This window comes from Aphelocoma coerulescens, chromosome 21, assembly GCF_041296385.1.
Source record: "Aphelocoma coerulescens isolate FSJ_1873_10779 chromosome 21, UR_Acoe_1.0, whole genome shotgun sequence".
NCBI lineage: Eukaryota > Metazoa > Chordata > Aves > Passeriformes > Corvidae > Aphelocoma > Aphelocoma coerulescens.
The window spans coordinates 3,917,674-3,978,547 of record NC_091034.1 but is presented as its reverse complement, the minus strand read 5'-3'; the positions used below and the strand labels follow the sequence as shown (position 1 = coordinate 3,978,547).

General features: G+C 47.9%; 4 protein-coding genes across 13 annotated transcripts; 2 read left to right on the top strand and 2 right to left on the bottom strand.

Moving 5' to 3' along the window:
• Positions 1-1,289: 1,289 nt before the first annotated feature.
• On the bottom strand, positions 1,290-15,280 carry DRAXIN (dorsal inhibitory axon guidance protein). Of its 7 annotated transcripts, none has more exons than XM_069035090.1 (8): positions 10,793-11,412; positions 10,246-10,349; positions 7,706-8,183; positions 6,178-6,365; positions 5,683-5,794; positions 5,233-5,322; positions 4,900-4,989; positions 1,290-1,859 (listed from the first exon to the last, which is right to left on the bottom strand). In XM_069035090.1, exons 3-8 carry the CDS (start codon positions 8,166-8,168, stop codon positions 1,747-1,749), a joined length of 1,056 nt encoding a protein of 351 aa, XP_068891191.1. In that variant the 5' UTR covers positions 8,169-8,183; positions 10,246-10,349; positions 10,793-11,412; the 3' UTR covers positions 1,290-1,746. The 7 variants fall into 7 exon arrangements, with proteins under 7 accessions (XP_068891191.1, XP_068891192.1, XP_068891194.1 ...); XM_069035091.1 differs by having other exon boundaries at positions 10,981-11,412; XM_069035093.1 differs by lacking the exons at positions 10,246-10,349; positions 10,793-11,412 and adding an exon at positions 15,065-15,280.
• Positions 14,654-21,954, top strand: MAD2L2 (mitotic arrest deficient 2 like 2). 4 transcript variants are annotated; one of them, XM_069035101.1, is made up of 9 exons: positions 14,654-14,681; positions 17,738-17,789; positions 18,020-18,138; positions 18,675-18,746; positions 19,603-19,703; positions 19,819-19,913; positions 20,007-20,080; positions 21,075-21,167; positions 21,453-21,954. In XM_069035101.1, exons 2-9 carry the CDS (start codon positions 17,750-17,752, stop codon positions 21,492-21,494), a joined length of 636 nt encoding a protein of 211 aa, XP_068891202.1. In that variant the 5' UTR covers positions 14,654-14,681; positions 17,738-17,749; the 3' UTR covers positions 21,495-21,954. The 4 variants fall into 4 exon arrangements, with proteins under 4 accessions (XP_068891202.1, XP_068891203.1, XP_068891200.1 ...); XM_069035102.1 differs by lacking the exon at positions 14,654-14,681 and adding an exon at positions 14,788-14,806; XM_069035099.1 differs by lacking the exon at positions 14,654-14,681 and adding an exon at positions 15,270-15,350.
• A 1,049-nt stretch (positions 21,955-23,003) lies between these two features.
• LOC138121509 (F-box only protein 44-like) lies at positions 23,004-26,489 on the bottom strand. Its single transcript, XM_069035097.1, has 6 exons — positions 26,437-26,489; positions 25,956-26,269; positions 25,205-25,331; positions 24,393-24,488; positions 23,923-24,058; positions 23,004-23,231 (listed from the first exon to the last, which is right to left on the bottom strand). Exons 1-6 carry the CDS (start codon positions 26,448-26,450, stop codon positions 23,085-23,087), a joined length of 834 nt encoding a protein of 277 aa, XP_068891198.1. The 5' UTR covers positions 26,451-26,489; the 3' UTR covers positions 23,004-23,084.
• Positions 26,490-26,522: 33 nt separating this feature from the next.
• Positions 26,523-32,151, top strand: FBXO2 (F-box protein 2). The gene is made up of 6 exons (XM_069035098.1): positions 26,523-26,619; positions 28,082-28,351; positions 29,438-29,564; positions 29,663-29,758; positions 30,097-30,232; positions 30,627-32,151. Exons 2-6 carry the CDS (start codon positions 28,108-28,110, stop codon positions 30,759-30,761), a joined length of 738 nt encoding a protein of 245 aa, XP_068891199.1. The 5' UTR covers positions 26,523-26,619; positions 28,082-28,107; the 3' UTR covers positions 30,762-32,151.
• The last annotated feature ends 28,723 nt before the right edge of the window (positions 32,152-60,874 follow it).

Sequence of the window (60,874 nt, the reverse complement as noted above, 5' to 3'; positions counted from 1 at the left end):
CTTGCTGCTGTGGCATCAAGCTGAAGGCAAAGCACCTTTCTTTACTTCTGTCTTTTGGGCTAAGACTGTCATGCTGTAAACAGAAACCTAAACAGCTACATCCAACCCTGTGGTAGGTTTTGCCTAAATGCTCCCATACAAATTCCTCCTTTAGCAGTGCAGGTGTGTGCAGGTCAGAGGTGACACTGTATTCACAGCATCTCTCTGTGGCCGTGACTGGGCACTCGTTATATTAGAAATTTAAAGTATAATGCTCACAGTCTTTGAGTGAGTTCACAATGCAAAGTGGCACTACAGCATAAATAGGATTCCAAAATGGAGGTTTGACTAACTAAATGGAACACAAGGGGTTTAGGAAAGCTGTGTAAAGAGGATTCTGCCCACAGCACCATGATTAATATTTCTATTCCTACAGAAAGTACCATACATCTCCAGGCTCTGGGATATGAAAAGCTTCATAGTTGCCTCCCCGCAGAAGTCAGAGTATTGGGGTGTTAGCAGTAGCAAAGAACGTCTTCACCGGCTACCACTACTCCAGGTTACCACAGGTAGCCTTCGTTGCTCCAATATATCACGGAAGCCAGTAATTAAGTATTAATACAAAGAAGTTTGAAACATCTGGCTGGCTACACCAGGCAGAAACTGTTATCTGCAATTTGAGTGAGAATACAGGCAACCTTGGGCAGAGAAATTTTTCTACCAGTGGCACAATTGTTCTGTGTGATCACCTCAAGTCATCAGTTTTACCTGCTGGCCAACTTCCTTATAGACTTTTCTGGCTCCTCCCCATCCTTGGGTGCAGTCAAAAAAGCAGAAGAGTTGCACAAAGGATATCCATAATATCTTTATTTACATATCATGGAAACACACATGCAACATGTCACAGGATTTACTACAATGGAACAGCCTGTCCCTATTTCCTCTTACCAAAAACTTAATTTTTGGCTCACTAGGAAAACTAATCACTTCCCCAGAAAGCTCCTAAAAATAATCATTAAAAATAACATACCTGGCAGGACAGCTAAATGAGTGAGAGTTACAGGCTGGGATGTCTTGCCACATCCTTGCAGAAACCAGGTGGTTCTCTGAAAGCAAGAAAGGAGGGAAGGATGGAGTAGGATTGGATGGTCCCAAAGATGACAGGTAGGAAGTGGTAGTGTGCAACAGCTAGGGAATATATCTGTAGCAGTGAAAAAGGGAGAGAGCAAGAGGTCTTCCAGAGGGTCCTCTCTCACCTAGGCAGGCAGCTTCCTGCTGATCCATTTCCCATCTTTGATTCCATCTGGACGTTACAAATTTCCTCTCCTATAGGAACTTCCAGTCCTTAAGGAGGATCTACCTACCTTTACTCTCAAACAATAATTAAGGGGTAAAGTTTAAGTTCATATCCCCTTTGCCCTGAAGGATCTTCCACATTTCACCTCTCTTAAGGAGATGAAACTGCAGAGCCTGTTCCTGGCAGGACCATCAGAATGGGAGTCATGATCATTGCTTACTAACTGGGAGAGGGGGACTCAATTCAATGGCAGGAACGTGCTGAGGGAAGGGAGGGGGAGTGCAGTCCCGGTCTAGGAAAGGCTGATGCCACTCTATTTATAATGAACATGAGTTTCAGTCTAGCTGGGACCTGGCATGTTCAGAGCCTGCAGCTTCCATCATTTGCTCAACTTTTTTCTCTAATTTCCATTGCTAGGTATAAACAGTTTGACCCCAGCTCCTGACCATCCAGGCAGGAGTCCCACCCTCCTAAACATTAATGAAAGATCCCTGCTCTCCATTGGCTGATTCAGGCTCCACACAGCGCCCTTTCCTCCGGGTCACTCTTCGGTTCCGGTGGAATTTGGCATAGCAGCGCAGCCCTAAGGAAAAGACATGTAGAAGTGAGGAGGGACCAGGGCTCACTACAGCAGTAACACCATCTCTCTGCCTCAGATCCTGCTGCACTGGGGACAGTCCCAGTGCTGTCTCAAATAGGGTGGCAGAGAAATGCCTCACACAGACAGGGTAAATTGCTCTCCGGGCACCAGCATTTTGTTTCGCTCACTGTTCTGGTTTGGGATTCATTGGTTCAGGCAGGTTTCACTGGTTTCTTGAAATACCAATGAATTATTCCAATTGTTTCCAGTGATTTTATGGAAGCCTTGCTTGGTTTCCCCCTATTACTTCCCATTACTGCCTCAATGATCTCTCCATTGGGAAATTACTATAGATTTAATGTGCAGCAGCGATGACTAGGGACCTCCCCTTGCTATTTATTTCCCTGAAACTTCAAGAGAGAAGGGAAGAGACTTTGAAGTGTTATTACTGGGAGGTCTGATCCAAAGCCCACTGCTCATCTCCTTTAATTTCTCTGTTTTAGATGCTCAATGTGCAGGGTCTGAAGGAAGCTAGCTAATATAAGCATTGGTGAATATGAAGGGAAAAAAAAGCATTTTATTTGTAAAAACCATGAGTACATATTCTCCCATGGCAGTGGAAGACAATGGGAACCTCTGGTCATGGTAACTAGTTGGTTTCTGGTACCAATATGTTGATTTATGGTGTTTCTTGTCTGACTTTGTTAGACCAGAATCATAGCTAGTTGGGCCAGACAGGGTACAGCCTATGGGTAAATAATTCTCATGAAAACTATGCTTTTCAGTAGTGCAGGATCTTGTCATTGGGGTTGGCAGGAGCTGATTTGATCATTCTAGAAACTGCAGCTCTTTTAACTTCCAGAGCAGGCAGCAGATAGCAACAGTGCCAGCATCCCCAGAGCAGGGGAGGCTGAGGATTTATAGCTTTTGTAATGAGAGAGCCCAAAACTGTCCTTGGTTATACACTGGAGACCCAGATGATGTCGTAGGTCACAGAGCAGTCTCTTGGAATCATGTCCCTGGGCTACATTGACAATCAGCTACCTTAAAAAGTTGGGTTTGTGTCCCTCATTACCAATCACCCCAGGGCAATCTGGCCTCCTAGAAGGAGAGCATGCAAGATCAGAGCTCTGCTCTTATCTAAGCCTCTTGTCTATCTTACCTGGATCTTCCATCTCAGGGGATCTTTTTTATGCTACACAGGATGCACATTTGCTATCAACTTATAACTAGCTTAAAGATAAAGCAGGGCCTGGGGCAGCCTCATTAGGGACTGCAGAAACACTTTTCTAGGCTAATCTATCAGAAGGTCATCTCTGATTAGGACCTTGAGGTGTTACACAAGATGCCCAAGTTGAAGACTATAATTTAACGTTGCAACTCCGGGAAAGCTACCCCTTTAACTGGGTAAAAAGTAGGTGAACAGCCTGGTCAAATCACTGGGTACCTAATGCAGGTCACAAAACCTGGCAAAGAGAGTTTTGTGATGATGAGACTCAGTACTTGGAGCTAATCCTGAACATGTTCAGACTAGAAGAGTAGCTTTCAACACCTTTGTAATGCACCTCCTAGTAAGGGCTGCTGTGGATTCTTCAGAAATAGTTTTAAGAAACAAAAGCCTGAGTCTTTCCCACACCTACTAAATTGCTACAAGCTCAGTTGAAATGAACTTGGGAAAGTCATGTTAGGCACAAGGTCATACAAAACAGTCTGTTTTCATAGCCTGTGATACTTGAAAGCACCACTGAAATGTTAATATATTGTGGCTTCTTCTGATAGGTTGGTAAACATCAGGATCTTTGTTTTCAAGAGGGAAAACAAGATATCCTAGAAGACTCAATAGTCACACTGTGAGTCAGTGGCAGAGAAAGGCTAAGAACAGCAGAGCTTGGCCCCCACTTTCACATACAAACCACTATTCGAAGTCAACACCACCAACTACAAAGTCAGGGAGTGTCTTGGGGATGGTTTATATCCCATAACCATGTTTGGTTTTGTCTTTGTGTCTGAAATGGTCACTGCCTCCCCTGGCTCCAGGAATATCGCGATGGGTGAGGAGCAGCCCGGGATCCTGCGGGGGTGGGAACCAGGGGCTGCGCTTCCTTCCGGTGGGGGTGACTGGCTCGGCAGCCACGCAGCACAGTGGGTCTGACGTGAGATCCTGTCAGCCTGTAGTTTTTGCCTTTCTCTTTTCTTCCCTCGTGGTTTTTTTTTTCTTTGGCACTGTGACTAGGGCTTGCTGGTTTGCTTCTCTCCTCTGTTGCTTGGGAGTGCAGAGCCAGTGGTGTGCTCTGCTGGGACCCTGGCCAGGCCACTCCTTGCCAGTGAGCTGTGCAAAGGAGCAATCCCCCCTCCAGCCCCTGCAGTTTCTTGCCACTGCTTCAGGATTTTTGCTACACTTCAGCCCAACACGCAGCATCCACCAGGATCCCCCGCTGCTTCTGCTTTTTCCACGGCTGGGGGCTTAGTGCTGCAGTTCGATTCACCACTGTGGGAGGTCTGCTCACCTCTGCTGTTCCAGTCTGCTGCTCTGAGGTTCCTGCTGCAGTCCATTTTGCCATCCAGAGGGGCACTAAGACCAGCTGCCCCCCGTGAGTTTGCAGCAGGAACCCCTTTTTCTCTCTCCGTCCGGCTGAGTCGCCATTACCATGTGGAGAGGCAGCTGATCTCGCGCCACAGCGCCCCCTGCAGCCGGGGGGGAATCACCGCACCCGCCCTGCCCGGCCGGGGGCCAGCAGCGCCCCTGCCGGCCGGGAGTGGAACTGCACCGAGGGGAAAGCGCCTGCGGCCGAGAGAGGCCGGCACTGGGTCTCTGGTTCTGTTTGTTGTTGCTGCTGCTGTTGTTGTTCCTTGCCTTGTTATACATGCTAGTAAAGAACTGTTATTCCTTTTCTCTTATACAGGGCCTGAAAGCCCTGTAATTTCAAAGTTATAATAATTTGGAGGGAAGGGGGTCATATTTTCCATTCCAAGGGATGTTTCCACCTTCCTTGGCAGACACCTGTCTTTTAAACAGAGACAGGGAGCAAAGAGCTGGACTCACCTTCAGTGCACATACAGTCATCATAACACTTGTTGTTAAGGCCTCGATTGTGTGGTTTGCAGAGGTGTTCACGCAAGTCACAGCAAGAGCCTGCAACACAGGACCAGGGATCAACACAGCTCAGGTATCCCCTTACCTGTAGGGCTACTGGCACCCATGACAGCTCCATCGTATAGACATCACCTGGTCTCACAACACACCTAGAGAGCCTCTGCCCTTCCCATCCATACCACTTCCTATCAGTAGTAGAAATCAGGATGCATGTCTTAAAACCTAGGCATGATTTCAAACATGTCATGTTTGGAGAAATGACTCTGCCAAGCTGATCCTGACCTGGGAGGCAGTCAAGGTGGTGATCACATGGCTCTCCTTCAGCTGTCATGGTTTCATTTCCACCATTGGGGCTCTTACTGCGGTGCTTTTCTATGAAAAAAAAAAAAAAAAGATGCTGATAGAAAATGTCATGCTAGTGTTTTCATTTTGGAGAGTCTATTGTTCCAGGGTAAAAACAGCCTCAAATTTCAAGAGTTTGAACTCTAAACCTTCATAGTCTGATCTCCTCCTTATTTCTCAACTCTCCATTTATCATTTTTCCTCTGCCCTCCAACTATGCATCCAAAATGAGAAACATTCTGAAACTGAGCACAAAACACAGTCAGCATTATGCTGCTTCTGTCTTTCCCCACCACTATGATCTCACGTCCTTCAGCACATCTGTGAATACTACCCGTAGACGAGCCTTACAGGATGACTTTTGGGGAAGAGGACAGGGAGGTTTAGCACCTTTCTTTTTAGCAGATGGCCACGTTTCTGGTTTGAGATCCTCATAATCAGTCCAGTCAAAGAGTGCCATATCTAAGGTGGGCATCACATCCCCATCTTGCCTGAGGTGGGCCTGCAAACCACAAAAAAACCAGACAGGCAAGGGATTACACTTCTGTAGAGACACTGAAGTAGTTGCAAATTTTCATGGTGCTTTTAGACATTAAAAAGGCTTTATGATTCCCCCTCCCTCCTCCACTCTTGTCTTATCCACTGGGGATTCCTAGCATCTCATTTTCAAAAGGGAAGAGTTTTCCCTTGTTGAGGCTGAAGCCAAGAGGGAAGTTTCCACTGCTTCTGTGTGAGAACAAAAGGTGAGCAGTGAGCATTAGGACATGCTGGCTCTTCAGCCAAGGGCTCCTACTGTCTCTCTGGTCCTTGAAGCTCAGTGAACTTGGATAGATGAGGGAGAGGCAAGGCTTGGAGATACAGAACAGTTCCTAGCTGTCTCTTTACCTGTGACCGTGGTGAAGTGGCTGGAAGAACAGGAGGCTCTTCTGTGGAAACAGCTGTGTCCAGTGCAGCAATGAGGAGCATGGTGGGAGTCAGACTTGTAGCTTCCTCTTCCCTAAGATTTTGAAACTGTTCTTCAAAGCTTTTGGGTTTCTTGTACAGGGAGCTTGGCATAGCATCAGGAGTCTTCCCTGCAGAGGGCAACAGGTACAGTGGCATTACCTTTCTCATCCCTTTTCTCTGTGTGACAGATTTGAGTCAAAGGAATTCACATTTCATCCAGTCACTAACCACTGTTCCATGACCCTGAGATGCTGTTTAGACCACTGTAAAACAGAGTAATGAGCTATTGCAGTGATAAATCAGGTCCAGAGTATATGCAGCTTGATTTTTACATGTTTGAGACATACATAATCACACCTTACTGAAGATATGTCTATCTCTTGCTTAAGAAGCAAAAGATGTCTTTTTCTCGTCTCAAGAGTACAAAATGTACCTGTTTAACCATTTTTAAACCAATGGATTAAGCTGTTGTAAATACCTGTGAATATATTCTTATTTGATTTTAGTAGTGAGTTATTTCAATTTATCTCAAGTCAGGACTTACCTAACTTGAAATTATTATCTTCACAGATATATCCCTCTTCTTCATAAGTATTAATTTAAATATAGACCTTAAATTAACCTCAAGAAACAAGCCCTGTTCGTAGTCTGCAAATATTGCTTCAAACCAGCTTTGTTGTATACTCTTCTATATTGCTAACACAAACTGTTTAGCCAGTCCCCTGAAAAAGCAATAGAGCTCTTTTTGCTGTGGCAGGGAGGAGTGATAGATTAAACTCAAGGATATGACACCCAGCTTGTCACATAGTGTTGATTGACACAAATTGCCTCGCCGTAACAGAACTCAAGGTTTACCACACTGAGCTCATACCACAGAGACACACCCACAACCTGACCTGCAAAGGAAAGCAGTCCCAGTCAAACACAAGCAACATTTTAAAGTTATCAGTGCAATTTCACATATGCAAAATCAGAATTTTTTTTGTAGTTCAGCATAAACATAGAAGAATACAAGCTCTGGTGAGAAGAAACTGGTCTTCAAAGCAAAATAAGGGGTTTGTGTTCTTTCTAATTCTGGTCATTTTTTTAAGTCAGTGGAGAGATTGAGCATGGCTTGGACATACTTGTTCCTAAACTGGGCCATTTGCTAAAAAGGAAAAAAAAAAACCAACAAAGCGGGCCACCCCAAAACAACCCCTCAAGCCTTAGGGACTCTCAGAACTCCCCCTGTAAGACAAACCAGGTCATTTTAACAAAATTGCAGCCAGCACTAAAGTTCTCTGGTTCTTCAGTTCCCCTTTCTTCTTGTGCCTCTTTTGTTTGGCAGATGTCTCCCCAGAGCAGGCACACACCCCACACCCTCCACACACCCATGTGGCTCCACCACATCTGCATCTTCTTGCCCTCACACAAGAGACACTCATTTCCAATGACACAACAGCCCCAGCTTCCCTTGGAGCTCAAATACCTCGGTGGTGTTTGAGCCTGTCCCTGCGGCTATGTCGACGATGCTCTCGGTTCTGCTTCTTTCCTTTCTCAGAGCCCGGGGACTGGTTTTCCCTCTCAGGATATGGCAATTCAAACCCCAGGAACACATCCTTATTTTGTTTCAGGGCTGCTGGCTGTCTCTCTGCCACCAGCTCTTCCATAGCTGAAGTTCCACTGCCCATCTTGAGGGTCTGTTCCCCAGCCAGCTGCCCTCCTGAAGGAATGGCATGGACCCTCTGCTTCTTGGCCAAGCTTTGCCTGTGATGGTGCCCAGTTCTAGGCTGCTGCAGCCACATCTCTTGGTTTTGAAGGTGGTTGTTGTTCTCTGGGGCATTTTTGAGCTTTGCATCAGGGTTGAGGGAGACTGCAAGACTGATGTTAGAAAGAACCAGCACACACAGGAAAAGGAAAGAATAGAAGGTGGAAGAAGTTTCCATAATCATGGTGCTCTGTCTCACCTGCAATTAAAAAAAGAAAAAAAAATAAGCAACCAACACTTAGGACCTGTAAAGGCCATCAAGATTCAATCCTAGAAGACTTAGATGAAAACCATTATGGTGTCCTGAGCTGGACGCAAGTTACTCTCTCTTTGCTTATCTCCTGGGGGGGGGGGGGGGGGGAGGGCCCTGGTTACGGCAGCTGAGACACATGTGCAGGGCATGCAGGGCCTGCAGGGCTGAGAGGTCCCAGTTTCATGTGCAAATAAGGCTATTAATCAGTAGGACACTTCCCTTTGATTCCTCACTAGCCCCCCTACCCTCCTATTCACAGCCGCCATCTGAGGGTCTGGGGGGGCTGGCTCCTGCCCACAGCTCCTGAGCCTGGCACAACACCAGCTGCCCAGCTAGGGCTGTCTGCTGCCAGGTTGGCATCCTGGGCCAGGGGCACTGGCCCCTCCTCACAGCTGGTTTCCTTGCAATGAAGATGTCAAAATGAACAGAACTGGGGGCAAATGATGGCCTCACAGGACCAGCAGCAGCCCTGAGCAGCTCAAGACAGAGACTTCTACACATGCTTGCATACTGCTTCAGGGTGGCTGAAATTGGTCAAAGGAAGAAAAAACACTAGAAATTTTGTGCTGATATCTCATGGCATAGCAGGGAAATAAAAAGGCTGTCAGCAGAGCAGGGGATGCTGACCTAAGCACCAAGGGGCAGAGAGGCAATCTGAGGTTTCTTTAGCTTGTCCCACTTTCCTTCCTTGATCCTGCACAGGTCACCAGGCAGGGCTGTCACTGGGAGGGTAATTTAAGTCCCAAGAACACTGAGACCAAGTTTTATTGAGTCCACCAGCACAGTGGCTGCAGACTATTCTCATTCACTGTGCTTCACTGTCATAGTTTTGAGGGTCTTCTTTCATCCTTCTGATTGTGTTACATGTGCTTGTGTTGCAAGACATATGCTTGGGATGTTGCACAAGCCAGAGCATTCTCTAATTAAGTCAATCTCCCCTGCCCTTTCCCACAAAATGGGGAAAGGGATTTGCAGCACTTCTAGTGCAGCTTTTCCAGACTGTTCCTCTTTCTCTGGGCAGCATGAAGACATGCTTAAAAACAGAGTTCCCTTGGATACTGACTGCCAGAAAACCAGGCCTATGCTTACATTTGAGAAATACAGTCACAGGGTTACAGCCACAGCTTTTCACTCAACCTCATCCCAGTCTTTCCTGCACGTCAGCCCTTGGCTGCACCTGATTTCCATCTGTTCACCAGGAGAACCACTTTGCTGCTTAATTACAAGGGCTCATACTCCCTCCTCCAGGTGATTTTCTGCTTTACCAGCCATTGTCACCTGTGAAGGGCAGCAGGTAACAGCCTTTGAGGCCAATTCTGACTCCAATTTTTGTGGAGTTGACAGAAGATACCCTAGGAGTAGCCTGGGCTCTTCCTTTCCTCTTTTCTTTCAGCCTGAGAGACAGATGTGGAGAATTTTGAGTCAGTGAAAATTCTGCCATCACAGCAGCCCAGCATCCTGGAGTTTAGAGAGAGATGCCTTCATCCTGTTAATTGAAAAAAGCCTGCTAATGCATCCACTAGCCAATCCTGACTTTCCAAGATTCCTCTCTGCTGCTGCTCATAGCCTGGGAACAAGTTTTCAGTTCAGCCATTCTCTGGAAAGAGGCAGGCAGCAGGGACCTTCTTTTCATGCAGTTTTCAAAAAGCAGGTCTTTCTACTGGCCATAAAAGACAAAAAACTGTTCCTTGAGGACTGATTTAGGAGGCACTGGGAAGCTCACTTGCTGAAGGCATAACACTAGAAATACTATTTTATTGGCAACTACCTGGAACAAAGAAAAACTAGGCTGACAACTAAATCTACTAAAAAAAAGCATTTGAAGTTCTTCTTCAAAACCGGTAGAACAAATAGCAACACACAGCTCTGCATGGGGTCATTTGGTTTTTTTCCCCAGACCATGGGATCCTTGTTTTTTGCCTAGGATTTTCTCTTTAAGAACCAGAGCAAACCAACTGGATTAAGACATCACTCAGAACAACTCAAAGAGCTAGAAAGAGCATCTTACCTTTTCATCTGTATGCAAAATACCAAGAGAAGAGAACAAGTGCAAAGAGAATGCAAGGGTGTCTCCAATCTCACTCTCACAGACATGGCCCTTTGATGGTGAACCTGACAGACACATTCTGATTTTCAGTGGGAGGTGGGAGGCAGCTAAATGCTGCAGGGCAGTTAAACAGAAGGTCTGCTTCAAAGCATAGGGGACATTTATTTAAGCTGCCCAGCTGTCTTGTTGGCATGAACCAGGATGAAAATGCAGGTAGAGACACAGATTGCCTCATCTCTGCACTGGCAGAGTGGGCAGGTTAACATGCTGCATTAGTGCCACTGGGAATCTTGCAATAATAATGCAGATAAATACCTGTACTACACTGTTGTCAGGGGAGATCTGAGCTGTTTGCTAAACCAAACCAGTGCATGGACAAGTTTTGGGTTAATTCAACACTGCCATGCTAGAGGCAAAGCAGCCCCAGCTTTCTCCTAACCACTTGTTTCCATATCCTGATCTATCTTTAATTCCAGAAACCTCTTCGTACCTCCTTAATTTTTCTTACCCTATAGAATTCACACTTATAGAAGACAGCTAGATAACATAACAGCATCCTTAGCTCTCAGTGCTCAGGTTCCTCAATGGCTGAGCACCAAAGTAAACTTCACCCTCTTTTCTAGCAGGACCACAGTCCACAAAAGAAGCCCATGCTAGCCTTGGGCTCATTGATGTAGGTGACAGCAAGGTTCTCACCCTGCTGATGCAGCCTGCAAAGGATAAAAATCTGCCTGAGACACACACCAGGCAGAAAGAGGTCTGGTTTTGTAAAGAGTTGCCTTTTCTAAATTGCTATAAACAAACACACATGTTACAACAAAGCCCCAGAATTCATGCTCTTCTTAGGGTTCATATATTAGTAAGGAAAATAGATGGAGTATTTCCCAGGTTAAGCTGCCCCTGTAGATCTTCACAACACCAGACCTACATCCTTATTGCTCCACCCCTCTACCTGCACTGCCTTTACAGACCTTCAGGATACAAACCACCTGAGTTAGCAAATCTGCCTCTCACAAAAACACCTGTACAGCAAAGATAAGGGCTTAGAGCTGCCCAGAGTACAGACTCAGGACCGGGGAGTGAATTGTAGTGCTGTCTTCCAGACACTATTTCTGATCCATTTTGTGTTAGTAGTGAATGGTTACAATCCTGTAAGAGAAAATGGGGGGGGGGGGGGGGGTTGCATCTTGGATAACTTTCCCTGTGTGAAGTCTCCTTCTCTGGACTCACTAATATAATTGCTATTTCTCTGCTTGTAATCCTGCAAGGCAGCCATGCACTGAGCAGGTACACAGAAATACGTGCATGTTTCTCCCCTATAAATACAGTTGTGTCACCTTGGCTCTGAAATAGACTCCAAAAGTGCCCCTGGTGTATTTATTTTGTATTTGACAAAGCAGGAACATCAGATAATCTACATTCATTCACATATCTCATTTAAAACGTGATATCTGACAGTCCTAGCTTTAACTTTTCACATATGTTCTTCGTGTCACAGCCAAGAGGAACAAAACCCTTGAACCAAGAGACTTTCAAGATCCTTGATGCAGTTAGTATGCTCAAGGGCTGAACCAAGCTGGACCCAAGCATGTGTGCTGGGCCAGATTTCTTTTTGGCTCTGAAAAGCTCAGACTTTGGCAGACACCTGTAAAGATTTCCTGGACTCCAGACAATCCCAATCTGCAGTAATACACAAAGTGTACGGGCATCTACATGGGTGTTGTGTGTATGTGCCTGTGTGGCAGGGATGACAAGACAATAAATCCAGCTTTGTGTGCCAGGCTCCTTGTAAATAAGAAGCCATAGAGTGATGGATGGGCTTGGGAAGGCCTGGAGCAGAATGGATGGGGTAGGCTCTATGGTAGCTGACATGCAGAGAGCTGGCTGGAGCCAGGAGGATGGCATTGTGCAGATAAATGAGATTTCACTTCCCTGCTGGGTCTCTTTCCATCTGTTTTTCTGTTTCTGGAGGCAAATGCTGGGAAGCTTCATAAACAATCTGCCGAGAGACTTTCCCATTTCCAAAGGCTCAATCTCAGCTTTCTAGGGTCTTCCAAAGCAGGCAGGTAATATTCACCCTTCTCTTTTCCTCTCCAGGGCAAAAGTACTAACACTTTTATTCTTTCCAACACTTCTTGCAGACTCAATTTGTAAAGAATTTAAATTGTTTTTGCTGCTGTCCCAGACATCCTTGGAATGACAGAACAGCAGAATTGCCTGCTCACAGATCTTCAGTACTTTTGTGTTCCTTTTCAGAGCTGTCCTGCTTTCTTAGGTTTCCTGTTTCCATCATCACCATTCCTCCTACCTTGCCTTTCATATTTACCAGACTCCAAAGTTTCTTTGTCCCTCATGACTGTGATGCAAGACATTTCCTCTCTGCAGATATTTAGGCTACCTGAATCCCCCCCCTTGCCCTTTGAAACATTTGGTTTCCTTTACCTGTGTTGTTTTCTCTCACTTTTGCCATCCCCAGACAGCACTCCAGCATAGAAAGGGCCAAATTCAGTACTATACCAATTGCATTAGTGGCACAAGAGACAGGACATAAGGATTCAGGCTTGCAGGGGGTTTAGTAGTAGCTGTAGCTGCCCCTGTGCCTTCACAGCCTCTCCCTGGGGCAATTTGTATCCAGTGACCACTTGAAACTTGATTCACTAAACATCAGTTGAAGGGCTGGAGCTGCGACTCCCCTCACCCATCAGCTCTGGCTGACAGCCTGTGCTCTACCCTCCTGATCAGGAGAGAGGTCATCTGTTCATACAGCACAACCCAGGGAACTCCCTCTCCTGCAGGCCAGGCTTGTGAGCTGCCTGAGTCCCTGCTGAGCTCCAGCACCGAGGTTTTGGTCGACACTGGGCACCTTCAAGTCACTACATGCCCCTAGCCACAGCTGCGCCACCCTTTCTCCTGAGCCTAGCCCGACCTGCCCTGAGAGCTTCCCAGCACAACATCCGCCAGGGACAGAGCAGCCTAGCAAGTCACAGCATTGAAGGGGAAGAGGAGCCCATGAATGAATATGCAGTACCCTCTGCTCTGCTTCCCTCTGGGACTTCACAGCGTGGCTGACACAGCCATCACAGGCAACCTGCTATCAAACAGAGTCTACTCTACCCAATAATGAGATTAAAATAGCTATGCACCTGAGATTAGCATCCAAGATATAGTTGCTTCTGTCAGCATGGCAGAGAAGACTCTTCAGTTTCGTGCACAATGCCAGGTGACAAATGGGACACAATCCACAGGAAAGGTCATTACTTGCCTGGCCGGAAAGTACTCGCCAGCGTGACAGGGAAGAATTGGGCAGATTTGCCCTGATCTTCGCTGGGAGAGAGTCATGGATGTGTCCTGACTGGCAGAACAGTTAGGCAGGCTGTGCTTTCAACATTCTTCCTTTCATTACATTCTCACTTTGAACCATACATATAGAATTAATGCCTCCTTCTTCAAGGGAGAGGAGACGGGAATACAAAACCACTTCCATTAAACCCTCCGGTTGACAGAAAACTTCAGGTGTGAATTGGATGTGTCACTTAAATTCTACGTGATGAATTACTAGCTGTAATAAACCATTAAATTATACCAAATTGATTTAGTTCAGAAATGAGACCTCACTTTTATCAGCAGAGGAAGAGCAGAGGACAAGCCGCGGGTACCCAGGGGCTAGGTGCATGGCAGTGCACGGCTCTGTAAACACAATGACTCGGTGGGAAAAGCTTCCGTCACTCCTCGGCATCTCTGGCTCGGAGCCGGGACATACCCCCGGGATGCGCGAAGGGCTCAGGCCCTGCGAGAGGGACGATGCCTCTGTCCGAGGCGACTTTGCTTCCAAGGAAGGGGAGAGCGATCTGGGGAGGGAGCTCGCAAGAGTGACCCGCAGTGGGGTAGTGGGACGTGAGCCCCAGAGCCCGTACCGCACATCCCTGCGAGGCACACGGCGCAGGGCACAGAGGCGACCCGGGTGGCAGAACCGCGGCGGGAGCGGTAGAGCCCGGAGCCCGCTCCCCAGCACGGGTGACAATAGGACTGGCCGAAGGCACCGCGCCCCGGCACCGGCGCTGTCCGAGCTCGGTACTCGCTCGCACCGCTTAGCGTTACCGCCGTGACCGGAGCTCCGCGAGCATCCCGACGGCGGCAGGACCAGGGGTCCCCATCACCTCATGTCTTTGTCTCCTCCAGGGCGCACGGAAAGTGGGAAATTGTCCCCTACTCCTCCCCAGTCCCTGCGACAGCAGAGGGGAATCAGCTCGGCGGAGCATCCACCCCCAATCCCGGGGCGGGGTGAGCACGGCACGAGCAGCGCTGCCTACCTGTCCGGAGGTCCCGATCTGGCGGAGCCCGGCAGGCAGGGCAAGGCAGGGCAGGGCAGAGCTGTGCGAGCGGCGGAGGGGAGACAGGTCTGCGGGGGGCAAGGGGTGTCTAAACCCGGGAGCAGGAGGGGCGGGAGGAGGAGGAGACAGTGGGAAGGCAGTGGGGGAATGTGGAGAGGAACCGGGGACGTCGGGAATCCCGAGGGACTGAGGTGCATGGTGCGGGAGGAGGTGGGGTTGGGAGGGGCTCGGGGTGTGCGGGGAGGGGGGGGGCACAGGGGGAGTGCATGGGTATGCCAGGGGTGCGTGGTGCTGGGGTGCCCGGCGCGAAGGAGGAGGTGGGTGCGATAGCGCAGGCTACTGGTGGCAGCAGCAGTCCCTGCCCCGGGCACGGACGGGACAGACAAAGGCCGGAGACAAAGGCGTGGCAGCCCGGGGGGAAGAGGCGGCGGCGGGTGAGCTCCGCTCACCTGCGCGGCGGGGCGGGCTCCCCGCTCCCGCGGCGTTCCCCCGCGTTATGGTCACGGGGAGGGAGACCTGCTGGGGGCTCAGTGTGCCCCGCTCCCTGCACCGAGCCCCCGGCCCCGCCGTGACGGGGGAGCTGCGGGGGTGCCGGGACCCCGCGGGGGCAGCGGGACCGGCCCCGCGCCTGCTCCTCCCGCCCGCCGGGAGGCGCCCGCCGTTCCCACCCTGACGTCACCCGCACGCGCCGCCACCGCTCCCCGCGCTTGGCGGGTGTGACGGGCGGCGGGCCCGGTAGGGACCGGGGAGGACACTGGGAGGGGGACACCGGGGAGGGGGTAAGCATTGGGCGGACACGGGGACTGGGGGAGACACGGCGGCAGGTGGCCGTGCTGAGGCGGGGCCGGTCGGCGGGTGCCCTGGGAGGCAGTGGGGGGCGGCGGGCCGTGCGAGAAGCCCCGTTTCGGGAGGGAGCAGCGGTGAACGGGCGGTTCCAGGGCTCGGGAATGCTGAGGAAGGCGGTGTCGTGCGTTGAGCGGGACCGGGGCGCTCGAGGGATCCATCCCCGTCCGCCCTCCCTTCTGCTCGGGCGGTTGAGACACCGGAGTGGGCGAAGGAGCGGCGGTGACTCTGGGAGCCCAGGCGCAGGCAGGGCACGTCCGGGCTGCTGGGGTGGCCTGTGCCGGCTGTTCAGGGCTAGTGCGGGAGCTCTGGTGATAGGCATGGGGAGGATGGTGGATTACAGTTGCATGATATGCCCCATCCCTGGAAGTGTCCAAAGGATGGAGTTTATACCAACCTGGGATAGTGGAAGGTAGCCCTGCCTCTGGCAGGGTGTTGTAATGAGATGAGCTTTAAGGTCCCTTCCAGCCCATACTGTTCTGTGATTCCATGATCTCCCAGCCTGCAGAGTCCTTGAGCATGTGATGCTTAGTTCCAACTTTGTGATGATGTGAACCTAAACCTCTAAAAACACAGATTGTTAATGATACCCTGTAGATCTTCTGTACTAATTTGAGAGTCACTGTGACGCTAAACTATCTTAGTTTTATTTAGTGTAGCAAGCAGATCACTAATATCCCAGGAAGTCTTTGTATACAGTGGTATAACTGATTTAAAAAATGGGGGTGAGAGTAGCTCCCTGTTTTGTGAAGGCTGAACTAATTCTTTGTAGGTCTGAAAAACATGTTTTGTTGCAGCCAAAACAGCTGGAAAATCAGTGTCTAAAGAGCTGATTGGAACATCTGTGGTTCATCAAAAGTCTTTGTAGGACACCTGAGTTACTGGTGGAGCCAGGATGCTCCAGAGGCATTTAAAGACCTCTACAGTTCATAAACAGTGCTGCTGTTAGTGGTTAGAATTTGCTTACATGCAGAGTGTGGATAAAATAATGAAACAAATTAAAGTTTCTAATAGATAATTATGTACACTGTGGCTTAAATTGTATAAGGCATGGAGTCTACTATGCCGGGAAAGCTGTTTGGAAGCTGAACTCCAGCATCTGCTGTTTGATTGTTGGCATGTGAAACTCAATTTGTCACAATAATGTGCTGCCCGTTGTAGCTCACAAATTTTAGGCTCCTCAGGGATGTAGTCATGGCCCAAGCCTGTCAGAGTTCAAGGAGCAGCTGAATGATGCTCTAAGTCACATAGTTTAGCTTTAGGTGGTCCTGTGAGGAGCAGGGAGTTGAACTCCATGATCTTTATGGGTCCCTTCTAACCCGAGGTATTCCATAATCCCGTGTGACGAAGTCCATGTTGACTTAATTATGCAGCTCTGCCGAGTTTGGGTTCCTTGGGACTGCAGAAACTTAGAAGCTGTTGGCAGTTGCAGCAAATGAGAACCTGTGTGATGGTGTGTCCGTGGAAGATGGAGCTCCAAGCCTGGACAAGCAGTGGTTCACGGTGGTGTTAGAATTAACCCAAAGACCCGAGAAGTTCTTATGTTATAGTAGGAGATAGGGCTTAGAAAAGGCAAGTACTATGAAGCTTTTACACAACAGTGTTTCTTGTGTTACTAAAAAGTATTTGTCTGAACTTTCCTGTATCCCAGAAAGGAAGAGAGACTGAAAACCTAAGGAATTAAATTATGAATAATCTCTCATCCTGAGGTGTGAGCACTGGTTTGTGCACTGCTGGTAATCCCTGAGGATGTGCTGTGCTTATGGGGGGTGCTCACACTTCTCACTGTGGGCTCACAGAGTCTTGTGGTGTATGGCTCCATGAACTGACTAGATGAATTATTACCGCAGGCCTAGGCCCTAGGGTATATCACCATGTCCCGCAGCCATAGGGAGTAGGAGGAGAGAAGATCCAGCAGGCAGGAATTGTGCAGCAAGATTGATTTATTTAATCATTTTACAAACTCTTTTATAGACTTTTTTCTTCATAGTCTAATTGGACAAGGATCAGCCACCCCTTGGGGTGATTGGCTAAAATCCTAAAACATCCATTGTCAAAATATTTTTCTAGTATACCATAAACAAGACTTTTCAAGGTTGCAGGTGGTGGTTTGGTTGTTTACATAACTGTTGTTTACATAACTGTTGTTTACATAATCTCTTCTGTGAGAGAGAAAAGTCTCTCACGCACTTAGAAAATAGCAAGAAAATCCTTGCCAGCAGCATTTTTGTATCTACAATGAGCCAGAGGATAACCATCCCTTTTGTGGTTACTTCCAGGGCCTGGGGAAGATGACCACTCTCACACGGCAGGACCTTAACTTTGGGCAAGGTAATGTGTTGTACTAAGCTGCAACTGGTGTCCTTGTGAGGCTCCTCCTTAGGACTGAGCTTGGGGGAGTGTTATTGTAGGGTTGCTCTATCCCTAAACTTCCTGCAACTAAGAGGAGGCAGGTGAAATTTATGCAGAAAAAAATACCTGAAAAAAAATTTCCCCTGAGTCTATGGTATTGCTCTGCTTCCCCCCACCCTACTCCAGCATCCTTTACTTCTGTTTTTCAGTTGTTGCAGATGTTCTTTCAGAATTCCTGGAAGTGGCTGTTCACCTCATCTTGTACGTCAGAGAAGTTTACCCTATTGGGATCTTTCAGAAGAGGAAAAAGTACAATGTACCTGTCCAGGTAGGAGATTCTCCTGGAAGCTGACAGCCACATGGACAAGCAAAATAGCAAGGATCAGTCAACACTCACCAGAAAAAACTTACACTCTGGAAGTGATTGTTTAATGCACAGCCTTATTTTTGAGGAGAACTTAGTTCCTGTCATGAGAGAACAGCCCCATAGCTGAGGATACAGCAAGTGCTCATGGAACAAGCAGGTCATGGACAACAGTAGTAGAAGGCTGCCCCAGCTTTGTGCAGTGAGGTAACAGGAAAGCATGTTTCCTAGGAAGTAAAGATGGTTGGAATATGCTATTCCAAATATGCTGTTGTGGGTATACATTCCTGACATACAACTGTGTGGGTGCAGTGATCTGCTGATTAACCCTTCCCTGAAAAAATTGCTGGTTTGAATGGGCAGCTCAGCATTTTTCAGCACTATTTGAAGCATGACTTGAATTCCTTGTACACACTGGTACTTCTGTTTAAATCTTCCCTTTCAGCATTGTCCTGGCTCATATCAAACACAGCTCTGACTCTTCCCTGTTTTTGCTACAGATGTCCTGCCACCCAGAGCTGAACCAGTACATCCAGGACACACTGCACTGTGTAAAGCCGCTGCTGGAGAAGGTGAGCTCAGACCAGGGACCTGGGAAAAGGTACTGCAAGTGGATTTGATAGAAAGTAAGAGAACATAAATATTACCTTAATTGCAACATTTGTTTACAAATTTACCATATAAAACATACTAGCTGATAAAAGTTTCTAACAAAACTAAAAACATCATAACCTTTCCTGGCAGTTAAAACCCTGCCTTGCTTGTCTCATATACCACACAAGGACATATGTCTGTATACTTCCAATTACATCATCCTACCATTCTGCTTTATAATCCATCCCAGTTTAAGCACCTGCTGTGGCAGAACAGTTTGAATACTTTGCTGTGAGCCAGCAAGCAAAGGTAGGTCTGGACTCCAGGTTTTGCGAGAGAAAGGTGTGACCAAAGAAACATTCTAGGAGGCTGCTGGCAGGTTTTGTATGCCTTGCTCTTTACAGACAGTTTTAATGCACATGAAGAAAATGGAATTAGGTCAGTTTTACATCGTGGTTGTACAAAGCTGCTCTGTTTGGGCAATGGTCTGAATGTATCTTAACTTCATCGGTGTCCATCCCAGAGTGATACAGTGAGATGGCTGTGCATTTCCTCCTTTGTTCCTAAACGGGATCTAGAGGAACGCACAGTTTAGCACACTTCATATCCCTCAGCCTTAGCCACAAGCTGTCAGCTTAACACTCAGCAGGAAATTGCTTTGCAAAAGCATTTTTTCTGATTGCAAAGAATAATCTGAACTCAGGTTTTGGATGAGGGCCTGTGCTGTGAGCTCCAACAACTGAGTGTACTCCCACTGCATCAAAGTATGTGAAGCACACTGGGCAGCAGACAGCTCATATTAAGGAAGGTATTTTTCTGTCTTGGTTCCTGCAGAACGATGTGGAGAAAGTTGTGGTTGTAATCCTGGATAAAGAGCACCACCCCGTGGAGAGATTTGTCTTTGAGATCACCCAGCCACCTCTTCTTTCTATTAGGTGAGGTTTCCACTCCTGCTTGCCCATGGCATCCAACAGCCAGCCCTGGGACATATTCTGGGAGCAACTTCAGGCCTTTGCTGCATGCCAGTAACAACTGCTGTCTTCTCCACAGTTCTGAGTCCCTGCTGTCCCATGTCGAGCAGTTACTGCGTGCCTTCATCCTGAAAATCAGCGTCTGTGATGCTGTGCTGGACAACAACCCCCCAGGTAAATGTCACTTGGATCCAATGCCTGGCATTGCTTGGCTTGGCTGATCCTCTGGGAGCTGTCCCCTGAGCTGGAACCTGACACTTCTCTTAGGTTGCACCTTCACAGTTCTGGTTCACACACGGGAGGCTGCGACACGCAACATGGAAAAGATCCAGGTGATAAAGGTGAGTGATGTCCTTGGGCACCTGAATCTGTGTGAGAAGCTGCAGAGCAAAGACTGGGCAGTGCAGAGTTTTGGCATCTCTAAGGTTGAGAGATAATTTGAACATCTAGGTTGGTGTCACATGAGGCACATCATAACTGTACTTCAAATGTGGTGAAATGGTTTATGCTGGTGAGCTGACAGCACATTTGCCACACACAGCCACACCTGCAGACAACTTCAAGTCTTGAAATAGATTGTAACAATAATCACTGCCCAGTGCTTGCTCACTTAGAAATACTCAGGTGTGTAGAATAGGTACTTGAATTTAATCAAGCAAAAAAAGCAGCCTTCACCCACCATCCACTGTGTAGATGGCTGATTTTGTACAAAGAGCAAGACAGACTAAAATTCAAGTAACAAGTAGGTTTGGGGGCACAAATATATTTTATCTTAGAGGAAACACTTTCTAAAACAAGATTATATTTGAAGAACCCTTGCTTAGATACATGGAAACTTTTTTCCTGAGCCAAGTTATTTTAGGTGTCCTAAGGCACAACAAATAAAGCTAGTGAAGTATAAAATTGTTTCAAAATGGAATTCTGTTCTGCACTGCTTAGTAATGACAATTTGTGGTGTAGCAGACCCACCTTTAGGCTTCCAAGGCAGGACGGAAACCTATGCCCTAAGCATTCTGGCGTTGCAGTTAAATGCTGGTGTAATGAACTGGGCATGGTAACTAAGGACAGCTGAGAGCGTTATCTTTTAAAGAAGTAAGATGTCACATTTGCAGTAAGTGAAGTGGATTGACCTCATAGTTTGATGCTGTAACTGAAGATAATTATGCTGAGTGTCAGGGACAGGTGTGTGTTTTGTTGTGAAAGGTCTGAATTACCTGTTCCTTCCCTCAGCTATTCTGTCTCTCTTTCAACTTAACTCAAAACAAGTGCTGAGGAGGAGCTCACCTTACAGCACTGCTGGGTTCTGCCAGTAACATCTTGTGTTCCTGCCCCCAGGATTTCCCGTGGATCCTCGCTGATGAACAAGATATGCACATGCATGACCCCCGGCTTATTCCCCTGAAAACCATGACATCTGACATCTTAAAGGTGGGCAGAGGTGCTGAACCTGCTGCAGGTTCAGAACTTTGTCTGCTCTGACACCAACTCTGCAGTTTTCTGTGGTGTAACAACTTTAAATACTGCTGAGCAGGAGCTCAGTCTTGCAGATGTCTGTGCCAGTAATCAAGGTAGGGCAAGACTCCTCATAGTAAAATAGGAAACTTGGTTATGGGGGAAGGTATAAGCACTTCCTATTCAGCCTGTTGCAGGCTTTTTTTTTTTCCATTCACCCACCTGTATACCAAGAAGACTGATGCTTGTTTCTCTCTCCAGATGCAGCTCTATGTAGAAGAGCGAGCTCACAAAGGCACCTGATTTCAAACTTTCCTTGCCTTCAAGCTTCATCTGATCTTCCAGCGGAGTAAGATCTCTCACAAACCATATCTTGATAACCATCTCTTCAGTTGGCCTTCTGGGTGAATGTAGAGCAGCTGCTGCCTCTTTATTTCAAGTGCTCTTACCACTGTATATAGAACTGACTTGGAATGGGGAGCCAGAGCCTGTTCCCATGTGGACTCATGTGAGAGTACAGGTGTTGTTACAGTGCATCCCTGGGGAGTCAGTGCTTTATTACCAGGCCAGTTCTCACTGGAACAGGGCAGCTCCATTGCACACAGGCAGTGACTGACAGCAGGGAGCTGTCACACGATCCACAAGAGCAACACTTGTACTAAGGGGGAGTGAGGCCTTATGTAGTGTCTGTCCACTGTGACCTAGTAGTCTTCAATAAATACTAAGTTTTACCCCCATTGAACTGGGCTGAGATCTGTCAAAACCAGGCTCCCTTCTTCAATGAGGAAGTATTTTTATTTTCTGTGGAGCTTCCATTGCTTTTCTGGCCCATATGTGGACTCTGCCAATTCCTATGAAAGTCTGTACAACCTTGTTCTCTTCCCTTTCACCCAGAGGTGGCATTAGCAATGTGGAATTTGTCTGTCCAGCAAGGACACCTGCCAAGTATCTACTAACAGAGATCAGGCAAGGAAAGCACTGTTAATCCTATGCCTGTCAGAGGAGATGGAACATGGCCTTAGCACTGGTTCTGGGTATATAAGGGTGGCAGACACAGTTCATAGTGAGCTGAGCTTGTTTGTCAGAGAATTTGGTACAATAGCCTGTCCAGCACCTCCTGCTTCCTCCAGGTATCAAATGTAGGAACACTATAGATCAAGGCTGGGTATTGCTTTAACATTTTATATTGGGTTACACTGCTCAGTACAAACCAAGTCCTTTGAAAGCACAAAGGTGATGTGGGAAAAGCCCAGCACAATCAAAAGGTACTTGTGTTGTTAGGCAGCTGCCTGAAGGGACTCCTTACCTCCTTTTTCTCTACCTGTTTATTCAAACACCAAGGGACCGTTTTGGGTAGGAAGGCAGGTACCATTTTGATTATACACACTTAGAGAAAGGGTAAGGAATTCACTACCAGTGACACAGCACTTAGGAACAAGGGGTGACAGTTTCCTGATGCTATGAAGGGTCTGATGCTGAAACAGGAAAAAGAAAATACCATACAAAACAATCTGTAGCAGAGTCCTTGTAGATAGCATTGGTAATCTGAAATTAAATAATTTCGCCTTACCTTTCTTAAGTTCCACAAACAAGAAAGTGTCTTTTAGACTGTGTGTGTTAGCATAAGAATGTATTAACTAGAAAAGATAGATCTCATATTTAATTGTCCCAGTTTTTCTCTGGAAGGGCACCAGTAATTGGAATAGCATCCATGGTAGAAGAGGATGGAAGATGAAGACAGAAGCCCTTCCAAAGGGCTGGGCCTGCAGAAGTCCTGCTGTGAACAAGAGCTGAAAGACAAAGCTAGGACACACCCACAGAGTACAGGCAAAAAGTGCACCTGAGGCCACTTGCTTACAGTCCTGAGGTAAAAGCAAATCCTTTCATTGTGCTTCATAATGACGTCTGGGGCCCGATGGTGATGCTGCTGTTTGTCACACGGATCCCATACCATCCTGCCCAGTACTGGGTGTCCTGGCCTCCGTGCTGAAACCAGATGTAACGAACTCCTGCTGGGTAATTCTGGAAGGTGTAAGAAATCTAGAGAGAACAGAAAAGATAATTCCTCTTAATTTGCCCAAATAAACCAGCACTCACCTAGAAGCTCAGAAAACTACAGTGTGTGTCTTAGAATGAGCTTTTCCTGAGACCAGATATCTTTCATTGAAAGTTGCACCATACCCTGTTTGGGGGGGGAGAGGAACCTTTCTCACTCAGCCTTTTCCTCAAAATCCTGAGTTAAACTGACATTAAGCTTGATAATTAAGTACATGTATAAGTAACATCTAATGCTGTATATTCAGCAAATCAAACCAGTTAAACACCTGTAACAGTTTAAGAAAAGTTAAGTCTGCAATACTTGGCTATCCATGCAGTAGTTTTAGAACAGCTTTTTGATCCAAAAAAACCCCAAAATGTGTTCTTGTTACTTAATTATTTAGACAGAATCTTACATAAAACCAGGAAACAATTAAGAAGACTGCACTAAAACAACACAGAAGCCCACAGGATACTCTCTAGAAAATGCTGGGCACCTAAAAATAGCACCTGTCTCATTCAGGACACTAGTGCTTCTTCAGCATTGTCAATAGCAAGGACTCACCTTCTGTACAGAATAGAGGAGGCTAAAGAGCAGGGAAAAGTCCACTGGCGCTTCTGGCCAAGTAAGACTGGCAACACACATGTGTCACAACACTGCTGTAAAGCTCCTGCCTCCGGGGCTGCTGCTCACCTCTCTCCACTTGGCATCACTCCACTGTTCAATGACCACTGGCTCAGGGTGGAACTCCTCCAGGACGATGTAATCCTTTGAGAGCAGCCTCACCGTGAGCTCATAGCGGCACCCACAGTCAAACCTAGCAGCATACCTGGAGAGGCAGGAGGAATCAAGGAGCAGAGCTCTATATACAGCATTCAGTTTTATTTATTTTTCAAAAGCAGTCTCCAAGGAGATCCCTGTCTGCAGAGGAAAAGGAATGTCATCCCCATAGCTATAGAGAAGTTCTAGAACTTACAGCTATCCCGCCCTTAACAGGATTGCCACCTTGTAATCCACTGAGTAAGTTTAGATTTAGCTTTTCTTCACTCAAGAACTACAACCCCAAAGAATAAAAAATTGATTTTACAGCATGAAAACCTCCAGAAGCCTAGCTTGCCTCTAGACCAGTGCCAGAAATTCTTATTTTCAGTGCTTCCACTTACCAGTCCTTGACTGTAATTTCAGGCCGTTTCTCATCCATCAGCTGATTCCAATAGCCTTCTTTCTTCAGGGTAATGAGTTGAGACTTGAAGCATGGCCTGAAACAGACATAGAAATACAGTTCTACACAACACATCTCCTCCCTCTCACTGTCCTTTCCCTGGCAGCTTTAATACCCACCCCAAATCCTGAAGGCCCACAAAGCTGATCCAGCTAAACCCTGCTTTATCCGTAGCCAGAACCTGACAAGGAAGTGAACTGAATTAGCTTCACCCCAAGATAAAAGGAATAGTTACCTACAAGCTGGATTAAGAGGAGTCCCTGCATTTACGTATTGGTAACAGGAAACCAGTGCCTAGTGCATGTAAAAGCTATTGATCCTCCTCTGGTGACAGCTTTTATTGCAAGTTGTTAGTGTGACACACCTACCACTCCTGGAGGTTACAGAGCTTTTGACCTTGTCATCTAAGTGCAGTTGATTTAAGTTTGCCAGACCCTTAACCATTCCCTACCACGTTTGGGAGAGGAGAAGCAGGGATCGCATGTAGATTATTTTACCTATAAAAATTACAGGAAGTTCCTGGTAGGCAGAGAAATTTAGCACCTGCTAAATTCTCTCAGCAATTCTCAATTCTCTCAGCAGTACCCATCTCTTCAAATTAACTGGCATAAAGGGTTAATGAAGTTCCTTCCTTTTCCCACAGGTGATCTAAGGTTCAGTAACCTGCCACCAGCCTTCTAACCACGGTGCCATTTCAGACAGATGGGAGGAAGCAGGTTTCCCAGTTCCGGATTACTGGAATCCAGTTCTTACCCATATGAAGTGACAAAGTATTTGTGTACTGTGGGGTCTGGCATATCATTTCCATGAGCTCCAGGCAGATCCTCAATTTTCCACTTATCTCCTTCGTTATCATCAAGTGTCCAGTGCTGGAAGCTCTCTACAAACACAGGTGTCCAAGGTGAGGGTTAGGACCTCACTGCAGCTACCAGCAGGATCTCAGCTTTTGTAAGAATCACAGCAGGAGAATTCTAGGAAGCTACTTGGTGTTTTCAGATCCACTGTATTTTTCCTACAGCTGTAAGTGACTCCTGTCATTATGCTGCCATTACCTTTAATGTGGCTGTCAACATCTAGGACAGTAGGCAGCAGATTTCTGACCTCATCAGAATATCAGCAGGAGCAATAAAGTAGAATTACTGTAGTCATATAAATCAGGTCTTTGGTAACAAAAGTTCTCTAGCTGCCCAGATGTTTAATCTCAATACCTGATCATTTCACTACCACATTGTACTTGCAGTGCAAATTAATTGTCACTGCCTGCAGTACTGGCGCCTTATGACTTCAGATTTTTCTAGATGAAACCACAAACTATTGGTAAATACACATCTATCTACCTAGAGCAGTTTTATTGCAGGAGTTGAGCTGTGAATCTGATCCAGCAGAGCTCCACCCAGTAGCTGGGTAGTCCCACAGTATCAGCAGTAGTTGAGGCATGCAGGACACTGACTCATTCTGACTGCTCAGAAACTCTTAGTCCTTCATTATAAATAATAAAACAAACCTTCAGCACAAGGGTTTTTGATTAAGTTTCTCTTCAAGTGGCAGAGCATATAGAAGATCCTCCAGTCAGAGATGCTTCTGTCCAAGCTCTGACGATAAAACCCGTCGCGCTGGCACTTGCGCTTCCACAGGGTGGTCAGGTCCACCACGTACCGCCACTGCGTGCACACCAGCCTGCAGGTGCGGAGCAGGTCCCGGACGGGCAGCAGCGACAGCAGCTCCACCAGCACGTCCTCGGGGAGGTCGCCGATGGTTGTCATGGCGGACTGCGGGCCGCAGGAGCACGATGAGGAATCCCCGGCACGACGAGCCGAGCTATCGGAAGCGAAGGCGGTTTCCCCTCGTTACGGACAGACCCACGGACAGCCCGCCCCGGCCCCGGCCCCGGCCCCCCGGCCCCGGCCCCCCGGCCCCCCGGCCCCCCGGCGCCCCGGCCCCGGCGCCCCGGCCCCGGCCCCCCGGCCCCCCGGCCCCGGCCCCACCTAGCTCCGCCCATCTGCGGCTGCCGGACACGGATGTGCGGGGCCGCGGCCCTTCCGCGGGGCGGGGCGAGGGCGGGGCCGCGGTCCTGTATCATCAGAGCCTGGCCCGCCCTCCCCAGACACACGGACCTTGTGCAGGGCAGCCCGGTTCGGCCCCAGCTCGCCCGCGCAGCAGTGGCCTAGGTAAGAGCGCTCGGTGCCTCCCCCGAGCCCCTGCGGCTTTTCCGGAGTGTCTCCTGGGCAGCTCCGGGGAGAGAGGAGGGATACGCCTATGCTCTGAGCACGGCAAGGGGTGGGCGCTGCCCGGGAGCACGTCCGTGATGCAAAGCCGTTCACAGCTTGGATGCTTAAGCGGGGTGGGAAATGTACTTCCACCTCTCTCTCGAGTGCATGAGGCAGCTTGGCTAACAGTGCTTCATCAGCAGGCAGGGAGCAGGAGAGACTTCTGAAATTCCTGTACGAGATGAAACCAGCATGATCCCTACTCCTGTCTGCTTTTTAAAAATTACATTTTAGCCTTTGAGACTGTGGTTGAGGGTTGGTAGTGTGGGGAGAATGGGAAATCACTAATGCTGTCTCCATAAAAGCCAGGGCATTTTAAATGACAGTGCCCCTGCTGGGTGCAGTGCAGATAGAGGACGCATGATGCTCGGTATCTGAACGTCTAGATTTAGGATGCTGTTACAGCAGTGATTCCCTGTTCTTCCCTCCCTTGCCAGGTTTGGCACTGCTATATTTCGTTAAGTTGCATGCCAGGGTATTTCACCTCTGTTCTTAGTTCTTTCCCAGGCTTTCCTGAGTCATTCCTGAGGCGTTTGGCTGTATCCATGCAGTTTGCTGCAATCTCAGCAGCTTCCCAGCACTGGGACTCAGCTGACATAAAAGCAGTGTCACAGTGCATCCCTCACTGATGACATGGGCTATGAATCTGCACACTCACCTTTCCATAGTCCTGCAGCACCTGGACCTGCAACTCAGGGCAGCAGAGAGCTGTTTGGAGTCCAGAATTAGCACATGAAGTTCGAGTAAACACTTCTGATTTAATTCCTCCAGTTACGAGGCCATAGAAAATAGAATATTGGAGAATATCAACTGAGTTATTTTCAGTTATGCTCAGACCTTTACTTTATACAGGCTCCTGACTAAGGAGATTAAGTGCCAGCCCTCTGAGGGAAAGCCTGTCAGACATAGAATGAACCACTGCAAAGGTGGCTGGCAAGATGCTTAACGCTGATATTTGAGTACTGCTTTGCAGTATTTGTTATCAGGGATGTTCTTAAAGGCAGAACAAGCACCCATGTGCCTCCCTCTGCAGAGGAAATCATTACTAAGAAGCTGATTTTTGCAGCAGCAGAGATTCTGGAAGGAATGATTTCAGCCTGGAAAATGAACAAACTGCCCACAATTGCAGTTGTCAAATGCATACATTTTGTGGGCAGATTTAGTTCAGGGCTTTTACTTAGAATATAAAGATATTAATCTACTCCAGGATATTAACTTAATAAGGAATAGGAGACCTTGAGGCTAGGAAGCAAAATCATGCCTTCAGATAATGTACTTATTTCCCCATTTTTTCTACTGCATCAGTATCTGACATTGCTGAGGGTGGGAAGCCCTCAACACTCTTTTCCACCCTCTCTCTCAGACAGCTCCACCCAGCCTGCCCCAGGAATGGAGTCCCTCCCTGAAGCAGTCCTGATCCGAATCCTGGCTTCCATACCTGCGGTGGATCTGGTGCTGGTGTGCCGCCTCGTCTGCTGCCAGTGGAAGAACCTGATTGATGGGGCTGCACTTTGGATCCTGAAGTGTCAGGAGGAAGGCCTCACCAGAGCAGAGTCAGATGCAGAGAACTGGCAAAACTTCTATTTCCTGAGTAAGAAAAGGAAGAATCTCATCAAGAACCCATGTGGTGAAGGTGAGAGATATCACAAGAAGCCTCAAGGTGTCAGACAGATGTCCAGTCACTGAGAATTGCGTATCTCTAGTCTTTGAAAATAGATCTTAGTTGCTGTCAGGTTGCAGAATTTTTTCCTTGCCCAAGAGTCAAGTCACTCAATCCGTGCAGCCAAATCATTTAATGGGCACAAAGGCCATTGATAATCAGCCTTTGCAAAGGGCTTTACATGACATTAACTTTATATAACCTCTGCAAGGATCTAAATCATATTTGAGACACAAAGATGTCCTTTGCAGAAACCACCCAACACAGTAATGTCCCATGGCATTTGTTTCTGCATTGCTTCTTGCCAAGCCATGACAGGAGAGATGAAGCCTTTCCCTGCCCAGGGGCCAGCCTGCCCTCATCTCACCAGGCCCTTCAGGCTTCTTTCTGTGGAGCAGCTCAGGCCAATCATGTTTTTACCCTCCTCGCCACAGCCCATATTAGAGGCTGGGCACACACCCCATGTGCCATTATTCTGAATCTATTAACTTCACTTGCCAGAACTATAAGCTGCTTAGCAATAAGCAGCAGTAACCAAGCCTCACAACCCAAGCAGCAACAATTTCACACATATAGACCAAAGCAGTATCAATACAGCTTCCCCATTTTGTTTACAGATGAGCTTCTGCAAGCTTTTCCAACATCCAGGTTTCCCTCTCAAAAAGCCCAATGTTTAAGGTCTTCAAAAAATATCACTTAGTGATTTAGAAAACTTAGAAATAAAGCAATCAGCATCTCTCCCCAGGGTCCTTTGGTGCTGTGACATGGAAAATGCGGACACACTATTCAGAATACCTAAATTCTTTCCCTGGAGTAGTTTCTTAAACCCACACCCACACAGCCATTTTGCTGAAGAATGTTAAAGTTTGGTGTGGTTAGACTCAGTCAGACTAAAGGTTTTTGCCTGACCTTTACTTAACAAACATATCCATAGTCCACATATAAAATCAGTGCTGTCTAATATCAAACTTTCACAAGCCAGAGGAAGATTCCAGGGGAAGATGGTCAGGTTTCCCACACCCACAGGACTTACACAAGTCTCTTTTCTGCCATTTGTAGAAGACTTGGAGCACTGGGGAGAGGTAGAGAATGGAGGTGATGGCTGGAAAATTGAAGAGCTCCCAGGGGACTTTGGAAAAGAATTTCCTAGTGAAGAAGTCCATAAATACTTTGTTACATCTTATGAGTAAGGCTGCTTTTCTTCTCTTATTCAGGAAAGGGGGAATTTTTGGTTCCCCCAGTCCCAGGAGAGACTGTGATACCAATTAATGTCTTGTGTTTCAGGTGGTGTCGAAAGGCTCAAGTCATTGACCTTAGGGCTGAGGGCTACTGGGAAGAGCTGATGGATACAACCCAGCCTAAAATCATGGTAAGAGACTGGTAAGTATTAAGGAAGGCTCCGAGGACAGGGAGAAGGTTAAGAAAGATAAGGAAGAGCAGGGAGGGCATATATCTCATATATACCGGGCCTTAAAATCTCAGCTGCCAGGATTCTGGATGTGGGACAGGGCTCACAGGCAGCTCCCACAAGCTTTAAACTGTTGGAGCACATGAACTCCAAAGCCCAAGGTCCTGTGGTGAATGAGGGGAGGCGGTGGGCTGAGCTAAGAACCATTGCAAATTTCCATCTCAAACCAAGGCCCCAGTAACTTGATGAGAGTGGTAGAGCCTTTGCAGAGCTCTTACGGGTAATGCCAACAGCTTGGATCTCCTTGTAGGTATGCAGCACGCAGTGATGCTGGCTGCCTCTATGAGCTGTGCGTGAAGCTGCTCTCTGAGAATGAGGATGTGCTGGCTGAGTACAAAAGTGAGACTGTCACCATCCCACAGGACAGTGATGCCAATTGGACTGAGGTGAGTTACAGCTATGGGCTCAGCAGGTGACACCCAACCCACATGAGTCAGGAATATTTTTAAGCAGAATTCTCCAAGGGAAAGAGAAGGCTCTGTCCTGTGTTCTCTGGAGCCATGACCCTATGACAGAACAAGGAAAAAGGGAGGCTACCTTACAGGAAACTTGCTGAGTCATCACTAGCAGCCGTAAGGTGACAGAGATGTCCAACTGGGAGTGATTAAGTGGCCTCAGAACAATGGGTTCAAAGCTTCTCCCACTGTAAATGTCCCCACTGTTACCCAGCCTGGTAGGTCTGACTGTGGCCAGTGGGGCTGAAGGCTCTGTGCACTGAACAACGGTAGGTTTGTGGTGGTTTGACACTTACTAACAGCTATTTTGTCTCTTGTCCCAAAGATCTCCCACACCTTTTCCAACTACGGGCCTGGGGTCCGTTTTGTCCACTTTGAACATGGTGGCCAGGACACGCTGTTCTGGAAGGGATGGTATGGTGTCCGTGTCACCAACAGCAGTGTGACAGTGGAGCCATAGCTATGCTGAACCAGGATCTGCATGCTGGAGCTGACTTCCCTCAGGGCATCCCATGGCCTTTGGATGGTTTCTGCATGGTGCTGCTTCTGGCTGGTAGAGCATATGGCCTTTCTGCATAGGAACATGCATGCAAGATGCCAGGAGCTACCACCCATCCTTCCTCAAGAGAACTATGCAAAGAATGTGAATGAATTTGTGAATGCACCACAAGACTCAGCCTCACCACTTGCACTGATGTTCTCCATCAGACAGGAGATCACCTAAAAATCCTGTGGACCTCCTCTCTTAAGCCTCTAATCCCTAGCACCCAACCTGAGTCAGGTATCTCTTCTGCCTGCTTCCCAGACTTGGGCACTCCTTAACTTTAAGGGGTACTTTATTTTCTGGAAGTTGAAAGAGTGGGAAGAAAAGAATAAAGAAAACCTGTGTGTCAAAACATAGCAGGGAAACCCAGAGCCCTGTCCCCAACTGTTCCCATGAACTGCAGTGAGAACCTTGGCTTCTCCCATTTATAAACAGGTAGCATTGTTTACTACAGAGAGGCTCTAGCTTGGCTGTCAAGTGCTATTAGTTTAATTTTTAGTGATGATGCAAAGCAAGAGCAATTGGATCCTTTTACACCATTTCCAGCACCCATTTATCAAGGGAAGTGCTGGGAACAGAAACCTGTCTGGTATCCAACTCTGGGGCTTCATTTGGCTCCCTCAGATAGATGGCATCTGAGAGTAATTGCTGGGGGAGAGAAAGAGATGACAACAACTTAGGGAAAGGGGTTAGAAAAAGTTGGGGATAGGGTCCAGGAACAAATGAAAACAAACTCATTTACCCCTTCCTGGCCTCTGCATGCTTCATGTACTAAGCATCCTGGTCATCCAGTGTGACTCTGCTAGCAGGACACAGAAAGCTGTTGGCGTCGCTCCATCTCTACTGACAAGTGTCTGCAAGAAGTACAGGTCTGTCTCCGCCACATGCTTGCTGACAAGACAGCACTTCACTCTCCCACTTGTGCTTCTTGATATCACTCAGGGCTGTGAGCCTCATCCTGAACAAACCCTAAGCTTCCCTGAACTAAGACTGTCCCTGCCAGTTATTCCACTCAGAAGAGCATCCCCCAACAGCGTTGGTGTTGCCTACAGAAGGTACTTATATTTTTGTGTCCATCTGTCTGTCTTCCCTCCCTGGGCTGCCCAATTAAAGTGCCCCCTTACATGTGCAGTGACTGCTACTGCCTGCAGCCAAAGGAAAGAGCTTCCCACCTGGGCACTGTGCAGGCTACTTCCTCAGGCTTCCTGCACAGCTGCACCTGGGTGCCACAGGCACATGGGACTCCCAAACCACAGCTATGCCAGAGTCCAGGCAAATATAATAAAGTGACACAATTGTGTGTGGATTTCCTCTTGTATACTGGGTATTTGTCCCCTGTGTTCAAGCATCCATCTTCTGATTATGCGGAGTATTTCAGCCAGTCTGGTCCAAAAGCAGGAGTTACTGTACCTTGTATACTACCATGGATGTCCCTGAAAGAGGTATGTGCTCTGTTCCCTAGCACCCTGGACCCACGGGCAGCACTTAATGTGCAATGGGTCTGCAGTGACAGCAAGCAGAAGTGCACTTCAAACATAGTGGGAATTCATTCAAGGCACAAAGAAGTACATGAAGGTTTCTACAGAGTCCAGCCCTGCTGGCCAGGTCATTTGGGCTCTACTGAGCTCAACCTTAGTTCTGACCCAGGAGGCAACAGAATCAGTTCAGAATTTAATTGTTTCCCCTCCCTTACCCCTGCACACGCTGTCATGCAGTGCTGCTTTACCCACCCTTAGCCTTTAATGCAGCTCTTAGTTAATATTTAGCTCACTGCTAGTTCTCTGCCCCACAGAAGAAACAATCCCTTCATCTGTCCCTAAGGCATCAGTATAGTGAGGGGATCGATATTTCACATCTCAATGCAATTGTTAAACTGAACTTTTCCTAAGTCACCATCTTACAGTCAGGACAAACCTCAGCATTAAGCCTTCAGATATTGTGGCCCTTGTACATACAGGGTAGGACCATGGTCCCCACTTTATCTAGGCTGAAGCATTAAACGCAGACAGCCCCCCCAGCAGCTCTGTTACAATGAAAGCAGCTGCCTGAGGCCTTTTCTCCCTGCACTCCCTCTTTATGCCAGCACACCCCATTTTCACACTGACTGTCAGGGGCATCCTGCAAAGCTTGTTCTGACCTTCCCACTCCCCTTTGAGAGGTGTTTTCCAAGACACTCAGTGCCTGCAGCCTCACTGCAGAGAATAGCCACCTCTACTTCACAGAGCTGCTCACAAAAGCCACTGCTGACCTCAGAAGCAATTACTCCTTGCATTCAACCATGTCAGTACTAGACTCCCAAAGCAAGTGAGTGTCTGGGTACATGGGGGGGGGGAAGTCTTGCTCACATTGTAAATATTTTGTTCCAAATGCCTTTTGAATTTTGATCAAACATTGTAAGTCTGAACACACTGCACCATACACATACACCCAATTCCAAGGCAATGCAATTCACCCATCAGAGACCGAGTGCAGGAGGGCAGTGTCTTCTCACACCTTACAGACTTCATGGAAATTGAGATGATGCAATTTCACGGGATTACAGAAACTAAGTGTAACTGTGGCAAAAGGCCTTAGATGCTGCTGCAGGCCCAGCTGCTGCAGGGCTCTGTTGCCGACCAATTCAATGCAACTTCCTTCTGCTTTCTGCTCTGCCAACACCAGCAAGCAGCTGTGTGACACTACACAGTAGCTTCTGGGAACATGGGTGACCAATGCAGACATGTGCTGTACAGACAGAAAGAGGTCTGCCCAAGTAATTTATATCAGATATTTTCATCCCCCAGACTCAGAGTATTTAGAGATCTGAGCATTAAAACACAAAGATTGAGTGTTGCTGAAACATTCATGGTGGAGAAAAAAAAAACACCAAAAAGCCAAAACCACATCAAAGGGTCCCCTCCCACTCTCAAACATGGCAACAAGTACTGCAGAAAGGGTTCATGTTCCTTTGCACATCATGCCCACAAGGCACCCCAGCAGTGCTGAACTACACTGAACACAGAAGTGTTTTCCTAACACCCACAATGGAATGGAACAGGTGGATGATGGGACTAGAGAGTTTAAGACAGGAACCTTTCACTCTTTGCCAAGACACTACATGAACACCTCTTACCCCGGCTGCTTTAATACTACTCAGAGGCACCAAGAGAAGCCCTAGTACAGCACAACAGCCCTGTCCTGCTCTTACCAGCTGGGACCTGATGTTCTGGGTAGCTGATTGGACTTGGTGTCTGCAGTTGTACAAGACACCACTGTAATTTTCTTTCCTGCAAAGCCCACCACAGTTCATCCTGGATATAAATGCCATTATAGTTAAAAGGGGTTTGTTTTCTGTTTTTTTTTTTTCTTTTCCCTTGGGGTTTTGTTTTTGTTTTGGGGGCAGGGGGGATTGGGGAAGGGGTTTGGTTTTGGTTTTGTTTTGGGGGGGGGGAGTTTGTGGTTTGTTGGGTTGTTGGTTGGTTGGGTTTTTTCATATTAACTTCTACAGCAAGTCTCTTGCAGAGGAACAGAACAGAGCAATATGGGGTCCTGGCAAGGAAGCACTATCATACATCTCTTGTCAAGTCTAATTGAATTTTTCTATATGAAGCATCTATTATTACCCACCTGGGGGGTTGTGGACAGATTGAGGAGTTTTCTCCCCCACTAGGCAATTCAAGACTGGGGATGGGACAGTTGGGGGAGAAAATAAAAGTAATCTATCTGACAATTCCCTGTTGCTTGCAGCCCAGCTGTTCTAGTTGTAAAAGGGAGGGTAGCTTAGGAGCTCAATTCCTTCTACATCAGCTTACAGAAGCTGGGAATGACACTTTCTGAAAGACAGGATAGCAGAGCATTGACTACTGCAGCAGAGACATTAACCCAAAAGTTGCAGCAGAGATTCACAGATTGACAGATTATTCTGAGTTGGAAGGGACCCAAAATGATCACTGACTCCAACTCTTATGTAAATGGCCCATACAGGGATTGAACCCACAACCTTGGTGTTAAGTGTTATTAGCACCATGCTCTCTAACCAAATGAGATAATCTCAGAGTCAGATATGAGTAAGGTCACAGGTAGTAGGATGGAAAACCAGAGACTTATCCTTGCCTGTCAAGAACAGAAACCTTCCCAAGAAGTGGAAAGCATTGGACTAGTGAAGAAACATTCTCTGGGGCATACATCTCCCTTTGCAGCTGCTCTCACACCTCCTTCACTGCTGTCCCACATCATACAGATACCTTAGGGGACAAAGTAGTCCACATGTCAGCAGCCTTGACACTGAGCTAACCTGATCCCTGCTTCTCCTTCCATCCAGTTAGTTCCTTCTGATGTCCTTAAGGCAGTGTGTCTTGGGGTGACCTTATGATGTGTATCCCATATCGCTGCCTATGCCCAGAAATTAATTTCTGTGCCTTTCTATGCCTCTAAACAGAGCCTGAGAGGGGGAAGGAAAAAACTGAGCAAAACCTTTTCAAAGCAGTTTGTAGCTTGTTCAAGGTCACACAGAGATAGGGGGTTTTTTCCAGCTGCGGCAGGGGAGGGAGGAGGCACCCGCCTTGCTGGGTTTTTTTCAGAGTCAGCTTTTGGCCAGTGGTTCAGCTTCTCTTTCTCCGGAGAGAGACTGAGAGTTGAATTTTTTTTTCCTTCCCTGGAATTTCGGATTTTCTCCCTTTGCCACTGGACTGCTTCAATATCAGAGCACATCGGGAGGACTTTCCACCGAGCGCAGAGGGCCTGGCCCTGGGCCAAGCCCCAGCTCCGAGGCGACCAAAGGGAGGACTCTAAGACTTTCCTAGGTTTTTCTCCACAGCGAGAGATTTTATTATTTAGCATTATTTTCCTTTTCCCATGTGTTTGTTAAATAAATAGTTTTATCTCCTTCACTTTCCTTCGAGGAATTTATTTTTTTTTCCCGAACCTGGTGGGGGAGGGGTGGTTGTGCCTTCCCTCAGAGGATATATTTCTAAATTTGGCCAAACTGGAACAGGCAGTGACTTCCCTGCCCTCAGTCTCCTTACCTAGTAGGGAAATAAGGACCCAAAGATGCTTTGCTACTGGGGAGCCACTCTGGAGTTACAGGGGAACAGCTACAGTGAGTTCAGCTGGAAAGTCTCACAGAAGCTGGCAAACACAAGGACTGCCTGAGAGAGCTGAGCTCCTTACACAGCAGCCTGTGTGTAAAAGCAAAGGTTCACAGACAACCAGAACAAGATACTCATGGTCAAGACTGACACTTGAGGAAGAGATGTCACAGGAACAGAGAAGCCAGGCACAGCCAGGCAGGCACAGCTGGGGGATGTGTCACCCTCCCCAAGCCTGGTCCCTGGGAGGTGACAGCAGAGGGCACTCAGGTTGCAGGCAGGAGCTGCTGGGGTTGCCAGCTCTCTCCATGCCAGGCGATGCACAAGAGATGTAATTGTACCGCTCTGGATGTTGCATTTTGAGTCTGTTTCTGAGCACTGCACCTTGTTTCTTCTGGCTGAAACTTAGGCTCGAATGAGTGTTTTCTTCTTGTCCTGTTGCAGTGCCCGCAGGCATGGTTTGCAGTGCAGCCTTTGCTGCACAGACCCTAATGCTTATCTCTGCCATCTAGGACACCCATACACATTCTGGAAGGATTGTTGTCTCTGGGGCAGCAGACACAACACACCTCTCTTGGATGCAGGCAGCCTTTTAAACTGCAATGAGTAATCAGAGCAGTGAAAGCTGTCTGAACATAGATCAAGGCCTTTCAAATTCAAGTGGAAGCAGCACAATTTGCTCAACACTATCCTAAAGCATTGAAGTATCACTCAAATTAGTAACATGCCTTTCCTTGCAGAGTATTTTCTAACCTTAATGCAGCCCACAAGACTCAGAAGAGTCTCACCCAGAGCAGCAGGGCTGTTTGTGTCTCCCGGTACACCATGCCCAGGCACTCACAGCCCCTCTGCCTACCTCCTCTGCATGCAGAGCTCTGCAGCCCTCCCTAACCAGGCAGGAGCCCCAGACACATCACACATGGCCTTGGCTGACCTCCCTTGCAGGCACTCAGAGCAACTCATCTGGAGCTGGTATCTGTGCAGACCCATTAACCACAGTGCAATCAGTGCTCCCAGAGAGGCTCCAATAAAGCCATAAGAGCACTCGTTGGACTGATGGATCATGGGGAAACACATCTCACTGCAGCAGGAATGGGCTGGGCGCTGACAGGGAGGGGAGGAAGCTTTGGCAGCAACATGCCTCCCACAGAGCATATTGCAGATGTACCATGTTCAGAAGCACTGAAATGCAGTGGGGTATATATATGCAAGTTTCCCTGAGCACAAAGCTTCTTCTCTGAAGAGCTGAGGGAAGAGTAGAGGAAAGATGGTATTAGAGCTCTGCTACTTTCAATCCTTGCAAAAGGTCCTGAAGTCAAGAAGTGCTATTTCTACCTCACCACACATAGTGCAGCTCCTCTCATTAATATTGACACATGACGCACTGCAAAATGAAGCAGATAAAATCCTGATCCAGATATGAGTAATGACTTTGCATTTTTTTGTAAATTAAACCTAATCTTGTGTTGACTGTGCTATACAAGGCGAAATAATGAAACAGATTAAGATGAGATCTTGTTCACTCTTGCTGAACAAAATACAATTAATTGTCAGAAGGATTATCATGAAGTCTTTCTTCTCTCAGACAAATACAATCAGATGGAGTCTGTGTGCTGGTGCAGGAGGTTGGTGTATTGGTAACTCTGCCTAGACAGATAAAAACACTGTAAAGACTCAGTTACCCACACAGACACTCCTACCTTGCCTTTCCCCAGTCTCTCCTGCCAACTTGCACACAGGAGAGAGATGCTTTGGAACCAAAACATACACTTCCAGCCATACAACCTAAGCCTGCCTGCTCCAAGTTTCCTTCTCCTGTCTAACTCAGATCCCTTCCCACCTGTACATCTCTCCTGACAGAGATTCATCCAGCCTTTTTTCAAAGCTTTCTGTCTAGAAAGGCTTTACCCCTGCAAATCCTTTGTTACAGTCCTCCACCATGCTGAGATGTTTCCTCTCTCACCCAGACAAAATCCCTGTTGCAGTCTTTCTGCTATTTGCCTGGTCCACAGCAGAGCCACCTGTCTGCCATGATGACAAGCAAGGAAGTAATTCCTGCCTCTTCTCATCTCATCTGTCCTTTTTCCAATATAAAGCAGAAATCTGTGAAAAGGCAAGGATTGTGGGAAAAGTTTCTAATGTCACTGCTCTCCCAGAAAAATGAGGGAAGGCTTAGCACAAGGACTGACTATAAGACTTGATGAAAGACTTCAGCACTGCATGGAATATCACTTGGGAGTCATTAATGCACTGCTGGGTACATTCTGTATGTATATGTACATACACTGTATGGGGGCCCAAAACCAGCACTGGAGTGTGGGACACAAGGAAAGGTGCAACAGATGTTGTGTCATTGAAGGGTAGTGGTACATCACAAAAATAGTCGGCATGGAAAAGAAAATCCTAGTTTTAGCTGAGCAGCTTCAGGGCAGGAAGAGAAACCAACACCAGAATGCCTGGAAAAAGGAGAACACCTGTGCTGAACTCACTGCCCCACTCCTATAGCAGAGTGAAGCTAAAACTCACCCTTGCCTTGCCAGCTCATGACAATCCCACCTCTTCCGACAGTACCAAGAGGTCCACGCATGTCACTAGGGAAGGAGTCTGCAACAGCTAGAAATGAAAGGTATTGAGAGAATTTGTGAACAATTTACTTGGAGAAAATACTTCTTACTTTCACACCAGGTTAAAAAAACCCAGTAAAATTAAATCCCACCAAAGCCTGCAGCACCAGCATTGACAGACAAAAATGACTTAACAGAAAAAAACACAGGCAGGGAAAGCGATTTTCTTTGCCTGCATTGTCAGGGGAATTAAATCTTCTTTTTTTCCCCGTCACCACCAAGTGGAATAATCCAATATATAAAAGTTAATGTGCTTCTTGTATTTATTGCTGTGTATTTGACCTAACAGAATTTTATTCCTTCATTAAGAATAAAACCATTCCGGAAGGCAAACTGCAAAGCTCTAGATCAGTTACTACCTTCTCCAACAGTTGAAAAGTGAGTTATTTCTCATAAGAAAGAAAAAAAAAAAAAAGAAAATAAAAATAAAAAATCCTTTTCCCTGTGCACCAAGTTCTGCACTGCAGACCTGGTGGAGTTCAGCAATACTGAGTTTGGTTTCTAGGCAACATTTTAAGAAATCAGGCAGCATCCCCAGTCACCCTTGTAAGATGCTCATGTTTCCCATACTGCACAGCACTCAGTCACCCACTATCAGTGGGCTGGGCAGAGCCGAGAGCACAACTCCAGCCCACACTTCCCACTGTGCCTTCAGGGACCACATCAGATTCAAGTGCACCCAGCAGTGCCAGAGGGAGAATGATCTGTCCAAGGTAACTCTTGCTGGTAAGCAAACAACACCATGGCCACAACATCATGAAACACAGCACTCGGGTGTGAGAGTGGCAGGAGTGGACAGAGGCAGGGGGATGACTCACTGATTCAAAATCACCAAAATATATATGAAAACACTCCTTCTTGTGTCCTGTCTTGGGCCAAGCCTGCAGGATGGCACCCTGTCTGGGCGGGGTCTGGACGAGCACACACTAGCTGACCCTTCTTTCTTACTATGGAAGCTCTGACACTTTGCTTGGGGGCGTTAACTGGCACACCTGGGTCTGGGGATCCCCAGAGGCAAAACCAGCTCCTCGATGACACCTCAGGGAGCTGTTCCCTGGAATATCTAAGATAAGACCCTTCAAATCAGCCTTTCACAGAGGGCAGGGAACACTAATCCTTCCTGATTTACTACACCACCTGGGGCAGGGGGTGCTGAAAACGTGGCACATTTGAAGAAGCAAAGGATTCCTCTGGATTTTAGTGGTAGCATTTATGAGGAAAACTAGATGAAACAAAGGAAATTATACTGATTTGTTGCCACTGAGTGCTTCAGCTCAAAGAAATGAGAAGCTGCAGTACTCATGGTATGACACATTCATTAAAGAGGAGATGCTACTCACAGTCATGAAGGTCAGTGCTTCTGTTCTTAGCAGAGAGTTCGGAATTCAGTACATTTCAGATGAAAAAAAGGTGACAAAAGGGTCTTGGATACAGGCACATAAGCCTAAAAGGGAAGTTCATATTTATTAAAAGAAAGAAAACCACAAGAGATGCATTAACCCCTGATCTATACCTAGACAGTGCATGCTCCAAGAATGTGAGACATGAAATACCTATGTGCTTCTGAACTATTAACACATTTTATTACCTTCCATGAGCCATTATCCCTATTTAAGAACAGGGATGGCAGAGACATAAGCCTGTCACACACAGGAAGTCTTTGAGTACAGCAACACCTCCATGCCCACAGACCTGTTTCCTGAACCACATTGCCTCCCCATTCAAGCCTCGCTCACTGCTTTGTACAGCCTCCAACACAGCACAAGGCCACTTGGAATGGAAGTTTGATCACAGTCAGCACACATTCAGAAAAAGTATTTCAACTGTCATGACTTAAGTACGACAGAGACAATTCTTCTAAGCAGACAGGGCTAATTCAGTTTTTTATTCTCTCCCCTGCCACCATGCTAAGGACAGAGTTTAAGGCACTTTGAAGAGAAAGAACTATGAATTACTATAACATGCATAAGTTTCAGCTAGATTTAGCTCTGACCTTTAGCTAAGGACAGAGTTTAAGGCACTTTGAAGAGAAAGAACTATGAATTACTATAACATGCATAAGTTTCAGCTAGATTTAGCTCTGACCTTCAGCTCAACTGCAACCAGTAAATCTGAATAAACTAGTCTTTTAAATAATTTCTTGGAAAGTCTGTTCAACTGTTTTGTACATGCAAGCCCTAACACTTACTTGTCTGGGAAGTTTAAATTATTGATCGGGACAAGAGCTCTCCCTTTGTGCATACTCCATCTAATCCTTTCATTTACTGTGTTTTTTGCCTGCATGCAAAATGAATGACATTTCATCTCATTTCCAAGTAATTTCCATATCTCCAGTGTCAAGGTCTACCTCCCTCAATAACAATTCCCGACAGATGGGAATGTACACAAGCTCTCACTCCCTGAGCACATCCTGCTGCACACCCCTGTGTGGCAGAAAGTTCTGAAAGGGTTGTTATGTCCAGCAGGCAGAGAAACAGCCAAGAAGTACCCAGGGGTGTCTGGACAGTGTCTGCCACATGAAGCAAAAAAAGGAGACCACACTGCCTGTTGTCAGAGAGCAGTGCAGTGCTGGCGAGGGACATGTCTGGATAGACACTGGAAGCCCATCCTGCGCTGCCCAGCCCCTGGCTCAGTGCCAATGAGCACCCTGGGCCCAGAACCACCAGGTTTCAGCCACACATTCTGAGTTTCCTTCCTTACGGGTGACACTCATCAGCAATGCTACAATCTTCCCCTACACACACATGAGGAGCAGCTGCCTGCAGAGACCTTTGACCCGCCTGAATAACTGAATTATGGCCATTTCCCTGTCCTCCCTACTATGCAGCCTGGCCAGGCAGCTCACCTGCATCTCCAGAGAGCATTAGAGCCAACCAAGAGGCAGAAGTGCTGCTATTTTCCTAATGACTTGTATGCCATGACCCTGGCCAAGCTCTTCCAGGCTGCTTTCAAACCCCTTCTTTGCATTCACTCCTTCATAAGTCTAATCACTGTCATAAATTAAGACTTCGCCAATTAGCAACAATTTATGGTTTATTAATTGTAGCAAGTAGAAAGTGAGCAAATTTACAGCGCTGGGTGACCGGGAGTCTACGCTCCTCCACTGTCACGTCAGTATTCTAGCTGGCCCCCCTATTTATATGATTTTACTTCCGTCTTCGTGGATTGCTTTTAACCACTCTGCGCATGTGCCACTTGTTGCTAGGGGGTCTTCTTCTGCCTTCCGGTGGTCGTTGAGGATGAAGGAAGTAGTCTTCCTCTTCTGTCCTCTGTTCGACCTTTTGTTCCTTGTCCATTTTTAGAAGAAGAAGACACAGTATCTGGCATATCATCTTTTTTTTGTTCTTATATGGAAGAAGAGCTGAACACACAGTGTTTGGCATGCCGCACTCTCCTGTTATGCAAGCATCTGTACAGCAATACAGTAGTTGCAGAAGCGATACTTAGCAATACATATCCTGAGTACATTTGATTATATATATATATATATATATATTGTTTTAAAGGAAGCAATACTTGGCAATACATATCATGAGTATATTTGATTGGCAATACATATAAGTATATTTGATTACATATATTGTTTTAAAGGCATCCTTTTTAATAAACAATACAATCTTTCACATCACTAATCATAAATGATGTCAGATAGGAGAAGATGGGATAGCCAAGCTGGAAGCAATTCCTGTCCAGATGAACTGATACTTTCCTTTGGACCGTGAACATATGCTTCATGCCTCAATTCACTTTGCTTCTCTGGTCTTTCAAAAGTCCTTACGAAGACTTCCTGGGAACAAGTCCTGCTGTCCTGTTCTTGCAGGCAGAGTTTGCACAGCAAGAACAAAACAAAGTAGATAGAGCACAATAATGGGATGTAACTTACAACAGCCTGAGCATACTAATGGAGACATATATAGAGACCCACACAGAGAGCCACAGTGTCTCCTCTCCACTCTTAAGTGTCCCAGAGAGAGGGCTCTTCTCCAGACACTGCCCTGCTTGCCAGAGCAGTGCTACATAGCGTCTGTTTCACAGCCACATCTGCAGTGATGCCTGCTGTGCAAGTCACACCCTCTGATCTATCCTGATCATGACACCAGCAATCACTCCTCTCTCTGGGTCTTTTCTTCCTTGCTCATCATCCCAACCCATCCTGGCCTGCTCCCACAGAAGGCTCTTCTTCATCAATATACACAGCAGCACCTGTCTCACCTGCACAGGGAATCAGGAGTCTAAGGTTGGTCTCAGAGACCACATAGCCCAATTAAATACTTGATACTATCACAGTCCTGCCTGGAAAGAGATCTGGAGAGAAATTACCCTGTATGTAACTGCAAATTACTAGAAAAGGATGAACAGAACCTTTAGAAAACAGCAAATGTCCCATAAAGAAAAACATGCAGGGCTTGCAACACCTGTGTTTGTACAGAGTACTAGGGCCGGGAAAAGAGATAAATGAGCAAAACTCCAGTGAAAAGCAAACTCAGAGTTCTTCCTGGCATGTGCAGGAATGCAAGTGAATGCCAAAAAATCTGATGGTACTATTTCAATATCCTTGGTACTTTGGGGATTGGTAACCCCAAACAGATCTAGTCCCAGGCTGAGCTACTGGACTTCTTCCCAGCATGGTCACACATTTTGTGTATCCCACTGCAGTCTTCTCATCCCATGTTCACAGCCAGAGAAGGAACCAGGTGATAGACATCAAGGACAGCTTCAATTCAAGACTAGACACCATCAATCACATAATGAGTTAATTGACATAGAGTCCACTGGGGCCTTTATTTGCCACTTGGAAATCTTTTAACCACAGCTCTGAAGACTGTTTAATGACAGGGATGTTTCTTTACACTCTCTTTCTTAGGAATTAATTCTAGCACCTTCATTATAAAGAATAAATAACTAAGGTACATGGCAAAGGACTCTTTGAAAGTCCAGGGGGCCAAACTTCTCCTGTTCCTAGAGAGATTCCAGGTTTAAAAAAAAAGAAAAGATGTCATGTTCCTGAAGAGATCAGTGAATAATGAACAGGAAATCTTTTTCCCTGAACTAAGTCAGTGGAGCCCCATGAATAATTCACACTTGCTACAAGGAAAAAAATGAACAGAAATGCTTTCCTGCCTCCAGCCCCTTCCCCTGTGCCCTCACCACACCATCCTCCAGGACTAGCATAGCTGAGCATAGGGGTTTCTCTCCTAGAAGTAAATAAATAACTAAATACATATTAAAAAGAAAAAAAACAGTTGTTCTGCATGGTTTCCCTGCATGGCTCTTGAACATGTCAATTCACTGTCAAGGTCTCGGATGCCCACTTACAGACCTTGAAACAACTCTACCACCTGTTCCTATCCAAATCAAGCACTGGGGGAAATAAATCCATTTAAAGGCATAGTCATGGAGTACAGTGAGAGGACTAGGGCAGATTGTCCATTTCTCATGCTTTCATGTGTCGGAGGAAAATAACTTTAAGGGATGGGACTATGCAATTACACAAATTTATTGTTTAAAATAACAAACGCATCAGTCCAGGCGTGAGATTTTACAACACCTCCAAGTAATGGTGACTAGTCCCAAGATTTAGGGTAACATCGTAATTTATAACTTTCTAATCCAATAGACACTTAAAATGACACTTTGTTTTAGATTTATGACCTATCACCTGTGGCACTTCTCACTGCAATGCAGCTGTATCTTGACCAATAACTTCTCATGTCACATACACACAGATGTCTCTATTATATCATCTACATTCTTAACTTAAACTATATAAAATGACACTATTATATTTTAAAACCCTCCACCAAAACACCCAGTGTACAATTTTACTTATAATTATAGGAATACAAGCTTGTAATCCTTTTGCTTAAAGTCTATAAATCTCTGTCAATTAAGCCAGACCTAGTCTCTTCCAGGGTTGTAAATCAAAGCCTCCTTTAATTGCAGGAGTTTCTACTCCTCTGTCTCCCACAGCAGATGACTGCTGACATCTTTCTCCCACTGTGTGCCAGACATCTGCTCTCTCCAGCTCAGTCAGCCATGTCTTTCTAGGTGGGAGCTCCCACCCTGTCAAAAAGGTCTGAAAGCTCATTATGGCTGAGCTGCATCATTCTGTGGTTCATTCTTAACAAATAAAAAAGTTACCGAAGATGAAGAAAAGGCTGAGATACTTAACAAAGAAGGTCTCAGAGACTTTCTTTGCCTCAGTTTTCAATAGTAAGACAGGTCATCCTCAGGACAACTGGCCTCCTGAGCTAGGAGATGGGGACAGGGAGCAGAATAGGCCCCCTGTAATCCAGGGGGAAGCACTTAGATGCTCACAAGTCTGTGGGACTAACGCAGTACTTGTGCTCGTGGCACGAGCTCTGGTGTGCTCCAGGTCAGAGAGAGTACAGCTGCGTTCTTCTGTGTGTCGCAGAAGCGACTTCGGCATCAGGAAAAGTGCTGCTGGCTGAGCTAGCTATCTGGCATCTTTGCAGAGGGAAACACGGCAGGAGCCGATGGTATCGGCTCACCTTAGCTCGGAGACAAAGGAAGAGAGAAGCTGTTCTGGTCTGACTCCTAACAGGTTTATTGTTAGAAGTTTCGCAACCTGAACAAGCTTGGAAGGCATGGAATGCGATGGAACGCTCCCCCGAGGCTTGTCCTCAGTTTTATAGAGAGCTTGAAAACCGTGGTGAAAGGGGAAAACAACCAATGAGTTACAAGCCAGGGGGAGGATACAATTTAACAAGAACCACTGGGGGAAACCGAGAGGCGGGAGTTATAACAGAGAACCAATGAACAACCGAGTAACCGAGAATTTTCCCAAACCAGGGGAGGTGGCTTGTACCTGGGCACCGCCTGGAGGGGTGTGACTTAGGCTTCTGAGCCGTCCATCGACCCACCCTCTGAGTCTGCCTCTTCAGGAAACTCGATCCAGAGGATGGGCTGGGATTGATTGGCATCATGCTGCCCCAGACCCACAGTGGGCTGGGTCACAGAAACAATTGTTGAAAAGTTTCATGAAATGTTACAGCTCATTATGGCTTTGATTACTGTAATTTTTAATTTGGGCTGAGCTTTCTGGAATGCAAGTCTGTTCTTCCTTTTTTTCATTACATAAAGCAGACTGCTTGACCATCCAGTTGCAGTGGACTTCATGGAGGTAGCTGAGGGGCAATATTAATTACCCTTTGTCCTAGCTCATCTCTTGATACATTTTCTAATGTCTCAATTATTTCTTTTTACATTCTTTGCATTGTGAAGTGAATGAGTAAATTAAAAGCAACCAGGAAGGCCAAGGTTTGGGGTGGGGAGAGTTGTGTGCAAAACCTCATCAACTGCAATTCTTTACTGCTCTGTTGCTGCAGCACGGAATCCAGGGTGGGGCACAGAACTCTGCACTGGTTCAACTGATCCCTGTTCTCTTCCCTGCTCCTGATGTCAGAGGAGTGATGGATTTCATGCCCTAACGTCAACCACTGACTAAACCTAGTGGTAAAATGAGAGTAGAGGAGATGAAAAGAGGCACCTGGCTTTAGTTCCCATGGCCAAGTACTCATTAAAATCTCTTCCAACTCTCACAATGACCATTAATAACTAATTAATGGCTCCCAGTGCCCCCACTGCAGTACTGATTAATTTAACCAGCCTTGCCATGGCATACAGTGCCCATACAAAAAAGGGTGCGCAGCATGCATGTGCCCTGCTGGCACGAGGACACCCCCAGCCTGACCAGTGGCCAAGGAGTCAGGTGTGCTGTTGTACCCAAGTTTGGTGATGGGTTTGGGTGTCAGTGAATCCAGCTCTGCTGGGACAAGTTTCCTCCCTGGCAGCAAGCAGTGGGGGGGATGCTGGCAGCTCATCTGCCCCAGGAGAGCAGGAAGGGGATGGCTTGCAGCCTGTGTTTATGGTGGCCTGCATGCTCCTCTGGCTCCTCCTGTAGTTTACTGAGGCCCCATGGTTAATAAACTGTAGTCTTGGAATGATGGATGGCACTTCTTTAATGCAAGCCTGCCTTTGGTGCTGCTACCTCAGCAGCTGCTGATTTGTTTTCTTCCCTCCCCTGCATCAGAGCCTGCTGGGATCAGGACAAGGCAGTGATTTCTCTGACCTTGATCTCAGCATAAGCTTTCTCCTTTTCCTCCCACTCCACCAGCCACCTGCTCTCCCCCTTGCCTTGGGAAGAGCTAGATATAGGGCAGAGAGCACTGCATGAAGAAGCAGGAAAACCCTGGGTAAGTGGCTGGGGACAGCTGGGTAGCGCCCCATGAGTGCCAGTGGCTTTGCTGAGGGAAGGAACGGGGAGCAGGCAGCAAACAGCACATGCCTGGCAGCTGGGCAGAACCAGTGCAGGGACACAGAGCTGCCTCTCCAGTCAGCAGCTGAGCCTCTGGAGGGGACTCTATACTCTGCCCAGTGTTCCAAGAGCTTCCTTCCCGCTGGGCCTGGAAGAATTGAACTGTTTGGTCTGTCTGGCTCTCCTGTGCATCCTCCAAGCGAAAAGATGATCTGCTGCAGCTGGAAGATGATATCCCAGCAGCTTGTGTTGGACAGAGGCAAGAGCCAGCCTTGCCATGGGGGACAAGCTGGCCTGGCTCCACTGGTGTGTGTTGGGGAGGCTTATTCATTGCTTGGTGATTCTGTTTTACATGACCCACTTGCAGCTTTTTCTTGTCTGTTTTGAAACTCTGAAATGAGGTGCAGTAATCAAGGAGGGTTTTAATAACCACCCCAGCCCTGACATTTAAATTACAGATGGCATTTTCAATTAAACAAGCACTCTCAGCAGGTTTAATTTAGCTATCAGTTCTGCTTTGTTCTTTAAGTGTTTCCTTAAAAACAGTGATGAATTTAAAATTTGCTCTAAAGGGAGAAGAAACCAAGAAGGGATTAGAGCTGGCTGAAAAACAGGAAGCCCCTTCGGGGATTGCTGAGCGGGCAGGGGGAAGCCAGAGACGGAGTGGATGTTAAACTCCCCCAGCAAAGATCTGTGCACAGGGTGCTCATCATGTTGCTGCTCTCAGGTGTCATTTTGTGTGCCTACATGCATGGACATGCAGTCACAACTCGGTTGCTTCCAAACGGAGTGACAGCTGGACTTGAGCACCCTGTGTGTTCTGTGGCTGACCAGCTACCTGCGTGCGTGCCTGCCTGCCTGCACTCCTTTGCTCCACACAGGCCCACACTTGTCCTTCCTATCCCTTTACACATCTATGTTCCCACTTTACCAGGGCACCCCAAATCCCCTTACACTCATGAGCTCTCACTGTTTATTGCTTGCTTTTTCCAAGCAAGGCTGAGGCTGATTCCACCTCTGTTTAAAAACAAACTTAACAGGACTATAAAGAACATGGTGGGAATTACTGATTTGGTTCAAAATTGTCTCCCTGCTGGCTCTACCTTGCTTTCCCCATTAGTTACTGGATGTGCTGGTTGGTGATACACTGAGCTTTGTTTGCATGTCCTTATCGGCCCTGGGAGCTGCTGTTGCTAGGGGCTGCCTGTGCTGAGAAGTGCCCTGCCTCCAGGTCTCTCCCAAGAGAAGGCAGGGACCAGTAGAGGAAGGGAAGCAGTGTCCCAGTTGTGTTGTACATCTGGGAGAAATGCTGCTCTCCAAAGCCTGTGTTGCCTGGCCCTCTGAATTGCAGTGGCCTGTGGGCACAAAGATAACCCAAGACAAAGCTACAGGGCTGCATCTTCCAGATCACTTCCTGATCTCCATGGCTGAAACCCTGCCTGAATTTTCTTGAGACGTGTGTGTTTCCAGTCCTCCGTGGCAGAGCTCACAGTCCCTTAGGTCAGAAACATCTCCTGTTACCTCCATACCCAGGTGAAACATCTGGAGCTCTGCCCAGCACAACTTCAGGTCAAGTATCACTTGTGATACTGAAGGAAGCCCAAGTCAAGTCATACAATTTGGGAATGTCCCACCTGGGCCAGAGCTCAAAAAGGGAATTGCAATGTCAATACCTGGGTTTACATAACAGGCCTGGATGTCACAGCTCTCTTAACGCAGCTGGGGGCTTGTAACCACAAGCCCCGGCGTGCCCTCGGGCAGAGCAGATGCAGCGTTAGCCTCCACAACGTCCTCGCTGGACAGCTCAGTGGAATAGGCATGAGATGGGTGCATGCGCTGGCTCCTCCTCAGAGGAAACACATTGGGCAGCCGATGATCAGGCTCGCGTTAGCCCAAAGGCAAAGAAGGCGGGAGGGGCTTCTGGTGTGAGTTCCAACAGGTTTATTTGCAGGAGGGACCAGGGACCAGCAAAAGCCTCGAGGAGACTCGGGCTAGCCCCTTTATGGGGGAGTGGAGTAAGGCAGGGAAAGAGAAAACAACCAATGGGGTACAAGCAGAGGGGAGGATACAATTTTTCAGAACAAATGGGGAAAACAGGGAGGCAGGAGTCATAACAGGGAACCAATTAATAAATAAAAAAGGGAGAACTTTCTGGAACAGGGGGAGGTAATTTAGGATTGGGAGCCACCCAGGGAGAGGTAATCTAGACCTCAGTGATCTCGTCTGGTCTGCCTTCCGATCCGCTGTCCTGGGTGGGGAAATCCACCCAGTGGATGGCCCTGGTTTGACTGACATTTGATGGTTTCAGCCTGAGAGCAGGCTGATCCACCCCAACATCTCCCCCTTCTTTATTACATTGAAATGAGGGGAAAAGCTTCAGGGATTTCGAAACCAAACACTTAAAAATGGGAAAGGCTAATAAAATTAACAACACTATAAACAAAACCCAAACAATGTCCTTGATAATGGATGGAATCTGGCTGCTGAAGCTCCCGGTGGATGAAGAGAGACCGGAGGCGGAAAAGATGTTTTTAAACCAGTCACTGCCCTCTGCACGCAGGTTGTCAACTTGGGCACGAATTTTCTTAATCTCAGCATGGATGGACTTGCTCTTTGACAAAAAGTCCATACAGCAGAGTCCTTCAAACTCATCGCAGCCATGGGTGAGGAGAAGGAAATCGATGGCAGCTCGATTTTGTAATGTTGTCTGCCTTGTTTTTCGTACCTCAGCTAAAAGCTGGCTGAGGGCGGTGGACGTGGCTTGGGCGTTTTTCCCTAGCCAGCAAGAAATCTGCTCAAGTTCTCCAAGGGCTTTAGCTGCCGCCACCCACGGCATGAAAATTGATAGGATAACTCTTTCAGAATGAGGCCAATTAGTGACCGAATTCTCACAATCATCAGGGATTTTGTAAATTGACCCAGCCTGATTAGCCGAATTTTGCCACTTGAGAAGTTGAGCCCTATCTGGGGTGAGAGTGGTCAAATACCCCAGAGTGCAGGGGCCACCTGTGAGAAATGGTGGGATTCCGTTCCACGCTCGGTCCCCACAGATTAAGAATAAACCCTCTGGCAGCACTTTCCTGTGACTGATGGAGCTGGAAACTGACAGAGCCATATTGTGACACCAGCTCTGGGTTTTATAGATTCTGTTGAAAGGGCTGACTGGGAACTGGTGCTCTGGCTTGCTATAGTGTGAGTTAAAACAAAAGGCTGCCCCAGCAGATCCTTTAAGATGCAATTCTCGGGGCTTCTGTATGGCTACTGGAAGTTTCTGCATCCACCGGTCCCAGTGGTGGGGCTGGAGGATGTGGGTGTTGTAGGTGTAGGAAACAAGCTCCTCAGCGTGCAAGGGAATACCAACAAGGCAGGAAGACATTGGGTCCTTCGCCTTGCCCGTGTCCAAGCATATCTCTGTCTGGTTGAGGGCTTGGGCCAGCGATACCCACATGTTGTTTTGTGGTTGCAGTATGATCCATGGCTCGCCTCGTTGGTGGTGGCACAGGAGGAGCAGCAGCAGCAGGTGAGACAGCAGCATGCTAGAGTTCATCACACAGTCAAGGGTAGTAACTTTAGGAAAAGTATAACACAAATAGAATTAATACAAATACAATTAACTTAAATAACAATGGCTCCCTTAGACTCCCCCTCTTTCAAAACAAAACTGAGGGGTTATTTTGGGAAGGGGGACACATTTTAAGGGGACTGAGAGGTGGAAGGTTTGTTTTTCAGGTCTGGAGGAGGAGTCTTTTTTCCAGGTGGCTTGGTTTTTCTTCTTTTCCAGGCTGTGGCAGCTTCTTTTCTTTGCCTGGCTTCTGCAGGTGGTTTCAAAAAGGGTTTGATCCACTTCCCAGGGATCCATCTTGGACCCTCTGGGGTGGAAACACACCCGTAGCCTCTACCCCGGGTGACTAGGGGGTACGGGCCACGTATCTGTAAAGTGTCAGGGTCTTTTATTAGGACCTCAGGTCTCTCAGTCAGTTTATGTTTGGCAGAGTTTGTGAAGTGTCTCAGGATGGGAGGATCAGGTTCCTCATAGGAACAGTTGAAAAAGTTCAAAGTGAACAACGCTTTGGACAGTCTTATGATGGGGGCAGCGATCTCATTACCACCCTTTTGTTGTTCAGGCAGTCTTTTAAATCTCTGATGTTTCCTCTCCACGATGGCTTGGCCTGTGGGTGAGTGAGGGATGCCAGTGATGTGATCCACACCCCACTAACTCATGAATCTGTTTAACTCTGCAGAGGTGTACGCAGGGCCACTGTCAGCTTTTAATTTATTTGGTGTCCCCAACACAGCAAAGGCCTGTACCAGGTGGTTGATGACATCTTTGGCCCTCTCCCCACGGTAAGCTGAGGCAAAAGTTGCACCAGAAAAGGTATCCACAGAAACGTGAATATATTTCTGGCAGCCAAATTGGGGGAAGTGGGTGACATCTGTTTGCCATACCTCACAACTGCCTAGGCCTCAGGGGTTAACCCCCTGACCTTATGATGGAAGCTGATGTTTTTGGCAGTTGGGGCATGTTGCCACAATGGCTTTCACCTGATCTCTAGTGAGGTGGAACATCCGGACGAGAGCTGGAGCATTTTGATGGAACAATGCATGGCTCAGCTGGGATTGCTGGAATCTGTTAGGCAGATTCGCTAACTCAATGGGCATAGCTAGGGCATCTGCTCTCCTGTTCGCTTTGGCAATAAATCCTGGCAGGTCAGTGTGTGACCTCACATGCATTATGTAAAAGGGTTGCTTTTGGTGGGAGACAATTTGGATTAGCTTCAAAAGCAAGTTATAGATTTTTGGATTTGCCACCTCTCTGAGCGATGCTCTTTTTGCTCTGGACACCACTCCTGCTACATATGTGGAATCTGTTACCAAATTAAAAGGTTCGTTGAACCGCTCAAATGCTCTGACCACTGCAGCAAGCTCTGCAACCTGCGGTGATCCTTTGACCACCTGCACATCAGACTCCCACTTCTGAGTGCAAGGATCCCTCCAAGCGATGACAGACTTGTGAGATGCCCCAGAACCATCCGTAAAGATTGTCAGGGCATTGAGGGGTTCATGACTCTGAATTTCTTTTGGAATTAATTTAAAGGCCGAATTGAACAATTTGTGTTTCGGGTTGTGAGCCGATATTTGTCCCAAATAAGTATCAAAGGCAAATTGGAGATGATTGTTGTTTTGAAGGAGATGGTCCAGTGCACTGGTGGTTAGTGGCAGGTAAACACATGTGAAATCACACCCCACAAGGGTACGGAGGCGAGCCCTAGCCTTTATCACCAAATGAGCCATGAGCTCCTGTGGCGTGGTAATACTTTTGGACGGCTGGTGCGAGAGGAAAACCCACTCAATAATCAGAAGGGGATCCCTCTGCACCTTGTCCCACTGGAAAAAAAGCTCATGAAGGTATGGCATTTTCCCCAACACTATAAACCGAAAGGGCAGACCTGGGGCATAACGATGGGCTTGGCGAGAAAACAGCGCCTCCTGGACTTTGATGAGGGAGTTTCTTGCCTCTTCTGTCAACTGCCTTGGGGATTTGAGATCCTCGTTCCCACGAAGCAGGTTGAACAGAGGGGCAAGGTCCTCAGTCATCAGTCCCAGGAGCTGCCTCACCTAGTTGATGGACCTGCAGAGTTGATGGAGTTCCTGCAGAGTCTTGGGGTTATCGTTGATTTTTAATGGTTGGGGCACCACCGTCTGCTCCTCTAATTTTAGTCCTAAGTATTTAAAAGGTGAGGTCTTCTGGATGTTCTCGGGATGGATTTCGAATCCATCTGCCTCTAAAGCCCTGACCTCCCCCAGAGTCCAGTCCAGGTACTGCTGCGTGGGCGCACACACCAAAACACCGTCCATGTAGTGTAGGATCACAGCTCTAGCTGCTCTTTTCCGGACAGGGGACAGAATGAGAGCAACATACCACTGGCAGATGGTGGGCGAGCTTTTCATGCCTTGCGGCAGAACTTGCCAGTGGTAGCGCTGCATGGGAGCCTCTCGGTTGAGGGAAGGCACCGAGAAGGCAAACCGGGGTGCGTCGTCCGGATGCAGGGGGATCTGGAAGAAGCAGTCCTTGATGTCTGTGACTGCTAGCTTCCACTGCCTAGGGAGCATAGAGGGTGATGGCATTCCAGGCTGCAGGGGTCCCATGTCCTCAATGACCTCATTAATTTTCCGCAGGTGACGAAGGAGTCTCCACTTGTCTGTCCCCGGCTTCCGGATCGCAAAGACTGGGGAGTTCCAAGCGCTGTTGGAAGGCTCGATGTTCCCCTTCCCCAGCTGCTTCTCCACGAGTGCAGGGAGCACTCTCAATTGGTGTGTTTTTAAAGGCCACTGGTCCACCCAGACCCTTTTATCGGTGAGCCAATTCAATTTCTGAGTGGGGCGCTCCGCAGTGGCCCCTACTAAAAATCCTGGGGTTGAGATGGGATCTCAACCTGGGCTCCCCAGTGGGACATGAGATCCCTGCCCCACAATGTAAACCCAGAGTCAGTAACAAATGGATGGACTGTTGCAATCCGCTCCTCTGGACCCTCAATCTGGACAAGAGTCCTGCTTCTCTGGGCAGCCACGGATCCTCCCACACCCGTAACAACACCTTCTGCCAGCTGCAACCCCCAATGTGACAGCCAGTTGTTGGAGGCGATGACTGTCACGTCTGCCCCTGAGTCCATCATCCCTGCTAGGCTGATGTCCGAGCCCTGGCATGAAATCTTGCAGCTTAGTATCGGCTTATCTTCCCCTACCACATCAGCCCAGAAGACAGATGGGTTGTAGTTTTCTGGTGAACTTCTGGGCATGAGGATGGCCTGGGCGAGAACCTGGCCAGCTGCAAGAAAGAAAGGCGGGTGAATACATTGGATGTTAATTGTAAGGAGTCCTTGTCATCCTACTTGGACGATCTCTGGTGTTATTGAGATCTCTGGTGGTGTACGCGTGGTGTCTCCTATAATAAACAAGCAGCAGTCTTTCAGTCCTTCGCAGCTCACGAGGACCTGTCGAGGGATGGAGTCCATCGTGGTTGCAGTAGCGGTAGTCACAGTTTTTCTGGTCGCGGCTTCTTTATGTCATCACGCGGGGCCGCAGATCCGTGCTGGGTCCTCAGTTTCCCGGCTGTACCTCCACAGAAGTGGGTGATGCTACTTGCCCTGGGGAAACAGCTCAGGAACTTTGATTAATCAGGGCTGGAGCTCTACAGTTCCGGGCCATATGTCCTGGCTTGCCACATCTGTGATAGGTCCAGGTTCTGTTTGTCATCCTTTAGTCCTGAGGTGCCGTTGCCTCAGCGGCACCCGCAGCTCCTACCACATTCCCCCTCGTTTTTAAATTTGGTTGGCCAATTGGAACTAAGGTTGTGCAGTGTCGAATCATCTGCTTTAACATTGGCGGAGGATCAAGTGGAAGGTCATAATAACCCTCTTACAAGGTTCATTTGCATTAGCTTTTGCTATTTGAGTGATTATGCTTTCTCTAATCCTTGTATCTTCCACTTGCTTCTCCACCACTAATTTTAATTTGTCAATAAAGTCAATAAATGGTTCATTTGGGAGTTGCCGAATTTCAGTAAAATTTAGTAGAGGCACATATTTAGGGGGCATCATTAAAAATGCTTGCTCCGACACATTTTACAGCATTTAAGACCGGCTCTGGGGTGTTTCGGGCCTGGTCTTGTGGCTTGGCAAGCAACCGCTCACCGGTAAGGTGATCCATGGAAACCCCTGCATTATTAGGGTCTTGCAACAGGATTGGGAGGACCTCTCTTAGTTGCTTTCTCCACCCGTCATCCCACATCTCGAATTCAGCTGGAGAAAGCAAGCAAGAAAAAATGCTTTGGAGGTCTGCTGGGACCAGCACTGTATTAGTGAGGGTGGCCCGCAGGAGATTCCAGAAATATGGACTCTCCCTCCCAAACTCCTTCTGGGCTTTACAAAGTTCTTTGAGCCCAGCAGGGTCAAAGGATTTCCAGGTGGGGGTAATGCCAGCTCGGTTATAAGTAACCGTAGCAGCGAAGGGACCGGAGGAGGCTCCTGGTTCCGGGTTCAAGATGGCGTCAGTTCCGGTTCCCACGCTGTGGAAACCGGAAGACGAGGCGTGGGAACCAGAAGGCTCCTCCCAGTAGGCGGGGGCTGAGGACAAAGAGGAGTGGCCACGGGAAGGGCGGGGACTCCCGATGCAGGGGGCGGGAACCGACGCGAAGGAGGAGCTCACAGTCGTCACGTTAGGAGGGGGCGGGGCCAGGAAAGGGTGAGGAGGAGGGGGGAGAAGAGGATTTTGGGAAGAAGAAGGAAAAAAGGCGGGTTGTGCCATGCGGTCTTCTCCATTTTGGGGGAGTGCAGGAACAGCAGGGAAAGGGGACAAAACGGTGGACAAAGAAAAGCCTTCGCTGTCATTTTGAGGGCAATAAAACTGGGAACCGCTTTTTGGGAGAACAACCGGGGAAGACGACATAGGAGAGCAGGTTTGGGTAGAAGCCGAAACAGCTTGGCCAGAGCTACTTTGGCAGGGCAGCTGAGAGGATCGAGGAGGGTCAGGGAGACGGTGGCAACCCTGTGCCTCTGGGCATTTTACACCTCCCGATCTTGTCAACGAGAGGATAGTGGGATGAGGAACGCGAGGGGAGGAAGGAGGGACTTGGGAAGAACTGGGGAGAACTCGGGGCTTTTCCTTTATTTTCCGATTAGCTTTGTGTATATCTCTCAAAGCCCAGACCATGTAGAGAAACCTCTCTCTGGAGGGATCTCCCCTTTGGTTTAATTCTAATATTTTGTCCCCCACAAATTGCCAAAACATTCTTCAAATTAGCAGGGGACATCTGGGGAAAATAAAAGAACAGCCACTTAACAAACCTTTTCAAAAACCCCTTTTAACCTTTTAACCTTTTAACCCACAATTCTTCAGGGACTCCCCAACTTGGAGATAAACCTCCTGCTGAGGCTGGGAAAGCTTAGCTCCCATCTTAAACCTCAGCCTCAACTTCACCCACCACCGGCAAAAAGGAGAAATTAAAAATAATTTTCCAGGGGCCGGGAATCACAAGAATACTCACAAGAAGACACAGGCATCCGGTCCTGGAAACAAAAAGGCACGGTGGGGTCCTCTGGGACAGGCTGCTCTCCTGGCAGGAGTTGGCAGCCTCCTCTCGGAGCGCGGCTTTTAAAACAGAGTGCGCTGCCATGAGAGGCATCGGCGGCTCCGAATCGCTGACACTCGCAGCCCCCTGGCAGCGAGGACGATGCAGGAACGCACGTGTGTGTCGTCCCTGTTCGGTGCGCCAACCTAACGCAGCTGGGGGCTTGTAACCACAAGCCCTGGTGTGCCCTCGGGCAGAGGGGATGCAGCGTTAGCCTCCACAACGTCCTCGCTGGACGGCTCAGTGGAATAGGCATGAGATGGGTGCGTGCGCTGGCTCCTCCTCAGAGGAAACACATTGGGCAGCCGATGATCAGGCTCGCGTTAGCCCAAAGGCAAAGAAGGCGGGAGGGGCTTCTGGTGTGAGTTCCAACAGGTTTATTTGCAGGAGGGACCAGGGACCAGCAAAAGCCTCGAGGAGACTCGGGCTAGCCCCTTTATGGGGGAGTGGAGTAAGGCAGGGAAAGAGAAAACAACCAATGGGGTACAAGCAGAGGGGAGGATACAATTTTTCAGAACAAATGGGGAAAACAGGGAGGCAGGAGTCGTAACAAGGAACCAATTAATAAATAAAAAAGGGAGAACTTTCTGGAACAGGGGGAGGTAATTTAGGATTGGGAGCCACCCAGGGAGAGGTAATCTAGACCTCAGTGATCTCGTCTGGTCCGCCTTCCGATCTGCTGTCCTGGGTGGGGAAATCCACCCAGTGGATGGCCCTGGTTTGACTAACATTTGATGGTTTCAGCCTGAGAGCAGGCTGATCCACCCCAACACTCTCTGAGGATGTAATTCAGGACAACTCGGCTATCATATGCTTGTGGTCCTTAGCTAGTGACAGCAGTGTGTTGCATAAACTGAGACCAAGGTCCTGGTCCTTCCTTTGGAGGGGCTGCTATGGCACCTAGAGAAGAGCCTTTCCCCTTCTGCTGAAGAGAGCACTCACTCCCTTGTAGCTGTCGTGAGGAAACTTCTGCATTTCTTTCCAGCGTAAAACAGGACTGGATAATTTCATCACCGCTAATAACATTTCTAGCAAGGCAAACTACCATAATGATAAGGGTAATTGAATCTCATGCTTCAGAGATAAGCTGAGCTCAGAAGGGGGATCAGGGAGGAATTAATTTCCCCTGTGGAAGCTGCTTTGCACAGTTGATCATTTCCATTGAAAGGCTGATGCTTTCTATGGCACAGGGGCTGGGCTGACCCTAACAGCTGGGCTCCAGAACATCCCTATTGCCTGCTGTCTGTCCTGGCTCCCTGATTTGTGGCAAATGGTGAGCCAAAATTGCCTGCAGTTGTTCCAGAAGAAAGGGGAGAGGGTGATGAGGGGAGGGGAGGGGAGGCGCTGCCTGCCTGAGCATCCCAGTCCCTCACACCCTGCTGGCATGTGCAGATGTACGCTGAGACATGATGTGAGTGGACAAGGGGGCCAGGAGGAAGAGGAGCAAACTGTGAAGTTATCCCCTATGAGGTATGTTCCTGAGCAACTAGCTTGGTGTAGAAAAACACGTGAACAACTTTGGTAGTGGTGAATTTTAATATCTGTTGGGGTGGTTCAGCCTGCTCTCAGGCTGAAACCATCAAATGTCAGTCAAACCAGGGCTGCCCACCCAGGACAGTGGATCAGAAGGCAGACCAGAAGAGATCTAGGTTACCTCTCCCTGGCTCCCAATCCTAAATTACCTCCCCCTGTTCCAGAAAGTTCTCCCTTTTTTATTTATTAATTGGTTCCCTGTTATGACTCCTGCCTCCCTGTTTTCCCCATTTGTTCTGAAAAATTGTATCCTGCCCTCTGCTTGTACCCCATTGGTTGTTTTCTCTTTCCCTGCCTTCTCCACCCCCCCATAAAGGGGCTAGCCCACTTCTCGAGGCTTCTCTGGTCCCTGGACCCTCCTGCAAATAAACCTGTTGGAACTCACACCAGAAGCCCCTCCCGCCTTCTTTGCCTCCGGACTAACGCGAGCCTGACCATCGGCCGCCCGATGTGCTTCCTCTGAGGAGGAGCCAGCGCACGCACCCATCTTACGCCGATTCCACTGAGCCGTCCAGCGAGGACGTTGTGGAGGCTAACGCTGCGTCCCCTCTGCCCGAGGGCACGCCGGGGCTTGTGGTTACAAGCCCCCAGTTGCATTAAATAGCCAGAGCACTGCTTTGATTTTTAACTTTGGGGGGGGGATGAGCTGACCTATAAGGACATACAATGAAGTGAACAATATGAAGCCAGTATGCGAATACCAGCTCTATGTTGGGAAATAGAATTATTGGGATCAATAAAAGAACTGTGCAAGCAATAGGCCTGGAAGTTTTAGGCTTGTGTCTGAGAAAACTTTCCATGGGAAAGTCCCTGTGTGAAAGATAACAAGCAGGCCTGAGAAACAGAGAGGGAGTGAAAACTTGCAGCTGTGCTATCTGGGAGTGAACGAGGGAGATGAGCACTGAATTCTTTTGATCATAACAAGACTATGGAAACTTGCCAATGTAAGTCCAATTATGTAGAAATAGAAATGTGTTTTGATAAGCTTTAAGCCACTTAGGAGTTAACAAGCTGGTATACTATTGTTGGAGTTTTAGTTTAGTCCTAGTTTTTTTTCTGTTAAAGGAATTTTTTCCCATAGCATGTTGCTAGGAGATAAATAGCCATACTTAAGAAAGACAAAAGGGCTCGGCCAGGCTTTTGTTCTCACCTGGCGGGCAGTTCAGTTCGCTCTCAGCGTCTGGAGGGAGAAGGTGCAGAGAGAGGAGCTGCTGGTTCCCGTTTTCGGCGTCTTTCCTTTCTGCTGGAAACAACACCGGGAATCCCAAAGCTGCTTTCCCTGCCCTGCTGGAGCGTGGGCTGCGGCCGCCCTACTCCGCTGCTGTTTCGAGCCTTCGCTACGCTGTAGCCGTGCTCACCCTGCCTGCCTGGACCCCCGGGGGGTTCCCCTTTTGGATACATCTCGTCTGCCACCCGGGATTTGTGTTTGTGCCTGCCGCTCCAGCCTACCAGTCCAGCCTGCTGTTTCCGGGAACCCGGGACCAGCTGCCCACCGGTTTGTGAAGCTCCTTTGTTCCATCCTTCCCCGGGATCCCAGGGCATCAGAGCAGCCGCGTGTTCCCCGAGCTCGCTCCGGAGCGCCCCCTGCAGCCGCGGGGGAACCATCGCACCTGCCCTGCTCACCGGGAGCCGCCAGCGATCCCTGCCGGCTGCGAGCGGAACTGCACCCAAGGGGAAATAGCCTGACAGCCGAGAAGGCTGGGACGGGGTTTGTGATTGCTGTTACTGTCATAGTTGTAGTTGTTTTGTTCGACTGGTTATATATCTTCCTATCTGTCTATCTATATATATATATAGTAAAGAACTGTTATTCCTATTTCCCACATCTTTGCCTAAAGACCCTTGATTCCAAAATCATAACTCAGAGGGAAAGGGGTTACATCTGCCACTCCAAGGGAGGCTTCTGCCTTCCTTAGCAGACACCTGTCTTTCAAACCGAGACAACTATATAAGTGCCTTTGGACTGCTAATAAACGGAGTTTTATGGAGTTTGCTTATCTTATATTGGTGTGGACTGTTTCTCTCTCCCCCCACCGGGGCCCGGGCTCCTTGTCCTGCTGAGCTTCTAACAGCTCTACTAACATCTGTGAGCTGTGGTGGATCTAAGTCCCAGGACTTGGAAAGTTGCTTCCTACCTGCCATCAGAATAGCAAGGAGTTCTAATTCCTGCAGTCACATTTACAAAAATTGTTCATAGTATTTATGGTGGAAACTTAATTTCAAATACCATAATTTGAGAAAGTCCTGAGTCAAAACTTAGAGGAGTCTTAGGAAGCAAAATGTATCTGCATAACTTTTGTTGTACTCCCAGCTTCTAATTCCATCTAGAGGTGAATCTATTTCACTGGGGTCTGAGGAGATCTCTTAATACCCTTCTCTCACCTCCAAGGAGCAATGTCATTTAATTATCTCATTTATACTTGTTGGGAAGCTTAGAGCATTCTGGGCTGTGGGAATGAAAGGGGCTATAGAGAATAATTTCACACAGAATGGGCTAGGTTGGAAAAGACCTTTGAGATCATCAAGTCCAATGTATGACCCAACACCACCTTGTCAACCGGACCATGGCACTGAGTGTCACATCCAGTCTCCCCTTAAACACCTCTAGGGACGACGACTCCACCACCTCCCTGGGCAGCCCATTCCAATGCCCAGTCACCCTTTGTGAAGAACTTCTTCCTAATGTCCAACCTAAACCTCCCCTGGTACAGCTTAAGGCTGTGTCTTGTCCTGTTGCTGTGTCCTGGGAGCAGAGCCCGACCTCCACCTAGCTGTCCCCTCCTGTCAGGGAGTTGTACAAAGTGATGAGGTCTCCCCTGAGCCTCCCTTCTTGCAGGCTCAACAACCCCAGCTCCCTCAGCTGCTCCTCACAGCACTTGTATTCCAGACCCCTCACCAGCCTTGTTGCCCTTCTCTGGACACACTCCAGCCCCTCAACATCCTTCCTAAACTGGGGGGCCCAGAATCGAACACAGCACTCAAGGTGCAGCCTCAACAGTGCCCATTACAGTGGGAGAATGACTTCCCTGGTCCTGCTGGCCACACTATTCCTGATACATGTGCCACTGGCCTTCTTGGCCATGTGGGCACAGCCAGCTCATGTCCAGCTGCTGTCCATCAGTGCCCCCAGGTCCTTTTCTGCCTGGCCACTGTCCAGCCCCTCTGTCCCCAGCCTGTAGTGCTGCAGAGGTTGTTGTGGCCAAAGGGCAGCAGGACTCAGCACTTGGTCTTGTTAAACCTCATACTGTTGGATTCTGCCCCTGGATCCAGCCTGTCCAGGTCCCTCTGCAGAGCCCCTCTATCCTCCAGCAGATTGACACACACTCCCATCTTGGTGTTGTCTGCAAATTTGCTGATTGTGGACTCAACCTCATCCAGATCATCAGTAAAGATATCAAACA

Excerpts from the sequence above, each read along its gene's own strand:
- LOC138121509 (XM_069035097.1), bottom strand. Across the intron at positions 25,332-25,955 it reads CAAAAACCCTTGTGCTGAAG|AGAGCTTCCAGCACTGGACA; the intron begins GTTTGTTTTATT and ends CTGTGTTTGTAG. Across the intron at positions 24,059-24,392 it reads GAAATTACAGTCAAGGACTG|GTATGCTGCTAGGTTTGACT; the intron begins GTAAGTGGAAGC and ends CTGCCTCTCCAG.
- FBXO2 (XM_069035098.1), top strand. The coding sequence starts at position 28,108 with ATGGAGTCCCTCCCTGAAGCAGTCCTGATCCGAATCCTGGCTTCCATA. Across the intron at positions 28,352-29,437 it reads CAAGAACCCATGTGGTGAAG|AAGACTTGGAGCACTGGGGA; the intron begins GTGAGAGATATC and ends TGCCATTTGTAG. Across the intron at positions 29,565-29,662 it reads TACTTTGTTACATCTTATGA|GTGGTGTCGAAAGGCTCAAG; the intron begins GTAAGGCTGCTT and ends CTTGTGTTTCAG.
- DRAXIN (XM_069035089.1), bottom strand. The coding sequence starts at position 10,362 with ATGTGTCTGTCAGGTTCACCATCAAAGGGCCATGTCTGTGAGAGTGAG. Across the intron at positions 5,795-6,177 it reads CCACTTCACCACGGTCACAG|GCCCACCTCAGGCAAGATGG; the intron begins GTAAAGAGACAG and ends TGTGGTTTGCAG. Across the intron at positions 1,860-4,899 it reads TGACTGTATGTGCACTGAAG|GGCTGCGCTGCTATGCCAAA; the intron begins GTGAGTCCAGCT and ends TCTTTTCCTTAG.
- MAD2L2 (XM_069035101.1), top strand. The coding sequence starts at position 17,750 with ATGACCACTCTCACACGGCAGGACCTTAACTTTGGGCAAG. Across the intron at positions 17,790-18,019 it reads GGACCTTAACTTTGGGCAAG|TTGTTGCAGATGTTCTTTCA; the intron begins GTAATGTGTTGT and ends TCTGTTTTTCAG. Across the intron at positions 21,168-21,452 it reads TGACATCTGACATCTTAAAG|ATGCAGCTCTATGTAGAAGA; the intron begins GTGGGCAGAGGT and ends TTCTCTCTCCAG.